General features: G+C 40.8%; 2 protein-coding genes across 2 annotated transcripts; both read left to right on the top strand.

Moving 5' to 3' along the window:
* Positions 1 to 8,460: 8,460 nt before the first annotated feature.
* On the top strand, positions 8,461 to 10,971 carry LOC115797043 (C-type mannose receptor 2-like). Its single transcript, XM_030753524.1, has 5 exons — positions 8,461 to 8,505; positions 9,086 to 9,199; positions 9,411 to 9,782; positions 9,928 to 10,278; positions 10,625 to 10,971. Exons 2-5 carry the CDS (start codon positions 9,166 to 9,168, stop codon positions 10,969 to 10,971), a joined length of 1,104 nt encoding a protein of 367 aa, XP_030609384.1. The 5' UTR covers positions 8,461 to 8,505; positions 9,086 to 9,165.
* Positions 10,972 to 35,509: 24,538 nt separating this feature from the next.
* On the top strand, positions 35,510 to 57,902 carry LOC115797042 (snaclec 5-like). The gene is made up of 3 exons (XM_030753523.1): positions 35,510 to 35,670; positions 36,010 to 36,301; positions 57,773 to 57,902. Exons 1-3 carry the CDS (start codon positions 35,553 to 35,555, stop codon positions 57,900 to 57,902), a joined length of 540 nt encoding a protein of 179 aa, XP_030609383.1. The 5' UTR covers positions 35,510 to 35,552.
* The last annotated feature ends 8,676 nt before the right edge of the window (positions 57,903 to 66,578 follow it).

The raw sequence follows: 66,578 nt of genomic DNA, 5'->3' as shown, positions 1-66,578 counted from the left end.
TGCAATGCAGCTTCTCTTCGAAGATAATTTGTTTTGCATCTAAAATATAAAGTGACAATTGTAGTGGGGTAATAAACAAATCAAATGCTAATGCTTATATACTAAGTATAAATATCTCAAAGATGTACTGAAGCGAGAACAATATCTGACTATATGGAGTTATATGTATTGTATCACTGGTGGATAAGATTTTGCATTTTAATTGTATAATCACTAATGAACTGTTTATAAAATAAATAAATTCCAAATAGATATAACACATCTAACTGGGAGAAATGACCTTTTCTCAGCACCCTAAAATCTTCTCCAAGGTGATCTGTTCCTGTTTCTAACTCATGTTATCCCTGAATCATCATCAGTACTCTTACTTCTAATTACTAATCGTATCATAGATATCAGAATCCATCAGTAATCATAATACAAACAAATGCTTTTAACAGCTCAAATGCAATAAATTATACATTAGACAGTCTGACTAATGGACTTATCAGCAATTTTGAACAATGAAACACATTTCCAAATGGATTGTCCTGAGCAACCAATACTATCTGTAAATAAGAGAAACAGATTTTAGGCATTTGTTCAACCAATTTAAACATTTTTACAACAAATCAGCCCCAGACCATCACACTGCCACCACCATGTTTGACTGTTGATATGGTGCTCTTTTTATAAAAAGCTGTGTTAGTTTTGCATCAGGTGTAACAGGACTCAAACCTTATAAAATGTTCAACATTTGTCTCGTCAGCCCACAGACTATTTCCCAAAAGTCTTGGGGATCATCATTGTCAATGTTTTTTTTTTTTGTTTTTTTTTGCCAAATTCAATTCAGTGCAGTTTTATTTATATAGCACCAAATCATTAAAAAAAAAAAAAAAAAAAACAGTTGCCTCAAGGCACTTTATATTGTAAAGTAAAGACCCTACAATAATTACAGAGATTGGAGAAATATTCTCTCTTTCTAGTCCCTGTCAGTACTCTAGCTGCAGCATTTTGGATCAGCTGAAGGCTTTTTAGGAAGGTTTTAGAAAAATCTGATAATAATAAATCAGAATAGTCTAGCCTAGAATTTATAAATGCATAAATTAGCTTTTAAGCACTCTAAGACAGTGATTTTCTAATTTTAGAAATATTGCGCAAATGCAAAAAAAGCAGTTCCATATATTTGTTTAATACGTACACTGAAGGACATATCCTGGTCAAAAATGACTCCAAGATTTCTCACAGTGTTACTGGAGGACAAGTAACACTTGGCCTCCAGCAGTGTTGTAGTAGATCCAGCAGTGTTGTAGTAGATCCAGCAGTGTTGTAGTACATCCAGCAGTGTTGTAGTACTTGGTCTCGAGACCGCTTTTTGATGGTCTCGGTCTTGTCATGGACTTGGACATTGAGGACTCGGGATTTTATTTCAAGACCAGTCAAGAATGCAACTGTGGAAATATCACTAAATTGCCAGAATATTGTCCACTTTATTTATCAACATCCTTGTTTTTATTGGATGCAAAACATAATGATTCAAATCCAAAAAATATTGCAGTTCTCTGCCTTCTCCCAGGAGTGCACCCCACGGACTCCGCCGTGGCTAGGTCACTGCTATTATCGTGGCTTGCGCCTGTATCATTTCACTGCAATTTGCAATCTACCACAGGACACGGGCAGTTTCATTCACCATGTGCATGTTTGATCTTGCTACGGTCATGCGTTCGCTACAGAAATGGAAATGACAACTGCCATGAACGTGAGGAGAAGTAAGAGGAAAAATGAAGATCAAATGAAAAATTCAGACTTAAAATTAAGAAAAAAAAAAAAAAAAATCCCAGCTGAAAGGTAAGTAATCTTATTTTGATATACAAATTGAAAATTTAATGCAAATTTTAGGGCTGCAACTATTCCTCAAGTAACTCATTTAAAATTTATTTAAAATTTATTTAAAATTATTTAAAATCCTCGACACAAATTTGTTGCTTCGATGTTTTGTTCTGACTTTGCAGCTCAGGTGTCTCTGTGTAAGCGAAGCATTTCATTCACAGTAGTGGCATTAAAGTTCTCTGTCGCTGCCACGGATTTCTATCAGTTGGAAAAAACGACCCTTTAACAGAGTGGATCATCACTGACACGTTTTTCCGTTCTCCCCACTGCTCTGTGCTGTGTGTGTGTGTGTGTGTGTTTTGTGTGTGTGTGTGTGTGTGTGTGCGCATATGTTGTGCAGAGAATGTCAGCTCTTATTTTTTTTCTTTTCGTCAGCTGTAGCCACCAGAACGGATGCTATAACCACAATTTGCTAGGGGGGGGCTGCCATTAGTACTAGCGATCCTTTGGTGCTGGAAGGCCCCCCCCCCCCCCCCCCCCCCCTTCAGTACCGAAGGGCTCCATCAAAATGTTTTTTATGCTTTAATCTCTGATGATCCTAAAAATTCCTAGGTCTAGACTTAAAAATAGAGGTGACCGAGCCTTTTCAGTTATTGCACCGAGCCTCTGGAACGCCCTACCATTTCATATTAGAATTGCTCAGATCGTTTCTACGTTTAAGTCGTTGCCCGAGACCCATTTCTTCTCTCTGGGTTTTAATTCAAGCTAATCTTAATACGTATATTATTTATTAAGTTATTATATTTTGTTTGGATCTTTGTTGTTTTTCTTTGTTTGTTGTTTTTCTTTTGTCTTTTATGTATGGCCTTTTTATTTTTTGGTTGCCTGTGAAGCACTTTGGTCCACTCATGTTGTTTAAATAAATTTGACATTGATATTGATTAGCGACTAAAAATAGACCTAGAAACATACTTTGGAGGATGCTTGTGAATAAAAAAACATTACAGAATTCAGCTATGCGCATGCAGTTGTCATGGCCGGGGAGGAAACGGGCAAGGAAGGGCAAAAACGCAGGACTCCAGAGGTAACTTAAAAGGGCGTTTATTCCACCGGGGAAACACAAAAATACAAAAACCTTGGAAGGGAGGCACAGGGAGACGAAGGGCAGGCGCAGGGAACACAGGAACACAGGAACACACGGACACACAACGTCAACGACGCGACAAGGAGCATGGGAAACACAAGACTTAAATACACAGAGGGGCTGATGAGGGAAGAGGAAACAGGTGGGCACACAGGTGATTATGATTACCCTAACGGGGGGAAAGCAAAACTGAAGACAAGGAACAGACGACCATCAAAGTAAAACAGGAAGCCAGAAAAGGGGGAGACAAAGACGCAGACGCAGACTAGACACCAGGAAAACATGTGGAACAAGATGACAACATAGAAACCGAGAAAATAACAAACACCAAGAAAACATAACACTGGGCCACCGGCCCAGGACATGACAGCAGTACCCACTTTTTCAACACAAACATAACGGCAGCTGTTTTACGTGCAGTCTGTCTGCACACGTGCAGCAAGCGCAAAGAGGCAGAGCTGTTACTGAGACGGTGAGCTCAGGTGGAGCTAAAAGCGACATTTTTCTAGCGTTCAAAGCAACAGCGCTTGTTCCTGTAACCACCTTAAAACCTTTACTGGGAAACAGCTGGAGGTCCTTCATCAACCACCTGATCAGCAACATGAAGAACAGAGAACTTTGTAGCTGCTCCACCCACCCTGTTTGTTTCACACAGAGAAAAATCTGCAGTATGGAAGGTAAAATATGCTGATGAATTGTTAAAATGAAAAATTATTTCTCATCTGATTACTTGATTGCTTGATGGAGTAATCGATAGAATACTTGATTACTAATAATCGATAGTTGTAGCCCTACTTGTATTCAGAAAGCCATAGTCAAACATTAGTTTTCAGCACCAGTGGAGCTATGAGAGGCCTTCAAGAATAAAAAAACTGCAGTTCCCAGCAAGATGATGTCACTTCCTGCTGTTGCATTAAAAACGTGATAGTTTATGCTCACAACATGGTGGCTGATATTCAAATGTAGGAAATGCTTTTAGCAGCTGATCGTTAAAACATCTGGATTATGTTTTTGTTGTGTATGCTTTTTACTTGATTTCTGCAAACCCATCAGTGGAAGGAAACAGCAATCTGGGACACATTATATGCATAATATATAAATGTTATTTCTGGATTATATGCAAAAAATTATCACTGTCGATCTAATAAGGCCTAATTTAGAGTTCTGGATTGGTCCTATTTGAGCTGTGGATGTTTAATAGGTGTTTTTATGCAAATGTGGATCTTTCAGATCAATTTGAGAAGTGATTTTGATCATGTTTCACATTTTATTGTGTCATGTAGAGTGGGGCACTGGTCTGGTCTTGACTCGGTCTCGCCCTCCCTCTGTCTTGGTCTCAACTCGGTTTTGGACCCTAAAAGTCTTGGTCTTGTCTCGGTCTCAATACACTCTTGGTCTTGTCTTGGTCTCGGGTTAGGTGGTCTTGACTACAGCACTTCCATCCAGGGTAAGTATCTGGTTAGACACCGCGTTTCTAAGAGTTGTAGGGCCGAGTACAAAAATTTAGATTTCATTTGAATTTAGAGACAGGAAATTACAGAATGACTCAAAAGAAAGAAGGTCAGACACCAGCTAGGGAGAGAGTGACAAATGGAGCAACACTGTCATCCCTTATGTATCAGGTTTGTCAGTGAAACTCATGACATCACAGTGTACTTCAGACCCAGCCACACTCTAAGACAAAAAAACTGGTTTATCTGAAGGACAAAAGTCCTAAACACAAATCTAAGCAATATAATGCATGCTGTGCAGTGCAGCGAGGAGTGCTTGAACCTCTACATTGGAGAAACCAAACAGCCACTCCACAAACGCATGGTACAACATGGCAGAGCCACCTTAAGACAGGACTCAGCTGTCCATCTGCACCTAAAGGAGAAAGGACACATTTTGGACCAGGAAGACAGATGGTTTGAAAGAGGAGGAAAAGAGACCATCTATGTCCACTGCGAATGACCATGACTGAGCAGACGTGGTGGCTTGTAACATCAGCTGTCAGCTACATAAAAAAGAGTTTTGAGATGCTTTCCCAAGCACCTCAACACCTGCCTTGACCTCAACACAGTAGGTCACATTTATGTGTTAAAACAAGTAACTTCTAACTCAGTTGCTTTTAGGGCATTCACATGGACTAATACAGTCCAACAGTACCTTCTAGTGGCACAGCATGCTACACAGCATTTCCACAAACTTGGATATCAAGTTAGTTAATAACGCTCTACAACAGATTATCATTGTACACCTGCAATGCTAAAGCTAACTGATTTTAGTTATATGCTAGATATGCAACAATAGAAGCAATTAGCCGTAGATTACGTAATTGGAACATGAAAACATTAACTACCAATAATACAGCAATATTGAACAGGCAGTAAACTGTGTTATGATTAAGACTACACTGAAAAAAGGCAAAGTTCGCATCCATCCTACATGACTAATTTATGTTCCTCATGCAAACATAATTTCTCTGTATACTTTTCACATATTCATTGAGGATATTCAGTCTGTTAATGTAAATCATGTTGGAATGGAAAAAAGTACTGTAATCCTCTTTTGTCCTCAAGCACTGTACCACCACCGTGTATACTGACAGAAAGGTGCAGCTACTGTAATCTGTTATGAACCCATAAAGTGGCAGCAGTGATAAGAAAGGGCACTGTAGATAACGTTTCATGAACATGGCCTTCCTGCAAAAAAACAGCATTTGGAAGGTTGTTATACTAAAATGTCGGCCTGCTCCCAACTTTGTGGGAACAGTTTGGGGATGGCCCCTTGCTGTTCCAGCATGACTGCACACTAGGGGTGTGTGATATAGACAAAAAATAATATCTCGATATTTTTTGTAATTTTGTCAACAACAATAATAAACAATATTTTGCATTATTTAAAAATGTGTTCGTAAAAGAAGTGCAAGCTAGTAAAATATAAGACTTAAATCAGTGTTTTTGACATGTTAACTTCAGCAAGTTTTTCAAAAGCAATTGCTCAATACAGAAGACTTGAGACTAAAAAAAAAAAAAAGATGCTGTCCAGAAAATACACACCTTCGTCTGATCACAAACCCACTTTTTGGTAGACCACTTCAGTGTATTATCCGAGAATGCTGAAAGTTTGCTGAGTGTGTGTTTTGCCAGAAACCTTAGCTGATTTAGGTTCGTCTTGGACATCAGGTTCCCGAAACTTTTCATATTCCTCATACTTGTTGTTGATGGAGCAGGTTAGTTGTCAAGCTATCCGCTTTCTTACAAAGTCTGCAAACTGCCGTCTTTTGATCACTGTCAGTCTTTTCAAATCCAAACCACCTCGTCGCCTAGGAATGAAATCTAAAGCAATAGACTGGCAATGTCTGAATTTCTTCCCCCTGGCACAGTGTGTTCACTCTTTTCCAGCTTTGGGTGTGTTGTTTAGGCAGCTATACTATGTGTGTGACCACTGCTAATACCCATATGCACAGTATGGGCACTCTCAATGGGCACGCGCAGCAGCCTATACTAAAGCGTAAAGTAGTGGACACGTGGAGCTGAGGAGTTTTGAGTGTTGTTTTTTACCGAATTATTAGCATACTCGATAACGTCAGCTCACACATTGTTAACACAGCAATTACGATATTATCATAGACGATATACGTCGCACACCCCTACTGCACACCAGTGCAAAAAGGAAGGTCTATAACAACATGGATGTGTGTGTGTGATGTGGAAGAACTTGATTGGCCTGCACAGAGTCCTGACCTCAACCCAACCATCCAATATCAGTGTCTGACCTCAGAAATACACTTCTGGAAGAATAGTCAAAAATTCCCATAAAAGTATGGGATGCCACTCAAGATCATAGGTGTGTGAAGGCAGATAAGTAAATACTTCTGACAATATATTGTAGTTATTACAGTCTCAGACTGTAAGTAGCATTTTAATGGTGCAGTTGGAAGTCATCTTGGAAGAGTAAATATGTTTGGCACAACATTGCATTGGCTTGTAGTCAAGGAGGTGGTCTTTTTGCATCTGGATTGACAAGGAGCCACGCAGGTGAAGCTATTTATTTCTCAGTTGAAATGTATTATTAATCGTGTCCTATCAGACTCAAGTGGATATTTATTTAATAAGATATCAATCTGTTCATTATTAGTCAAAAGGAAAAAAGCAGTCCAAATCAAAACTATTATATTAAAACTGTTTCAATCTCGTCTGGGGCCTCCCTCTTCCTTCTGCTGGGGTGGGTGTGCAGTTGTCGTTGAAATGTGTGGCCACAGGTCTTCAATGCTCTTGATGGGCAGCCTGGGTGTCCTGGGTCTTTCTCTATCTGCCTCTAACTTCTGTTGGGCGGAGCTGTGGCTTTCCACCCTCGTTAGTAAGTACAGTTCATGACATAGACATTCACGCTTACTCACGCAAACACAACATAACAAAATAGTTGGTTTGTGCAGCCATGCTTTGTTTCTGTTGTGTTTTTTCCACATAAATATACATTTCCAAGTATTGTTTGTTTTTTGAATGTTGTTTTTTTCTTCTTTCACAGGCGCAGCAGTTGATGAATCATTATGTTTTATTTACTTGTGCTCTATTCTCTCCATCCCCTTTTTCTATTTTCTGCCCTCTCTCTTTTTTTTTTTTCTCAGCCCGTCAACTCTAGTACACATGTATATGTATGTGAAAAATAACACAAATAAACAGTGAGAAAATACAGAACAGGTCCTGTAAACAGAAGGTAAGTTGTGCAGGAATGTGGGAGCAGACAGGTGCAGCTGCTTGTAACAGTGTTGGAACCTTGTGTGGGAATAACATGTGCTTAAAGATGAAACACGCATGCACATAGATACAAATACACACCACACACACACACACACACACACACACACACACACACACACACACACACACACACACACACACACACACACACACACACACACACACACACACACAATTTTCACAGAAAATGAGCCAAAGGCAAGGAATCTGAGTTTGAAAAAACATTAAATGACATAATTTTTCTTTAGGTAAACATTGTAAATGGGTCCCACAGACCTGTATTTGTGCATGAATATGATCTACTGTAAGCCATCACCATAAACACATTCACACAAGGCCTAAAAGAAGATTAATAGAGATCAATTTAACAAACTAGACAGAAAATATTGTACTTTTCAAGTTGGGAAAATGCTCATATGTTGCATACTTTGAGAGGAGAAAAAGTGTGTGTATGTGCGTGTGTGGCTGGATGATTAAAATTATTAGATTGCACACATATTAAGCAGCTAAATCCATATTTTAACATACGTTTTATAAGCACTCTTTGTGTGCTTCCTGTTTCTAGCTTGCTGGACAGTCAACAGTCCAATGTTTTATTTACTTTGTTCCATTTATGTAAATTATAACTGATATAAAAAAAAAATTCTTCCAATAGCTGGATCCTTCTCCCAGGTGGGGATAATAAAGCTTGTGCATTTTAATATTCAAATCATGACCAGGGCAAAAAGAGCTCTCCTTTATTGTGTGTGAATATTTACATGGGAATGATCTTCATGAGCACACTGAGGAGGGAAGAAATAACCAGAAGTAAGTTTAAAATTTCTAATATAATTTCATGTTTGTGGGTACAGAGGAGATGTGTAGAGAACATCTGCAGGATTTATTTTTTCCTTTACTGCTTATTTTAAATGGATGATCATCTATTAACAATAATTACACTAAAGCTGTAATAACAAATGATGCTGAATTTACAATTTTTCAACATTTTCAACATTAATTTCCAGACTGCACAATAAAAATGTAGGTGGACAAAATGAATTTTGTTCTAACAATAAAATTGTTTAATGAAGTAAAACTATCAGAAGCAAACTCACAACCTTCAAATCTAAACTGCAGCCTTAATCTAACCTGAAACATCAGCTTCTGTGCATACAGATATTATCATTAGTGTTGCAGTGAGCCTGCAGTTCACTGCATCCACATAAACAGACCACGTTTCCTAAACTGTTCAAAGCTTCACTCGTCACAAAAACCTGGCAGCTCGTTCATCGTGTTACTTATATTCACTTATATTAACTGTAAAATCATTATCAGCTGCTCTGTTGCTCTCTACTTATTTTGCATATTTCCTGCCAACTTATATTCATGTTTTTTTATTTCTTAACAGAGACATTCAGTGTTTATTGGAGTGTTGAAATCATTGTCCAACTGTGAAATACAAAATCAGCTTCATCTGACAGACGAACAATGCAGTGGAGTCTGTTTCTGCTGATTCTGATGGGTAAGAGAATCATTTTACCACGACTGCTTTTTGGTTCATCTAAAATCATTTTAGTTTAATATGGAAACATTAATGAATTTACTCCTCTCACTAAAAAAAACATTAATACACTTTTGATGTTTTGATTTTGTAAAACTTGAAAGTTGGATGTGACAGTTAGATTGTTATTTATATAAACACAGTTATTAAATAATATTTCATTTGATTTTAGGTCAGTGTTTCTTCTTCATGTGTCGCCTGTATGAGTACCACTTTGTTAAAGAACAGAAGACCTGGGGAGAAGCACAGAAATACTGCAGAGAGAAGTACACAGACCTGGCCAAAATGTTTGACATGGTGGACGTGAGAAGACTCTGTAACTCCACACAGAATCAAGGAGAAGCCTGGATTGGACTGAACAACAACACAGGAGGAAACAGGACGTGGCACTGGTCTCTGCCAGGAGTGAAATACACTGAGAATAACAGCAGTTGGAATCTGAGTGGAAGAACTAATGAAGAACTTCAGGGGAACTGTGTGAGGAACAGGGACAAGTGGGCACGTGTTGCATGTAATAAAACTATGTGGTTCATCTGCTATAATGGTGAGAATATGTAGATAGTAATCACACGACTAGAGAGAGAAACTAGAGACACAATAAGAAACTCACTGACACGGTCTGTGTCTGTAGATTTCCTCAGATTATAGATGATGATGTTTCTTTTCTTTTTTTCACATTGATTCCACAGCAACTACAGAAAACAACATAACATTACATTTGATAGAGCTGTTTGTGAACTGGACACAGGCTCAAAGCTACTGCAGATACAATCACACTGACCTGGCCAGTGGACCTGATCAGGCAGAAAGTAAAGAAATGGAGGACCTGATGAACCTTGGTCCAAAGAGTGTCTGGATCGGCCTGTTCAGAGACAGCTGGAGGTGGTCAGATGGGAGTGATTTCAATTTCAGACTCTGGGATATGGAGTTATTTAATGATGGACAAAGCAGCAGCAAATGTGCTATGACTCTGTTAAACAGATCAGGAAGATGGAGCTCTGATGAATGTAACAAGACAAAACCCTTCTTCTGTTATGATGGTGAGTTTTTTTTTTTTTTTTTTTGAAAAGGCTTAAGTCTTTTTTTTTCTTCCTGAGCTCCTCTAACACTCACTTGTTTTTGTATTCCTCCACTGCTGAACCCACTGATATTTTAAACGTGCTTCTAGTAAACAAACTTGTCTTTTGCATCATCTGTTATTTTCTCCCTCTCTGTCTTTTTTCTCACCTTTTTTTGTTGTTGTTGCAAATGCCAGAGTTGTGTCTACTAAAAAAAAATCACAGGCCCCACAGAAGCACATGTACACCTGTCTTCATGTTTGTGTTAGTATTTATCTTGTCTGAGTTTCCAGTGTCTGTCTTATTCATTCATTTATTTGTTTGACAGATAAAGTGATCCTGATCACAGAAAATAAGACCTGGGAGGAGGCCTTGTACTACTGCAGAGAGAACTACCGTGACCTGGTTTCCATCACAAACCCTCAAGAGCAAGGATGGGTCCAGGAAAAGGTCAATAATGCTTCAACTCCTTTTGTGTGGTTGGGGCTGCGCTACACCTGCACTCTGGGTTTCTGGTTCTGGGTCACTGATGAGGTGGTTGAATATAAAAACTGGAACTCTGCTGGAATAAATGATGACTGTGACATGTCTGGAGCCATGGACAGTGGAGGAGACCATAGGTGGTTCAGAAAGCTTGATAATAATAAATTCAATTTCCTCTGTTCTAAAAATTAAAGCAGGCTTATTATTCATTTACTCAGTGTGTATTTGGTTGTGTATTGTAAAGAATTCTTCAAAATGGTTCTGGGAAATTTAACCTTCTGTGAAACACTTTTCACTCTGGATTTTAAGGCTTTACTTTGTATTTTATTTGCTTCATTTTCTCCTATTACAACAATAAAATATGTTTCAAAAATATAATTATATGCATAAACTGCGCACACATTTTGCACGTTATGTTGAAATCTGGTGATGGTTATATAATGTAATATATGTATTGTATGAAATGTTGCTAAATGGATAAGTGAATTCTCCTTTAAATAAACTGTGAAATGACAGGATTATAATTTTGTTTTATTTTTTCATGTTTGTTTTGACACAATACCTTAGAAGAATATTTAAAACACCAATTTTTTTTCTTTGTATATGAACACTGAATGCTTTTGGTTTAAATTCATTTCAGTTCAATTCCAGTTTTATCTATTTAGCACCAAACAGTGTCCTCAAGGTGCTTTATATTGTAAGATAAAGACCCTACAACAATTAGAGAGAAAACCCAACCAGAGAGCCAGAAACTAAATTAAAAGTGTTCATCTAAAGAACAACAAGAAAGTTTGAAGAGCTCAGTTTTAAAGCTATAGTGATGTGAAAATAGATTCAGTGTTAGATCTATGGCTCAATTTAATCACTGATACTCACCCCACCCCACCCCACCCCCCATGACTAAGGGGCAACAGCCCCAAAGGACACACACCCATTCATTCTTATCCACCCTCCAATGTGCAAACTAAGATCTAATGGCAGTGTGTACTATTGAAACTATGTAAAACTATTTAATTATTGATTGATTGCTTGATTTATGTAGTTGGTTGGTTAGTTTTTTTTTTGTTTGTTTTTTTTTTACATTTGACATGATGTATAAATATAATCATTTGGAAACATGAACTACTCTGAATGCATCGGCCTTGGTATTTGTTGCCGTTCGCGGACTTCCGGCAACAAATACCGTAATACCCCTATATGGCTGTGACGTGCAATTTCTGGGCTTTCAGGAACCGTTTTCATTTTAGGACAAACGGTTGCGGAGTTAAGGTAAGAAGCCAGCTGATCAACGTTCCTTTGATCAGCCGACTCCGCGCTGATAGCCACGTCTCAGTCAGCTGTTCGCCGCTATTGAGGGAAAGCAACGGGCGCTTCAGCGGCGATCGCCCGGCGTTAAAGGGCTACGAAGTATCGACTCATCTGGCCTCATGCATTTGTATGTGCTTGTAGCAGATTCTCCTTAGTGAGCACAGCACAGGTCTGTTGCCCCTCACTGTGCTTTATTTACACTGTTAAAACTCAGAAACAGCTTGGCCACAGCTCCATTGTCTCCACTGACAGCCCAGCTTCTTGCTGACTTCCACTCCCGTGACTCCTCCGTCTCCATATTTACCATAAAGGAAGGAGGATGATTAGTAGCTGTACGCTAGGTATGCTGCTCTCCACAGAGACGGGAGCTGCCCTTAACCAACCTGCCCCACCTGTTTATACCTACTAGGTAGCGTTGTTGAAATTTGCATTTTAGATCTATCGTATCTGCTCTTGCTTCATTATTGCTACATTAATCAATGCCTTAGGATGATGTTAGGGGACAGATGCTAGAAAGCATTATATTCCTCCTCTTACGTTTTTTATCCTTTTGTATTTTTATGAAAAAATATGAGGTTTATCAACTGAGTTGCTTTTTGTTTTGGTTAATAGTTAAAATCTATCATTGTAACATTTCGTGTTTCGTGACCATATATAGGTATAAACATACCTGAATAGCTTGTCATTCAAAGCATATAAAAACTTACCTCATGATCATGCATATGGAGTTACATGTTGTAAATTGACAGTTTTGTTCTGTGAAGCTGTAGGTGTGGACATCAAAATGCAGCAGCACTAGTAATTACTACACATGTTCCTGTGTTAAATCAAGCAACTTTTAACGTTATTGTTGATACACCCGTGTCACCCAACTGAAGTGCAGCTGTCCATCATTCTTCTCATATTTTGAGATGGTGTAGTCAGTGCACGTAAAGTCTCATAATCCTGCTGCAAGTCTGACTCACATTTTCCCACTGATTTGATCATTTCAGTTAATTCTACTTTTGAGCATTCTTCTTCAAGTTTCAACCTAGTTAGTAAAATTTCCGCCTTAAAGTTTACATACGTTGACATAAACTTCATTTCTTTGCTTGTTATCGCCATCCGGTTAAACTCGTGCATCTTTTCTGTTGGTTGTCTTTGACGCTCTGAGCGTCTCACCTCTGTCTCAGCTTGAGATGGTAGCTGAGGCAGCCATATTTTATGTATTTAAAGGTCTGCTTGAATTACGCCTATGCGAATCTCAACTTCTTGTCTTTCTGCTTCCTGCAGTTCAGTTTCTAATTTCCTTTCTAACTGTGCCTTTTCATCTTTTAGAGCTACTAGTATTTGCTCCAAGACACGCGTTTCTGATGCACTCTGCTCCATTGCAACAGTGGTTTAAAACAACAGCTTCAGAACGATGAAAGAAAACCTAACCACAGTATGCTATTTCAAATGTCAAACATTAACACACACAGTAACAACCTTCAATGAATTTACAACAGCTGTAGAGCACAATATTACAGTAGCTTTGCCCCTTTTCCCCAAAACTCAAAACAGTCTGACCTGATGGGTGCTGTGATTCAATGCAAACTGCACTGCTCCAAATTGTTTCCTTGGTTCCCTTTAATTCAACCAGAGTGGACCACTGCAGTTCGGATGTCCAGATGATGTGGAAACAGGTAAGCTGAAGAACCAGCTGCCATCCTCAAAGTGTCCAGTCCAGGGCTGCAACTACTCACTCGATAACAGGCGACGTTTTTCAGTGTAACTGCTACCAAAGGTTTTTTGTTCGGTGCAGAATAAAGCCACGCTCCAACTGATGTTAACCAGCTTTTATTCACTTCTTTGTCACACATATAAAAAGAGAGAGAGAGAGAGAGTCTAAGTAAATAACAACAGTACTGAAAGTAGTTGAAGACAAATATATGTCTGTGAGAGCTTATGAATATTTTTCTCTAATGTCTTAAATTTTATTTGTAAAGAAATCCATGAAGTCACTACTAGTTAAAGTGAAAGGAATACTCGGCTCTACAGAGCTCTGACTCTTTGTCAGCCTGGCTACAGTGCTGAAAACAAACCTGGGGTTGTTCTTATTTTCTTCAATTAATGATGAGTAGTAAGATGTCCTAGCTTTACGGAGGGCTTTTTTATAGAGCAACAAACTCTTTTTCCAGGCTAAATGAGCATCTTCTAATTTAGTGAGACGCCATTCCCTCTCCAGCTTTCAGGTTATCTGCTTTAAGCTGTCAGGCACTTCTGATTTGAAGCTTTCCTTTTCAGAGGAGCCACAGTATCCAAAGTCGTACGCAGTGAGGATGTAAAACTATTGAGGAGATAATCGACCTCACTGGGAGCAGAGTTTAGGTAGCTGCTCTGCACTGTGTTGGCACTGAAGAGCATAATGAAGGAATTAGATCCTTAAACTTAGTTACAGCACTTTCAGAAAGACTTCTACTGTAATAAAACTTTTTCCCCACTGCTGTGTAATCCATTAAAGTAAATGTAAATGGTACTAAGAAATGATCAGACAGGAGGGGGCTTTCAGGGAATACTGTTAAGTCTTCAGTTTCTATGCCATATGTCAGGACAAAATCCAGAGTATGATTAAAGTGGTAGTTGGGCTCCACCCACCACTTTTTTTTTCTTTTTAACAGACACATAAACTGCACGTAAAAGACGTTTTCTGCTCAGTACAGTCAGCTGTAAGTAACAAAAAAAAATGGACATATTTCCTGCAGGTTTTTTAAGGACACTTCATGGTTTTCTCCTTGGACAGTCAACAGTGACATGTTTGTATTCCTATTTTCACTGCATGATGTAAATTAATTTCACATAACTTTTACAGAAACTCTCTCTATCATCGTGGGAGTCAGAGACATTTGATACTTCTGTATTTTAATATTAAAATTCTGACCCGTGCACACAGATATCTTTATGTTAGTATAGCAAACAATATTTCTTTGGCAGAACTCTTCATGAACACACTGAGGAGAGACATTAAAGTAAAGCAAGAAGAGAAGAATTGAGCTCATGTAAGTTTAAATCTTTAATGTCATTACATGTTTGTTGGAATGCAGAAGTGCAGCTTAAATGTTGTATTTTTAGTAAGTTCATAGTCAGTGTCATCAGCACAGGAACTCAAAGGTGGACAAAAAAAGGTTTCTGGCTCACAATAACACTGTGAGTGTCTGAGCATTACTGACAAATTATTACCTCCAGCTATTACCTCCTTTAACATAATGTCCAATATTTTCATCCTTGTTGATAATGACACAGATGCTCTTAATGGTCTTGGCCCTGAGGTGTTGTTTGATGAACTGCATATATAAGTAAAAGAAAAAAAACCTGTAAACTGTAAACGTGACCATTAAACTAGCTAATGTCTACAGCTAATTACTACTGTAATTACAGAATAAGGAACAAGCAGGAAACTCTGTGTTACACTGTAAGCTACCAGGTGAAGCTAACACTCTTATGAAGACTGAAATCTACATCTCTAAGAGACAAGCTAACAAATAGTTAGTAGACAGCTTAACGAAGAGCAACTTAGGGATTTTTTGCTCTCAAAGTTTATACAGATTACTTCAAAGAACAAAAACATGAGCAGCAGGAATGCAGACTGGCATTCCTTGTTGATGAACGTGGACAGTAGATAACAGTCAGAATGGTTGCAGCAGACAGAAAAGCTAAGATTATCTTTTAGACTTGAGCTGAACTGTGCACAACATGTCGACCCATGAGGCAGATCATCATCAGCTCCCATTAATGTTAGGAAAGAACAGAAATCTTAGGCTGAAGTGGGAACAGCTAGCCTAGTCTGATAAATGAAAGTTACTGCTAATGAGTTAAGCTTTGAACAGCAGGAATTCATGGACACAATCCTGTGTCAGCTGTTCAGGCTCCTGTTGGCACACATGCAGATGCTTTTCTTGATTTGAATAACACAAGATATCTGAGTAGGACATCCTTTTATGGCCATTACTTACTTTTAGAACAGCTCTGGGATGTGGTTGAACAGGAGATGTTGACAGGTTTTTTTTTCCATTAGAGAAGAGTTTCTTGTTGAAAGCAGCCATTTTTATTTAACACAACAGAACAACAAGGATGCAGTACTTAGCAGACGCAACAGATGGCAGCACAACAGCCACTCCATTAACAACCATTGAACAAATTACTGCTTCATATTTCAACACTCCCACTTAATTTTACAATGGTTCTAAGACACAAGGTAATGCTGAAATAATAAATTTAACTCAACTTGCAAAACTAACCTATTATTCCTTCCGGTTTATAGTTTACTTCTGTCTTGCTATATCCAACAAAAAAATATTGCCCATTTTATAACAAATCCACACAGCAAGACATTCTATTACAGATTTACATCGGGACAAGTCCAATCTCTCTCCTGAGATACTCAAATTTCTGTCTTGTAAGAGGTTTTGTCAAGATATCTGCCTTCATGTCATCTGTTGGACAGTATTCCAACTTGACTTCACCGTTCTGCACACACTCACGAATGTAATGATAGCGAATGTCTATGTGCTTGGTTCTTGAATGGTTCACTGGATTCTTTGCTATTGCAATAGCTCCTTGATTGTCCTCCAGAATCACTGTAGGCGTTGTGACCATACCTAGATCACTTAGTAATCTTCTCAGCCAGGTACCCTCTTGAGCTGCTTGACTGAGAGCAACATACTCAGCTTCTGCTGTTGAAAGTGCAACTGTTGCTTGTTTCTTGCTTAGCCAGCTCACTGCTCCTCCACCCAGCAGAAATATGTTGCCTGTTGTTGAATGCCGGTCATCCTGATCTCCAGCCCAGTCAGCATCAGAGAAGCCAATCAGATCTTTGTTCCCTGTACAGTCATACTTCAGAGCAAGGTTAACTGTGCCCTTTAAGTATCGAAAAATTCTCTTTACAGCAGTCAGATGTGCAGTATTTGGGTTTGCACTGAATTTTGACACTGTACTCACTGCTTGTGTTATGTCTGGTCTTGTTGTCATCGCTGCATACAGCAGACTTCCTACCATGGACTGGTAAGTGCTTGGATTGACAGGATTACTGACACCATCATCCTTTTTCAGCTTTACACTGATGTCAGCGGGGGTTGCAACAGTTTTTGCTTTATCCATCCCATACTTCTGAAGAATGGTTTCAATGTACTGTTTCTGATGAAGAGCGATGCAGTTTTCTTCTTTGTCTTGAACAACTGAGATGCCCAGGATATAGGACAGCTCACCCAAGTCCTTCATTTTGTAGTGCTCCTGGAGAGCTAGTTTTAACTCATCCATGCTTTCAGTTGACTCTGTAATCAACATCAGATCATCTACATAGACTGCAATGATCTCCAGCTCCTGTGATGACCTCACAAACACACAAGGATCTGAGGTGCTCTGCTTAAATCCAAGATCCTTCATGAACTGTGTGAATTCTTTATTCCAACAACGAGGAGACTGTTTTAGTCCATAGATTGATTTTTTTAGCTTGCACACAAGGTGCTCCTGACCTGGTTTGATGTATCCCTCAGGTTGTTCCATGTATACTTCTTCCTCCAAGTGTCCATTTAGGAATGCAGTGACAACATCCATTTGATGCACATGTAGGTTATTCTGGATGGCAAAGGATAATAATGTACGAATTGAGCTAAAACGTATCACAGGTGAAAAGGTTTCATTGTAGTCAGCACCATACAGCTGTGAGTAGCCTTTGGCAACAAGTCTGCACTTGTATCGCTCCACTTCTCCATCACTTTGATGCTTGACTTTGAACACCCATCTTGACCCTACAACCACTTTGTCCTTTGGTAGTTCCACCAGATCCCAAGTTTCATTTTCTAGCAGTGACTCGTATTCCAAATCAGCCGCTTCTTGCCATTCTTTTGCATTTGGACTCTTTAATGCTTCTTTCAGTGTACCAGGTTCTGTGACAGAACACACATTAGCACAATGATCAATAGTCACCATATCTGCAAACTCATCATATCCATATCTCTTTGGTGCACTTCTGATTCTACTCCCTTTTTTAACAGTTTCATCGACAGTGATTTCATCATCAGTTGTTTCCTTTTCTTCTGTGATGATAGTCACTCCCTTTTCTGGACAGGAAGCATCCACCTCATTTTTCCAGTCAAATTCTGTCTCACTAAAGATGACATCTTTTCGAATCAGGATTCTTTTCTTCTCTTCATCAAACAAACGATAACCTTTTGCGTTGCTTGCATAGCCCACAAATCTGAGCTTTACTGCTTTCTTGTCTAGTTTTCGCCTTTCAGCATCTGGGACATGTGCATAAGCAACACAACCAAACACTCTCACATGACTGATGTCAGGTTTTTTGCCAGACCATCGTTGGTAAGGTGTCTCTTGCTTCAGAACAGATGTGGGCAACCTGTTTTGTATGTAGGCTGCTGTTGCTACTGCTTCAGCCCAGTACATATTTGGTAGCTTAGCATGCAATAACATGCTTCTAGCTGCTTCAATCAATGTTCTGTTTTTCCTTTCTGCAACTCCATTTTGTTGAGGCGTATGAGGTACAGACATTTCATGGTGGATACCTTGAGCCTTCAGATAGTCTTGAAACTCCCTTGAAATATACTCCCCACCATTATCTGATCTTAGTCTTGCAACTTTGTGTCCACACTCATTGGAGAATGTTTTCTCAAATTCCTTGAATTTGCTTAAGACTTCACTTTTTTGTTTCATGAAGTAAACCTTACAGCAGCGAGAGAAGTCATCAATGAATGTTACAAAGTATTTTGATCCACCTATTGACTCAGTCTGCATGGGTCCACAGACATCACTATGGATCAGTTGCAGCTTACGTTTGGAACGGATTTCTCCCACTGTCTTACATGACTGTCTCGTCAGCTTGCCCTCCACACATGCTTCGCAGAAGGGAAGCTCTTTGTCTGCAGAGAATTTCACTCCATTTACCAGACCTTCTAGTTCCTTTAGCTTGGTAGTGTGACCCAAGCGCTGATGCCACAGATTAGCTGTCACTGATGCACTTGATGCACTATAACAGATAGGTGAAGCTCCTTCAACATCTAACTGATACAGTCCATCAGCTCTTTGTGTTCCCATTCCTCGAAGAATTCCATCCTTGTCACGTATGTAGCAACGAGATCCTTTGAACTGCACTGTATTTCCTTTTCTTGTAGCAGCTCCCACTGAAAAGAGATTTCCAGACAACTTTGGAACGTACAACACATCATACATAGTGGCAGGTTTAGCATCACTGACTTTGAAGATCATGTTCAGTTTAACAATGCCAAAACCTTTGGCTTCAACAACTCTGCCATCACCCAGTTTTACAGACTGTGGGTTTGAGAACTGCTGGTAATCTTGAAGAATTTCTTTATCACACGTCATGTGTTTTGATGCTCCGGAATCGATCAACCACTCAATTTGTCTTGGTCCTTCAGTAAGATTCGCATTTTTAGCAACGAATGCACTTTCAGAGGAGTCTTCTGCATTTTCACAGATCACATTTTTGGCTTTGTGGTTTTTGATTCGTTTTTTCCAGCTTGGACAGTTACGCTTTATGTGTCCTTCTTTTCCACACTTGTAACATCTCCATGAACTTTGTCTTTCAGCTCCCACTACTTTTGAATCAATCTGCATTCCTCTGTGAACTTGTGTTGACATGGCTGATGCACCACCTGACGTAGCAGCACCGTAGTCATCAACATTAGCTCTCTTTTGCTCTTCGTTTATTAAAGCTTGCTGAACAAACTGCAGTGTCAAATTGTCCATCTTTGTCTCCAGAGCTGTAACAATTGTAGCGTAGCTTGGTGGTAAGCTACCCAGGAGTGTTACGATCTGATCTTCTTCTTCAATTACAGCACCTATTGCCTTTAGCTGATCAGTCAGTTCCTTCATTCGTTTTAAATGATCATTTAAGCTTTCCTTTTCTTTCATTTCACATCTGAAATATTTCTTCTTTAGAAACAGTTTATTTGCTAAAGTGTCTCTCTCAAAATGTCCTGTTAGCATGTCCCAAGCCTCTTTTGGTGTTTGGCAACTTGTTATCAAATACAGTTGTGGTGTACTCACATTCAGCACTAACAAGGAAAATGCCCTTTCTCTCCGTCTCTCAAACTCTGCCGTAGCTTGTGCGTTAGCATCCGCAGTTAGCATATCCGTCTCAGTTAGCATACCCCATAGTCCTTTAGCTTTCAGCAAATGCTCCATCTGAAACTTCCATGTTGCCCAGTTCTCTGGTCCGCTCAGCTTGTCAATAAACGTCTTATCATCCATTGTGAATTCCACAACTCCGTTTATCTGACTCAGCAACTAAGTTTACAGAGCTTTTTTAGCGACGCTCTGGGCCCATAACCTGTTGAAAGCAGCCATTTTTATTTAACACAACAGAACAACAAGGATGCAGTACTTAGCAGACGCAACAGATGGCAGCACAACAGCCACTCCATTAACAACCATTGAACAAATTACTGCTTCATATTTCAACATTTCTGCTGCATGAAAGGAGGAGACAGACAATGAAATCAGGTGTCGCTGAAAAAGCACTGACAGTTTTGTTAGTCTGTGCAGTTTGCAAGAAAAGCTGTTACTGATTACACTGATTTATGTTCTTTTGAGATCTGAAATTGACTTGATAATGTGACCATATTCGGATGAATAAGTTTCTGTAGTTGACTTTGCATTTTCGTAACATTTTCTACATATTTTGACATACATACACACTCAAGCTGTTGTGATTGTTTTTAGTGTCATCGGACAGTGCAAAGATGCGGTGGATACCATCTCTGCTTATTCTGATTGGTAAGTTAAACATTTTACCTGTCCTTAAGCATTTTTATGGGTTTGTGTGTTTTCCTATGAAAATACTGTCATTTAATCAGGATTCATAAAACATGAACAAAATCATTACACTCAGAGCATCAACTGTGTGACAGAGTTTTAACCTGTAAAGTTTGACTTGTTCATCAGATGCTTTCTCCTATCAGAAACTTATGTGTATCATATGTTTGTATTTTAGGTCAGTGTTGCTTCTTCATGTGTCACCTGTATGAGTACCACTTTGTTGAAGAAAAGAAGACCTGGGGAGAAGCACAGAAATACTGCAGAGAGAAGTACACAGACCTGGCCAAAGTGCTTGACATGGTGGACATGAGAAGACTCTGTAACTCCACACAGAGTCAAGGAGAAGCCTGGATTGGACTGAACAACATAGGAGGAAACAGGACGTGGCACTGGTCTCTGCCAGGAGTGAAATACATTGAAAATACCAACAGTTGGACTCTGTCTGGCAGACATGGTGATGAGCTTCTGGGGAACTGTGGGAGGTACAGGGACAAGTGGGCAGGTGTTGCATGTGGCCATCCTTTGTGGTTCATCTGCTATAATGGTGAGAATATGTAGATAGTAATCACACTACTAGAGAGAGAAACTAGAGACACAATAAGAAACTCACTGACACGGTCTGTATCTGTAGATTTCCTCAGATTATAGATGATGATGATTATTTTTTCTGTTGGCTCCACAGAAAATAGGAAAAACAACAAAATGTTACATTTCATAAAGGAGTTAATGAACTGGACACAGGCTCAGAGCTACTGCAGATACAATCACACTGACCTGGCCAGCGGACCTGATCAGGTAGAAAGCAAAGAAATGGAGGACCTGAAAAACTCTGAGACGACTGCATTCAGCGCCTGGATCGGCCTGTTCAGAGACAGCTGGAGGTGGTCAGATGGGAGTGATTTCTCTTTCAGATTCTGGGATATGGAGTTATTTAATGATGGACAAAGCAGCAACACATGTGCTATGACTCTGTTAAACAGATCAGGAAGATGGAGCTCTGATGGATGTAACAAGACAAAACCCTTCTTCTGTTATGATGGTGAGTTTTTACAAAGATTTATCAGTTGTTTTTTGAACAGGAGCACCACTGGAATCACTGATTGATTATATTGGTTTTTTATTGTTATTTTTTTTCTGTTAGACGACTCTCAGCAGGATGTACATTAGTGTAAACCAAGTCTTCACAGAGTTCCCTCTTTGAAATGAACTAAAATTTCTGTGTTTGCTACAGTACAGAAAGTGATCCTGATCAAAGAAAACAGGACCTGGGAAGAAGCCTTGGATTACTGTAACAACAACTACCACGGACTAGTTTCCATCACCAACCCTGAAGTGCAGGAATGGGTCCAGGAAAAAGCCAAAGAGGCCGACAGTCCCTACGTTTGGCTGGGACTGAGCTACAAATGCACGTTCGGGTTATGGTTATGGGTCAGTGACTACGTGGTCTGCTATGAGAAGTGGGCCACAGAGGGAAAGACTGAGGAGTGTGACAGGGCTGTGGGCATGGACAGAGGAGGACAGCATGAGTGGTTCAGTCAGAGAAAAAATGAGACCTATAATTTTATATGTTCTATACAATAAGTTATAATCTTAACCTCACTTTCTGCTTGCTTATTAACACACAATTCTACTCTTAGGATCCAGCTGAACATACTGTGTATTTTTCAGACACCTAACTAGCTGACAGTTGAACCACTTTAAATATCTGTGAGACAACTTTCAGCTTCTGGTAGCTTGAAACCGGTACTTTGAGGTTGCAAATGTAGCAATAAATCTTTGATGATTCTCAGTGTTTGATCAAAAAAAATCACAAATATTTGAGGATGTTGGAGCCTTTCTGTATAAAGCGCGTTACTAAAATTCTTTCTGCTGAGGACACAGTGACACACAAAGATTTGTAGTTTTTGATTTGCCACAAAAAAAAAAAAGAAAAAAGAAGAGAGTATAACAAGTTTTAGTGACTGGCTACACCTACACTCTGGATCTGGATCTGTTTTTGCTTACAGCAGAAAAACTGACCCTTATTAAATTCAATTCAATTCAATTTTATTTATATAGCGCCAAATCACAACAAACTGTCGCCTCAAGGCGCTTTGTATTGTGGGTAAAGACCCTACAATAATACAGAGAAAACCCAACAGTCAAAACGACCCCCTATGAGCAGCACTTGGCGACAGTGGAAAGGAAAAACTCCCTTTTAACAGGAAGAAACCTCCAGCAGAACCAGGCTCAGGGAGGGGCAGTCATCTGCCACGACCGGTTGGGCTGAGGGGAGAGAAAGACATGCTGTGGAAGAGAGCCAGAGATTAATATCAATTAATGATTAAATGCAGAGTGGAGTATAAACAAAGTAAATAAGGTGAATGAGAAACAGTGCATTATGTGAACCCCCCAGCAGACTAGGCCTATAGCAGCATAACTAAGGGATGGTTCAGGGTCACCTGATCCAGCCCTAACTATAAGCTTTATCATAAAGGAAAGTTTTAAGCCTAATCTTAAAAATAGAGAGGGTGTCTGTCTCCTGAATCCAAGCTGGAAGCTGGTTCCACAGAAGAGGCGCCTGAAAGCTGAAGGCTCTGCCTCCCATTCTACTCTTAAGTATCCTAGGAACCACAAGTAAGCCAGCAGTCTGAGAGCGAAGTGCTCTGTTGGGGTGATATGGTACTATGAGGTCTTTGAGATAAGATGGTGCCTGATTATTCAAGACCTTGTATGTGAGGAGAAGAATTTTAAATTCTATTCTAGATTTAACAGGGAGCCAATGAAGAGAAGCCAATATGGGAGAAATCTGCTCTCTCTTTCTAGTCCCTGTCAACACTCTAGCTGCAGCATTTTGGATCAGCTGAAGGCTTTTCAGGGAGCTTTTAGGACAGCCTGATAATAATGAATTACAATAATCCAGCCTAGAAGTAATAAATGCATGAATGAGCTTTTCAGCATCACTCTGAGAAAGGATGTTTCTAATTTTAGAAATATTGCGCAAATGCAAAAAAGCGGTCCTACATATTTGTTTAATATGTGCATTGAAGGACATATCCTGGTCAAAAATGACTCCAAGATTTCTCACAGTGTTACCGGAGGCCAAAGTAATGCCATCCAGAGTAAGTATCTGGTTAGACACCATGTTTCTAAGATTTGTGGGGCCGAGAACAAGAATTTCAGTTTTATCTGAATTTAGAAGCAGGAAATTAGAGGTCATCCAGGCCTTAATATCTTTAAGACATTCCTGCAGTTTAACTAATTGATGTGTGTCATCTGGCTTCATTGATAGGTAAAGCTGAGTATCATCTGCATAACAATGAAAATTGATGCAGTGCTTTCTAATAATACTGCCTAAGGGAAGCATGTATAATGTAAATAAAATTGGTCCTAGCACAGAACCCTGTGGAACTCCATAATTAACCTTAGTGTGTGAAGAAGACTCCCCATTTACATGAACAAATTGGAGTCTATGAGATAAATATGATTCAAACCACTGCAGTGCAGTACCTTTAATACCTATAGCAAGCTCTAATCTCTGTAATAAAATGTTATGGTCAACAGTATCAAAAGCTGCACTGAGGTCCAACAGGACAAGAACAGAGATGAGTCCACTGTCAGAGGCTCTAAGAAGATCATTTGTAACCTTTACTAATGCTGTTTCTGTACTGTGATGAATTCTGAAACCTGACTGAAACGCTTCAAATAAACCGTTCCTCTGCAGATGATCAGTTAGCTGTTTTACAACTACTCTTTCAAGAATCTTTGAGAGAAAAGGAAGGTTGGAGATTGGCCTATAATTAGCTAAGACAACTGGGTCAAGTGATGGCTTTTTAAGCAGAGGTTTAATTACAGCCACCTTGAAGGTCTGTGGTACATAGCCAACTAATAAAGACTGATTGATCATTTGTAAGATTGAAGCATCAATAATTGGAAAGACTTCTTTGAACAGTCTAGTAGGAATGGGATCTAACAAACATGTTGCTGGTTTGGAGGAAGTAACTATTGAAGTTAACTCTGAAAGATCAACTGGAGCAAAAGAGTCTAAACAAATACCAGCAGTGCTGAAAGCAGCCGAACATGAAGAATAATCTTTGAGATGGTTATGAATAATTTTTTCTCGAATGTCTAAAATTTTATTTGTAAAGAAATCCATGAAGTCACTACTAGTTAACGTGAAAGGAATACTCGGCTCTACAGAGCTCTGACTCTTTGTCAGCCTGGCTACAGTGCTGAAAAGAAACTTGGGGTTGTTCTTATTTTCTTCAATTAATGATGAATAGTAAGATGTCCTAGCTTTACGGAGGGCTTTTTTATAGAGCAACAAACTCTTTTTCCAGGCTAAATGAGCATCTTCTAATTTAGTGAGACGCCATTCCCTCTCAAGCTTTCGGGTTATCTGCTTTAAGCTGTGCGTTTGTGAATTATACCACGGAGTCAGGCACTTCTGATTTGAAGCTTTCCTTTTCAGAGGAGCCACAGTATCCAAAGTTATACGCAGTGAGGATGTAAAACTATTGACGAGATAATCAACCTCACTGGGAGCAGAGTTTAGGTAGCTGCTCTGCACTGTGTTGGCACATGGCACTGAAGAGCATAACAATGAAGGAATTAGATCCTTAAACTTAGTTACAGCACTTTCAGAAAGACTTCTACTGTAATAAAACTTATTCCCCACTGCTGTGTAATCCATTAAAGTAAATGTAAATGTTACTAAGAAATGATCAGACAGGAGGGGGCTTTCAGGGAATACTGTTAGGTCTTCAGTTTCTATGCCATATGTTAGGACAAGATCCAGAGTATGATTAAAGTGGGGGGTGGGCTCCTTTACATTTTGAGAGAAGCCAATTGAATCTAACAATAGATTAAATGCAGTGTTGAGGCTGTCATTCTCAGCATCTACATGGATGTTAAAATCACCCACTATAATTATTTTATCTGAACTGAGCACTAAATCAGATAAAAAGTCTGAGAAATCAGACAGAAACTCTGAGTAGGGACCAGGTGGACGATAGATAATAACAAATAAAACAGCTTTTTGATTTTCCCAATTAGGATGGACAAGACTAAGAGTCAGGCTTTCAAAAGAATGAAAACTTTGTCTGGGTCTTTGATTAATTAATAAGCTGGAATTGAAGATTGCAGCTAATCCTCCTCCTCGACCTGTGCTTCGAGCATTCTGACAGTTACTGTGACTCGGGGGTGTTGATTCATTTAAACTAACATATTCATCCTGCTGTAACCAGGTTTCTGTAAGGCAGAATAAATCAATACGTTGATCAATTATTAAATCATTTACTAATAGGGACTTGGAAGAGAGAGACCTAATGTTTAACAATCCACATTTAATTGTTTTATTTTTTGGTGCAGTTGATGAAGCTGTATTATTTATTGTTTTTGAATTTTTATGCTTAAATAGCTTTTTGCTGATTTTAGCTTTGGTGTTTGGTGGTCTGGGAGCAGGCACCGACTCTATGGGGATGGGGTTTTGGGGGGATGGCAGGAGGAGAGAAGCTGCAGAGAGGCGTGTAAGACTGCAACTCTGCTTCCTGGTCTCAACCCTGGGTAGTCAGTTTTTAGGAGGGTTAATAAATTTGGCCAGATTTCTAGAAATGAGAGCTGCTCCATCCAAAGTGGGATGGATGCCGTCTCTCCTAACAAGACCAGGTTTTCCCCAGAAACTTTGCCAATTATCTATGAAGCCCACGTCATTTTTTTTTTTTTTTAAAGAAAACAAGACCTGGGAGCAGGCCTTAGATTACTGCAGAATGATTCACCGGGACCTGGTCTCCATCACTGACCCTCAGGAGCAAGAACGGGTCCAGGAGAAAGCCCAGAATGCCTCGAGTGCTTTTGTCTGGCTGGGACTGCGCTACACCTGCACTCTGGATCTGTGGTTCTGGGTCAGTGACAAGTTAGTCTGCTATGAGAAGTGGGCCAAAGAGGGAAAGACAGGGCTGTGGGCATGGACAGAGGAGGACAGCATGAGTGGTTCAGTCAGAGAGAAAATGAGACCTATAATTTTATTTGTTCTAAGCAATAAGAGTCATGATTTAACTCTGGAATAAACATCTCTGATTGTGTTTTGTTGTTTTGTATTGTGTGTCTCTGGGCTTTTTCTTTCTAAAAGCATCAAACAGGAGCAAAACAGCAACACTAACAGACTTTTAAGATATCAGGATATTGAGAAAACATATTTACCAAAGTAAATATCACTGATTTCTTGTGATATTACAATGACTTCATTATTGCTGCATTATTTCATTATTACACTTTTTTTTTGCTGAATGCTAGATAACCAAAGGTGGCATAAGTACTGACATTCTGTACTTAAGGAGAAGTACAAATACTTGTGTTAAAAAATACTTTGGTAAAAGTCAAATTACTGGTTCAACTTCTTTACTCAAGTAAAAGTAAAAAAATACAGGCTCTAAAATGTACTCAAAGTAAGAAAGTAAAAGTAACTCTTTGGAGGACGCTTCTACCTGATATTTTTGTGTAAAGCTCATTATATATTACATGAGAATACAAACGTTATTCCAATTTCAATTTTAATTCTAATGAATGCACTCAGCGTGAATCTGTTATGTAGGACACAAACTGTGAAAGGGAATTTAAACACAGCTCTAGTCTCTGTGTCCTCCATAGTAGAGGGTGACTGTGCCTCCACCTAAACACAAACATGAGGATACTCAGGGGTTACAGTTCAGAAGGTGGAGGAACCCTAAGATCAGCTGTAGTGGCTCTGCATGGGGAGAAGAATCAAAACTTTCTATTGTGAGCTGCAGTAAATGATGTTGGTGTGCAGGCTGTGATCAGCTGACCTGCTGCTGCTGCTCTGAGGTTTACTGCTCTGTGTGGATGAACTGAACTCACAAAGATGTAACCCAGTATTTCACAGCTATCTGAGCTGATCTCCATCCCCTACACTGACAGCATACAGGCTGTAGAAATGTTGGATTCAGTGAATGAATCTCAGCATCAGCAGCTTTGATTCAAACTCATCTCTGCTGCACTGATGTAACCTGTAACTCTGACCATGAACACAGCCTCTGTGCGCCAACACAGAGCTTACTGTAAATACAGTACAACAAACTGACCTGTTTATCACACACTACAGTATTTTCATGCAGTCTTTGAATAACACAAAGTTAGCATACCTTAGTTTGTTTTCCAGTCCTTATTTTAATTCTAACCTCTCTTCTTCCTCTCCTGTCCTCTTTCTTACATCTCTGAATGAACTTCTCTCTCTTTGCTCTCCCTGAAATACAGCAGCTCTTCTTTTAGCTAGCAGACACACTGTGTGACAAACTGCACACACTTTGTGTGTTTGCTTATATTTGTTGAGCATTTAAACGTTGCATTTACCTGCCACATGTTACTCCCTTCATGCTCGCTCCTCTTCAGTAGCGCTAGCTAAGCTGTTTATGTCCCGCGAGCGCAACTTACGGACTCGGTCCGGCCCGCTGTAACCCCTGATTATAGCGCTATAAATGAGACATTAATTATATGTGTTTGCGTATTTAATCCCTTTGTACCCGATAAGCTCCGGTGATGGAGGATACGCCAGTACGATTGTCTCTTATATGTTATTATTCCTCAGTTTAGGCTCAGATCGTTTGATGTCGGAAATGCAAACTTCTCTCTGACGTGTTAAAAAGTAACGAGTCTGTTTTGAAAATGTAAGAAGTAGAAAGTAAAGACACTTGTGTAAAAATGTAGGGAGTAAAAGTAAAAAGTAGTCAGAAAAATAAATACTCAAGTAAAGTACAGATACATGAAAAATCTACTTAAGAACAGTAATGAAATATTTGTACTTCGTTACTTCCCACCTCTGCAGATAACAGGGTTACTTTGGTTGCTATATATTCTCTTATATTTTTGGTAATTTGTTTTTCTTTCCAAATTTATTGTATTTATTCATTTACAAATTGGTGATGGTTGCAGTAATTGTTGTCGTTAATTCTTAGCAGATACTAGAAACCAGTGCGACATAAACAGCAGTCATATCATAAGCTGGAATTGCAATTTATGTCATAAAACCATGTAAAATCAGTGTTTGAACATTTGAAGTGATGTCCTAAATTGATCATCTGTGTCTGTGAAGCCAAATAATTAGTGAGATGCAGGTGTATGCTACAACCTACTCTACTTCTTGGTACATACAGGTGCTGTAATAAAATTAGAATATCATGAAAAAGTTGATTTATTTCAGTAATTCCATTCAAAAAGTGAAACGTGTATATTATATTCATTCATTACACACAGACTGATATATTTCAAATGTTTATTTCTTTTAATATTAATAATTATAACTGACAACTAATGAAAACCCAAATTCAGTATCTCAGAAAATTAGAATATTACTAAGACCAATACAAAAAAAGGATTTTTAGAAATGCTGGCCAACTGAAAAGTATGAACATGAAAACTATGAGCATGTACAGCACTCAATACTTAGTTGGGGCTCCTTTTGCCTGGATTACTGCAGCAATGCAGCATGGCATGGAGTCAATCAGTCTGTGGCACTGCTCAGGTGAATCTTCTGAATTGTTGGGTCTGGCGTATCACATCTTCCTCTTCACAATAGCCCATAGATTTTCTATGGGGTTAAGGTCAGGCGAGTTTGCTGGCCAATTAGGAACAGGGATACCATGGTCCTTAAACCAGGTACTGGTAGCTTTGGCACTGTGTGCAGGTGCCAAAACCTGTTGGAAAATGAAATCTGCATCTCCCTAAAGTTGGTCAGCAGCAGGAAGCAGGACATCTTTAAAACTTCCTGGTAGATGGCTGCATTGACCTTGGACCTCAGAAAACACAGTGGGCCAAAACCAGCAGATGACATGGCACCCCAAACCATTGCTGATGCTACTTTCCCACTGCCGAGGAGCCGGTTCACGTGCCAGTGCTCGTGCTGTTCCCAATGAACCGGCGAAACGCTTAAGGGGCTCGACACACGGGGAGCGACGTCACTCGCTCTCCATTCATTCCCTATGGAGCTTGTGTGATGAGGCGACAATTGCTTGCCCTCCTCCAGCTAAGCAACCGGCGACATTCGTGCATGTGAAATTTTGAGCTCGTACACGTAGACGTGCACAAACGACCAGGCGACACGACACAACAAAGTTGAAAAATGTTCTACTTTTTTCACTGTCGCATGGCGCTAAACCAATCAGCGAGGATTTCATTGACTGACCAATGAGCGGAGAGTATACTACACGCAGCAGTCTGCAACCACTTTCAGCAAGAAGGAAAGCATCATTTTAGCTGTGTTTGACTTTCCTATATTATATGACACTTCACGCAGTGATTATCGAGTTAAACATAAAAGGCAGCCATATGGGAACGTGTTGGCGCAAGACTAACGTTAAACAGACGGATAGAGAGGACTTTTGTGCTAATATAGGATGAACCAAAGGTTGTCTTTTTCTTTTGTAGAGGAGACTTAATCGCAAGATTTCTGTCAGTTCCAATAAAATCTTCCGACTCCTCATCTTTATTGCTGTGTCTGACATGGACGGCTTTGAAAATGTCAAAATCCCTCCAGTTTCATAACCAATCACATTTCTTGGAGACGAGTGACGTGAGAGCGCGATTCGCAATGCTGCCGTCGCTATCGCGTCCCGTATGTTCGGTTTAACCCCAGTGGCGATGCGGTCCATTTTTCGCTGTCGTTTGTCGCTCCCCGTGTGTCGAGCCCATAAGAAGGGGCCCGTGTTTCCACCGCGTTTCTGTGAACTGCTCCTTTATGTATGAGTGTGGGCGGGTCCTCGTCTAGACACGGAAGCCAAAGCACACAAATTTGGGAGAACACGCTCCCCTTTCTTGTGCTGCAAATACATTTTATGGTCCGAACCAAACTACTGCAGCATCTGTGTGCAGCACAGAGGTAAACACAGACAGCGATTAGAGCAAGACGACAAGTACGCACTTTTTATCTGTGATATGAACTGATACAAAGCAGCAAGTTCAGCCTTAAGAACCAACCTAATTCACAGCCGTGAAAATCGCTTTACTTTTCTCATGTAATACACATGTAATATGGTAGAAAACTTGATGTTGAGATCGCAGAGTCACGCCCTTCTGCCGCTTTCATCACGCATGCTTGGTTCGAGACCAGCTAGTTTGGGGGGGCGGGAGTTGAACCTGTTTTTCGGCCAAGCACAGAGTGCCTCTGCGGTGGAAACGGTTCAAATTAGGGCACTAGCTCCGGAACCCTGTTGGTGGGAAAGAGGCCTGACTGTGGAAACTTTACAGTACACTGGACCTCAAGCAACGTGGATTCTGTGCCTCTCCTCTCTTCCTCCAGACTCTGGGACCTTGATTTCCAAAGGAAACGCAAAACTGACTTTGATCAGAGAACATAACTTTGGAGCACTCAGCAGCAGTCCAGTCCTTTTTGTCTTTAGCCCAGGCGAGACATTTCGGAAGCTGTCTCTTTTTTAAGAGTGGCTCAACACAAGGACTACGACAGCTGAAACCCATGTCTGCATACGTCTGTGCGTGGTGGTTCTTGAAGCACTGACTCCAGCTGCAGTCCACTCTTTGTGAATCTCCCCCACATTTTTGAATGGGTTTTGTTTCACAATCCTCTCCAGGGTGAGGTTATCCCTACTGCTTGTACACTTTTTTCTACCACATCTTTTCCTTCCCTTCACCTCTCTATTAATGTGCTTGGACACAGAGCTCTGTGAACAGCCAGCCTCTTTAGCAAAGACCTTTTGTGTCTTGCCCTCCTTGTGCAAGGTGTCAATGGTTGTCTTTTGGACAACTGTCAAGTCAGCAGTCTTCCCCATGATTGTGTAGCCTACAGAACTAGACTGAGAGACCATTTAAAGGCCTTTGCAGGTGTTTTGAATTCATTAGCTGATTAGAGTGTGGCACCAGGTGTCTTCAATATTGAACCTTTTCACAATATTCTAATTTTCTGAGATACTGAATTTGGAGTTTTCATTAGTTGTCAGTTATAATCATCAAAATTAAAAGAAACAAACATTTGAAATATGTCAGTCTGTGTGTAATGAATGAATATAATATACACGTTTCACTTTTTGAATGGAATTACTGAAATAAATCAACTTTTTCATGATATTCTAATTTTTAGAGCAGCACCTGTATTGGCTGAAACTTTCAGATGCTGTGTGAGGCAGGGCGATTGGGCTTCCCTCTCCCATTCATCACTGATGAATGTAAAGAAATATTTCCTTTTGTAATAAACTGTATTATTCTTAAGGCTCTGTCTATGAAAGCGTCTCCAACACTCTCGCAGCAGAACAGCAGCAACATTTCCTGTCATGTTACTTTTTTGTACAACACTGGCCTCTCTCCAAAAGTCGCTGATGTCACCAGAAAAAGATGTTAAATTTGGTCCTAGTTGCTTTTTGGAAAAAACAAAAAAAGGTCACTGGGAGGTGTTTGAAAAGTCGCTAAATCTGAGTCGCCAACACTAGTGGTGTTGCCAAAAACTGATTGCAGCTTCTACCATGTGACAGAAATGTTCTTTATGACTCAAAATGAATTGATATCATTCATAAGAGATGATGGTTGAGATATGCTCGACAGATTATAGGTCAACAAGTCCTTTACAACAATATAAATACCAGCAATTTTATTTTTTTGAAAACACCAGAAATCAATTTTTGGCACAAAACCAGTGATTCAGATGACAAATTGTTCCATTCAAATCAGTTTATTGCACCCTATAAATTAAAAATATAGGTATATCTGTTTATTAGTGCAACAATACAATGTTTTAATAGATAGTAAAGTGTATATTTGATACCAATATTTTCAACAGCAGGATGTTTTTAATGCTTCTTATTACATTAAAATACCAAAGAACCAGGTGAAATGAAATGTCATGAAAAAAGATCAAGATTTTCTTTGTACACTTTGGAAAATGTTGATAATTGTGAATGACCCCTAAGGTTCTTTGAGCAGAGAATGTTTTTACATCTGGATTGATAAGAGGTGGTGAAGCTATTTATTTGTTGTGTTCCTGTCATGGCTGAGGGAATAGGGAGGACTCAAAATACAGACTTGTTAGAATCTCTTTCAGTGAATTTATTTACAGTGCACCAGACAATGAACAGTGATAGCAAGGAGCAGGTGGCAGGTTCGACTCCCTGTGGCTGCTCCGAAGGTTTACAGGATTCTCTTCAAAAACAATGATTGGACCTCTCTTCTTTTGCTCTTCTCACTCACTTACTCTCAGGCATGAACTCAAGGGTTCCAGTTTCCTGAGCAAAGAAGAAAAAGACATCCACTGAAAAGTTATTAGCAAGATACTGGAGAGCTGACTTCAACTAACTGGGAGGTAAGTAACAATCTGGCATCGAGTGTAGGTCTTCCTCCATTAATTAGGACAGATGTTGACCCAAACCATCATCAGCTGCAGGGACCGGCCCAGGTACCTAGCAACTGAGAGGACTGCCTCTATAACACAGGGATTGGTTAGTGAACATGACCAGAATGGGAGACCTAGAGTGAGAGAGAGGCCAGCTGTGTCCATTCTTGTGAATCTTTCAGAGTCTCTGTATTTGTGCATGAATATTGTCTACTGTAAGCCATCATTATACACAGATTGAGATCAGTCTTGTTAAGTTTGGGAAAATGATCATGTGTTACATACTTTTGAGAAGAAAAAAGTTGGAGCCATAACCCCCAAATATATCATAGCAATATGTAAACTAGGCTCATACTTGATGCAAATTTGCTTTCCTCAACTGTGGATCTTTGTGGCAGTGACATATGACTGAAGCTTCTCTATTTTAATATCCAAATTCTGACTTGAGCAACAACAGACATGTTTGTGTGTTAGCATTTACTTCTTCCATTTATGTAAATTGTAAGTGAAATACAAAAATTCGCCCCATAACTGGATCCTTCTGTCAGGTGAAGTGAAGCTCGTGTATTTAAATATTCAAATCATGACCAGGGCAAAAAGAGCTCTCCTTTAGTGTATATCAATATTTACATGGGAATGATCTTCATGAGCACACTGAGGAGGGAAGAAATAACCAGAAGTAAGTTTAAAATTTCTAATATAATTTCATGTTTGTGGGTACAGAGGAGATGTGTAGAGGACATCTGCAGGATTTATTTTTTACTTTACTGCTTATTTTAAATGGATGATGATCTATTAACAATAATTACCCTAAAGCTGTAATAACAAATGATGCTGAATTTACAATTTTTCAGCATTTTCAACATTAATTTCCAGACTGCAAAATAAAAATGTAGGTGGACAATATGAATTTTGTTCTAGCAATAAAATTGTTGAATGAAGTAAAACTATCAGAAGCAAACTCACAACCTTCAAATCTAAACTGCAGCCTTAATCTAACCTGAAACATCAGCTTCTGTGCATACAGATATTATCATTAGTGTTGCAGTGAGCCTGCAGTTCACTGCATCCACATAAACAGACCACATTTCCTAAACTGTTCAAAGCTTCACTCGTCACAAAAACCTGGCAGCTCGTTCATCGTGTTACTTATATTCACTTATATTAACTGTAAAATCATTATCAGTTGCTCTCTACTTATTTTGCATATTTCCTGCCAACTTATATTCATGTTTTTTTATTTCTTAACAGAGACATTTAGTGTTTATTGGAGTGTTGAAATCATTGTCCAACTGTGAAATACAAAATCAGCTTCATCTGACAGACGAACAATGCAGTGGAGTCTGTTTCTGCTGATTCTGATGGGTAAGAGAATCATTTTACCACGACTGCTTTTTGGTTCATCTAAAATCATTTTAGTTTAATATGGAAACATTAATGAATTTACTCCTCTCACTAAAAAAAACATTAATACACTTTTGATGTTTTGATTTTGTAAAACTTGAAAGTTGGATGTGACAGTTAGATTGTTATTTATATAAACACAGTTATTAAATAATATTTCATTTGATTTTAGGTCAGTGTTTCTTCTTCATGTGTCACCTGTATGAGTACCACTTTGTTGAAAAACAGAAGACCTGGGGAGAAGCACAGAAATATTGCAGAGAGAAGTACACAGACCTGGCCAAAGTGTTTGACATGGTGGACGTGAGAAGACTCTGTAACTCCACACAGAATCAAGGAGAAGCCTGGATTGGACTGAACAACAACACATGAGGAAACAGGACGTGGCACTGGTCTCTGCCAGGAGTGAAATACACTGAGAATAACAGCAGTTGGAATCTGTCGGAAAAACATGGTGATGAGTCTCCGGGGAACTGTTTGAGGCAAAGGACCAAGTGGGCAGGTGTTGCATGTGGCCGTCCTTTGTGGTTCATCTGCTATAATGGTGAGAATATGTAGACAGTAATCACACGACTAGAGAGAGAAACTAGAGACACAATAAGAAACTCACTGACACGGTCTGTGTCTGTAGATTTCCTCAGATTATAGATGATGATGTTTCTTTTCTTTTTTCCCCATTGATTCCACAGCAACTACAGAAAATAACACAACATTGTATTTGATAAAGGAGTTTATGAACTGGACACAGGCTCAAAGCTACTGCAGATACAATCACACTGACCTGGCCAGCGGATCTGATCAGGCAGAAAGTAAAGAAATGGAGGACCTGAAAAACTCAAAGACGACTGCATTCAGCGCCTGGATCGGCCTGTTCAGAGACAGCTGGAGGTGGTCAGATGGGAGTGATTTCAATTTCAGACTCTGGGATATGGAGTTATTTAATGATGGACAAAGCAGCAACACATGTGCTATGACTCTGTTAAACAGATCAGGAACATGGAGCTCTGATGAATGTAACAAGACAAAACCCTTCTTCTGTTATGATGGTGAGTTTTTTTTTTTTTTAAAGGCTTAAGTCTTTTTTTTTCTTCCTGAGCTCCTCTAACACTCACTTGTTTTTGTATTCCTCCACTGCTGAACCCACTGATATTTTAAACGTGCTTCTAGTAAACAAACTTGTCTTTTGCATCATCTGTTATTTTCTCCCTCTCTGTCTTTTTTCTCACCTTTTTTTGTTGTTGTTGCAAATGCCAGAGTTGTGTCTACTAAAAAAAAATCACAGGCCCCACAGAAGCACATGTACACCTGTCTTCATGTTTGTGTTAGTATTTATCTTGTCTGAGTTTCCAGTGTCTGTCTTATTCATTCATTTATTTGTTTGACAGATAAAGTGATCCTGATCACAGAAAATAAGACCTGGGAGGAGGCCTTGTACTACTGCAGAGAGAACTACCGTGACCTGGTTTCCATCACAAACCCTCAAGAGCAAGGATGGGTCCAGGAAAAGGTCAATAATGCTTCAACTCCTTTTGTGTGGTTGGGGCTGCGCTACACCTGCACTCTGGGTTTCTGGTTCTGGGTCACTGATGAGGTGGTTGAATATAAAAACTGGAACTCTGCTGGAATAAATGATGACTGTGACATGTCTGGAGCCATGGACAGTGGAGGAGACCATAGGTGGTTCAGAAAGCTTGATAATAATGAATTCAATTTCCTCTGTTCTAAAAATTAAAGCAGGCTTATTATTCATTTACTCAGTGTGTATTTGGTTGTGTATTGTAAAGAATTCTTCAAAATGGTTCTGGGAAATTTAACCTTCTGTGAAACACTTTTCACTCTGGATTTTAAGGCTTTACTTTGTATTTTATTTGCTTCATTTTCTCCTATTACAACAATAAAATATGTTTCAAAAATATAATTATATGCACAAACTTTGCATAAGTTTTGCATATGTGATGTTGAAATCTGGTGATGGTTATAATGTAATATATGTATTGTATGAAATGTTGCTAAATGGATAAGTGAATTCTCCTTTAAATAAACTGTGAAATGACAGGATTATAATTTTGTTTTATTTTTTCATGTTTGTTTTGACACAATACCTTAGAAGAATATTTAAAACACCAATTTTTTTTCTTTGTATATGAACACTGAATGCTTTTGGTTTAAATTCATTTCAGTTCAATTCCAGTTTTATCTATTTAGCACCAAACAGTGTCCTCAAGGTGCTTTATATTGTAAGATAAAGACCCTACAATAATTAGAGAGAAAACCCAACCAGAGAGCCAGAAACTAAATTAAAAGTGTTCATCTAAAGAACAACAAGAAAGTTTGAAGAGCTCAGTTTTAAAGCTACAGTGATGTGAAAATAGATTCAGTGTTAGATCTATGGCTCAATTTAATCACTGATACTCACCCCACCCCACCCCCCATGACTAAGGGGCAACAGCCCCAAAGGACACACACCCATTCATTCTTATCCACCCTCCAATGTGCAAACTAAGATCTAATGGCAGTGTGTACTATTGAAACCATGTAAAACTATTTAATTATTGATTGATTGCTTGATTTATGTAGTTGGTTGGTTAGTTTTGTTTTGTTTTGTTTTTTTTTTTACATTTGACATGATGTATAAATATAATCATTTGGAAACATGAACTACTCTGAATGCATCGGCCTTGGTATTTGTTGCCGTTCGCGGACTTCCGGCAACAAATACCGTAATACCCCTATATGGCTGTGACGTGCAATTTCTGGGCTTTCAGGAACCGTTTTCATTTTAGGACAAACGGTTGCGGAGTTAAGGTAAGAAGCCAGCTGATCAACGTTCCTTTGATCAGCCGACTCCGCGCTGATAGCCACGTCTCAGTCAGCTGTTCGCCGCTATTGAGGGAAAGCAACGGGCGCTTCAGCAGCGATCGCCCGGCGTTAAAGGGCTACGAAGTATCGACTCATCTGGCCTCATGCATTTGTATGTGCTTGTAGCAGATTCTCCTTAGTGAGCACAGCACAGGTCTGTTGCCCCTCACTGTGCTTTATTTACACTGTTAAAACTCAGAAACAGCTTGGCCACAGCTCCATTGTCTCCACTGACAGCCCAGCTTCTTGCTGACTTCCACTCCCGTCACTCCTCCGTCTCCATATTTACCATAAAGGAAGGAGGATGATTAGTAGCTGTACGCTAGGTATGCTGCTCTCCACAGAGACGGGAGCTGCCCTTAACCAACCTGCCCCACCTGTTTATACCTACTAGGTAGCATTGTTGAAATTTGCATTTTAGATCTATCGTATCTGCTCTTGCTTCATTATTGCTACATTAATCAATGCCTTAGGATGATGTTAGGGGACAGATGCTAGAAAGCATTATATTCCTCCTCTTACGTTTTTTATCCTTTTGTATTTTTATGAAAAAATATGAGGTTTATCAACTGAGTTGCTTTTTGTTTGGTTAATAGTTAAAATCTATCATTGTAACATTTCGTGTTTCGTGACCATATATAGGTATAAACATACCTGAATAGCTTGTCATTCAAAGCATATAAAAACTTACCTCATGATCATGCATATGGAGTTACATGTTGTAAATTGACAGTTTTGTTCTGTGAAGCTGTAGGTGTGGACATCAAAATGCAGCAGCACTAGTAATTACTACACATGTTCCTGTGTTAAATCAAGCAACTTTTAACGTTATTGTTGATACACCCGTGTCACCCAACTGAAGTGCAGCTGTCCATCATTCTTCTCATATTTTGAGATGGTGTAGTCAGTGCACGTAAAGTCTCATAATCCTGCTGCAAGTCTGACTCACATTTTCCCACTGACTTGATCATTTCAGTTAATTCTACTTTTGAGCATTCTTCTTCAAGTTTCAACCTAGTTAGTAAAATTTCCGCCTTAAAGTTTACATACGTTGACATAAACTTCATTTCTTTGCTTGTTATCGCCATCCGGTTAAACTCGTGCATCTTTTCTGTTGGTTGTCTTTGACGCTCTGAGCGTCTCACCTCTGTCTCAGCTTGAGATGGTAGCTGAGGCAGCCTTATTTTATGTATTTAAAGGTCTGCTTGAATTACGCCTATGCGAATCTCAACTTCTTGTCTTTCTGCTTCCTGCAGTTCAGTTTCTAATTTCCTTTCTAACTGTGCCTTTTCATCTTTTAGAGCTACTAGTATTTGCTCCAAGACACGCGTTTCTGATGCACTCTGCTCCATTGCAACAGTGGTTTAAACCAACAGCTTCAGAACAATGAAAGAAAACCTAACCACAGTATGCTATTTCAAATGTCAAACATTAACACACACAGTAACAACCTTCAATGAATTTACAACAGCTGTAGAGCACAATATTACAGTAGCTTTGCCCCTTTTCCCCAAAACTCAAAACAGTCTGACCTGATGGGTGCTGTGATTCAATGCAAACTGCACTGCTCCAAATTGTTTCCTTGGTTCCCTTTAATTCAACCAGAGTGGACCACTGCAGTTCGGATGTCCAGATGATGTGGAAACAGGTAAGCTGAAGAACCAGCTGCCATCCTCAAAGTGTCCAGTCCAGGGCTGCAACTACTCACTCGATAACAGGTGACGTTTTTCAGTGTAACTGCTACCAAAGGTTTTTTGTTCGGTGCAGAATAAAGCCACGCTCCAACTGATGCTAACCAGCTTTTATTCACTTCTTTGTAACACATATAAAAAGAGAGAGAGAGAGAGAGTCTAAGTAAATAACAACAGTACTGAAAGTAGTTGAAGACAAATATATGTCTGTGAGAGCTTATGAATATTTTTCTCTAAAGTCTTAAATTTTATTTGTAAAGAAATCCATGAAGTCACTACTAGTTAAAGTGAAAGGAATACTCGGCTCTACAGAGCTCTGACTCTTTGTCAGCCTGGCTACAGTGCTGAAAACAAACCTGGGGTTGTTCTTATTTTCTTCAATTAATGATGAGTAGTAAGATGTCCTAGCTTTACGGAGGCCTTTTTTATAGAGCAACAAACTCTTTTTCCAGGCTAAATGAGCATCTTCTAATTTAGTGAGACGCCATTCCCTCTCCAGCTTTCGGGTTATCTGCTTTAAGCTGTCAGGCACTTCTGATTTGAAGCTTTCCTTTTCAGAGGAGCCACAGTATCCAAAGTTATACGCAGTGAGGATGTAAAACTATTGACGAGATAATCGACCTCACTGGGAGCAGAGTTTAGGTAGCTGCTCTGCACTGTGTTGGCACTGAAGAGCATAATGAAGGAATTAGATCCTTAAACTTAGTTACAGCACTTTCAGAAAGACTTCTACTGTAATAAAACTTTTTCCCCACTGCTGTGTAATCCATTAAAGTAAATGTAAATGGTACTAAGAAATGATCAGACAGGAGGGGGCTTTCAGGGAATACTGTTAAGTCTTCAGTTTCTATGCCATATGTCAGGACAAGATCCAGAGTATGATTAAAGTGGTAGTTGGGCTCCACCCACCACTTTTTTTCCTTTTTAACAGACACTTAAACTGCACGTAAAAGACGCTTTCTGCTCAGTACAGTCAGCTGTAAGTACCAAAAAAATGGACATATTTCCTGCAGGTTTTTTAAGGACACTTCATGGTTTTCTCCTTGGACAGTCAACAGTGACATGTTTGTATTCCTATTTTCACTGCATGATGTAAATTAATTTCACACAACTTTTACAGAAACTCTCTCTATCATCGTGGGAGTCAGAGACATTTGATACTTCTGTATTTTAATATTAAAATTCTGACCCGTGCACACAGATATCTCTACTGTATGTTAGTATAGCAAACAATATTTCTTTGGCAGAACTCTTCATGAACACACTGAGGAGAGACATTAAAGTAAAGCAAGAAGAGAAGAATTGAGCTCATTTAAGTTTAAATCTTTAATGTTATTACATGTTTGTTGGAATGCAGAAGTGCAGCATAAATGTTGTATTTTTAGTAAGTTCATAGTCAGTGTCATCAGCAGTTTACATATCTCAGCCACATGTATGAAACTAGATTTTTCCTCTCAGTTATTCACAGAAATCAGAGATTCCTTATTGTTAGAAAAGAAAAAAATAATTTCAAACATTTGAAAACTTCAACATATTTGATAGTGAAAGTGAATTACTCAGTGAAGTATGTATTCCTGTCTTTCCTTCAGTCAGGCCTGGGGGTGAATCTGCTATATGACACTAGTCTAAACAGCTCAGTGATGCTGACAGTAGCAGTTACTAATTCAGAGGAAAATCCATAATTATTAACCACAGAACAGCTTCATGACTGACCTTGTCTTACTGAGCTCCTCTAACACTCATATGTTTTTGTATTCCTCCACTGCTGAACCCACTGATATCTTACACATGTTCTAGTAAACAAATTTGTCTTTTATATTATCCATTCGTTTCTCTATTCTCTCTCTGTCTTTTTTCACAACTTTTTTTTGGTTGTTGTTGCAAATGCTAGAGCTGTGCACATGAAATCCAACCAAAGCCTGTATGACCACTATTGATATTTTACACGTGCTTCTAGTAAACAAATTTGTCTTTTATAGCATCCATTAATTTCTCCCTCCTTCTCAGTGTTTTTTTTTATTTTTTTTTTGCAAATGCTAGAGCTGTGCACACAAAAAAATTGCCACAGACCCCATAGAAGCACACGTACACCTGTCTTAATGTTTGTATTAGTACAGGTGCTGGTTATAAAATTAGAATATCATGAAAAGGTTGACTTATTTCAGTAATTCCATTCAAAAAGTGAAGCTTGTATATTATATTCATTCATTACACACAGACTGATATATTTCAAATGTTTATTTCTTTTAATTTTGATGATTATAATTGACAACTAATGAAAACTCCAAATTCAGTATCTCAGAAAATTAGAATATTGTTAAAAAGGTTCAATATTGAAGACACCTGGTGCCACACTCTAACCAGCTAATTAATTCAAAACACCTGCAAAGGCCTTTAAATGGTCTCTCAGTCTAGTTCTGTAGGCTAAACAATCATGGGGAAGACTGCTGACTTGACAGTTGTCCAAAAGACGACCTTTGACACCTTGCACAAGGAGGGCAAGACACAAAAGGTCATTGCTAAAGAGGCTGGCTGTTCACAGAGCTCTGTGTCCAAGCACATTAATAGAGAGGAGAAGGGAAGGAAAAGATGTGGTAGAAAAAAGTGTACAAGCAAGAGGGATAACCTCACCCTGGAGAGGATTGTGAAACAAAACCCATTCAAAAATGTGGGGGAGATTCACAAAGAGTGGACTGCAGCTGGAGTCAGTGCTTCAAGAACAGAGATGTATAAAGTAGAAGAAGAAGAAGAAGAAGAAACAGCCTTTATTGTCCCACAAAGGGGAAATTTGGGTGTAACAGCAGCCGCAGTTATTATAAATATAAATAAAGATATAATAATTCACACTATTAAGAAAAGAATATATATAAAATCAACAAACAATATTAACCTTAATACTACTAATAATAATAACACTATATACAATGTACATGATGTGCCTGTGTGTTGAACCTTAACAGGCCGGACTATTTACAGTATATTATATATTATCCTACATTGTGTAGGCTATTGTGGTTTTTGTTGGGAGCAGTGATGGTTATAAAGTCTTACAGCTGCTGGGAGGAAGGATCTGCGGTAACGCTCCTTTGTGCATTTAGGATGCAGCAGTCTGTCACTGAAGGAGCTCTCCAGCTCAGCAACAGTTTCATGCATGGGATGGGAGACCTTGTCCATCAGTGATGTTATTTTGGTCAGAGTCCTTCTGTCTCCCACCACTTGCACTGAGTCGAGAGGACATCCTAGGACAGAGCTGGCTTTCCTGATGAGCTTGTCTATCCTCTTCCTCTCGGCTGTAGACAAGCTGCTGCTCCAACATACTGCTGCATAGAAGATGGCTGATGCCACCACAGAGTCATAGAAGGTCTTCAGGAGTGTCCCCTGCACTCCAAAAGACCTCAGCCTTCTCAGCAGGTAGAGTCTGCTCTGACCCTTCCTGTAGAGCGCATCAGTGTTATGAGTCCAGTCCAGTTTATTGTTTAGGTGAACACCCAGGTACTTATAAGAGTCCACTATCTCAATGTCCACTCCCTGGATGTTCACCGGTGTCCGTGTGGTGGGTCTGCGCCTGCGGAAATCCACCACCAGCTCCTTGGTTTTAGCGGCGTTGATCAGGAGGTGGTTCCGCTGGCACCAGTCCACAAAGTCCTGAGTCCACTGTCTGTACTCTGAGTCATCCTCACCTGTGATGAGGCCAACTATGGCAGAGTCGTCAGAGAACTTCTGCAGATGGCAGCGTGAGGAGTTGATGGAGAAGTCTGCAGTGTAGAGGGTGAAGAGGAACGGTGCCAGCACAGTTCCCTGTGGGGCCCCCGTACTGCAGACCAGCCTGTCAGAGACACAGCCCTGTGTCCTCACGTACTGTGGGCGGTCAGTGAGGTAGTCCAGTATCCACTCGGAGATGTGGTGGTCCACTCCTGACAGTTCCAGCTTGTCTCTCAGAAGTCCTGGCTGGATGGTGTTAAAAGCACTGGAGAAATCAAAGAACATGATCCTCACAGTGCTTCCAGGCTTCTCCAGGTGGGTCAGAGCTCGGTGCAGGAGGTAGATGATGGCGTCATCCACCCCGATGCCAGGCCGGTAGGCGAACTGCAGCGGGTCCACCGAAGACGACACCATGAGGCGTAGATGGTTGAGGACCAGCCTCTCGAGGGTCTTCATTAGATGCGATGTCAGGGCTACCGGCCTGTAGCTGCTAAGATCCTTTGGATGTTTGGTCTTTGGTACCGGTACCACACAGGAGGTCTTCCACAGTTGTGGTACTTTCCCCAGCTTCAAGCTCAGGTTGAACATGTATCCCATGATGCCACACAGCTGATCTGCGCAGCACCTCAGGAGCCTGGAGCTGATGCCGTCTGGACCAGCAGCCTTTCGCACCTTGATCTTACGTAGCTCCTTCCTCACATGATGAGTTGAGAGGGACAAGATGGAGGTGGGGGATGGGGGTTGTGAGATGGAGTCCTCAGAAGTGAAGGGGGTGGGTGATGGCTGAGAGCTGAGAGGTGTGAGGTCCCAAGAAGAAGAAAGGTTGGCAGTCATTAAAGATGGTGGGGCTGACAGCAGGGGGGACTGGGCTGGGGGAGGGGTGGGTGGCTGGTCAAACCTGTTAAAGAACTGGTTCAGGTTGTTAACCCACTCTAAGTCTCCCACAACCCTAGGGCTTGGTTTGTGGCCTGAAATTGAGTTCAAACTCCTCCAAACCCCACTGATGTTGCTCTGCTGTAGCTGGTCCTCCATCTTCTTCCTGTAGATGTTTTTTCCATCCCTGATTTTCCTTCTCAGATCCTTCTGCACGGCTCTCAGCTCCTCCTTATTTCCTGATCTAAAGGCTCTCTTCTTCTCCTTCAGGAGAGCCTTTATTTCAGAGTTGATCCAGGGTTTGTTGTTTGAAAAACACCGTACCCTCCTGGTGGGCACAGTGTTTTCCACGCAGAAATTGATGTAATCAGTGATGCAGTCCGTGATGCTGTCGATGTCCTCCCCATGAGGGGCACAAAGCTCTTCCCACACAGTGGAGCTAAAGCAGTCTCTCAGAGCTTCTTCAGTCTCCTCAGACCATTTCTTCACTGTGTGTGTCACAACTGGTTCTCTGTGTACCAAGGGTTTGTACACAGGCTGGAGATGAACCAGGTTGTGATCTGAGCCCCCCAGGGGAGGCAGAGGTGATGAGCTGTATGCCTCCTTGATGTTGGCATACAGTAGATCCAGTGTGTTGGTATTCCTGGTGTGGCAGGTGACATACTGGGTGAAGGTGGGGGGAGTGGAGGACAGGGAGACGTGGTTAAAGTCCCCTGAGATCAGAAAGAGGGCCTGTGGGTGCTGTGTACTGGAGTAGAGGAGTGGAGTAGAAGTACAAGTACTATATAAAAAAATTGACTTGAGTAAAAGTTGAAGTGTTCTTTCAACACCATACTCAAGTGAAAGTACAGAAGTACTCAATTTTTTTGGTACTTAAGTATTGCAAGTAGAAGTATTTCAAAAATTGCTACTCAAGTACCGAAAGTACAAGTACAAGTAAAAGTACAAGTACTGTGTATATTAAAGAAAGGCAGTCAAAAGTTTGATTATCATTGTTTATATTATTTCAAACATTTGAAAGGCACAATGTATTTGGCTGAAGCTGGAGTACAATGATAAAAGGCCATACAAGTGTTTACAAAAAAAACAAACACAAATAAAACATCTCAAAAGGCCAGAGGGGCAGTCCACAGAGCAGCTAAAAGACAAACCTGGACAAGGTGTTCCTGGGACGTCATCCATCTCGATATCGGACAGTAAGCTGACGCGTTCTGTCCTCAATACTTGCAAGCAACAGCGCAAAAGGCGGAGACAAAGCCTGCGTTTTTTTTATAGGCTTGATCGCTCAAATCGCCCAATGATGAGCCAGCTTCAGAAACCGTGACGGCGCCATCTACCGCTCTGGCATTGATACTATGACTTGGGGATGATTAATAACGTTTTCATAATAGTAACGAGTAACGATTCAGCACGTGAAAAATGTATCGGAGTAAAAGTATTAAATTAATCAAAAATATATAGTGGAGTAAAAGTGAAAGTAGGGGAAAAAATATGTACTCCAATAAAGTACAGATACTGCATTTTAGTACTTAAGTACAGTACTTAAGTAGTTCTACTTCATTACTATACATCTCTGTTCAAGAACCACCACGCACAGACGTATGCAGACATGGGTTTCAACTGTCGTAGTCCTTGTGTAAAGCCACTCTTGAACAAGAGACGGCGTCAGAAGCGTCTCGCCTGGGCTAAAGACAGAAAGGACTGGACTGCTGCTGAGTGCTCCAAAGTTATGTTCTCTGATCAAAGTCAATTTTGCATTTCCTTTGGAAATCAAGGTCCCAGAGTCTGGAGGAAGAGAGGAGAGGCACAGAATCCACGTTGCTTGAGGTCCAGTGTAAAGTTTCCACAGTGGGGTGGCTGTAGCTCAGTAGGTAGAGCAGGTCACCTACTGATCGGAAGGTCAGCGGTTCGAATCCTGGCTACTCCGGGCTACATGCCAATGTATCCTTGGGCAAGATACTTAACCCCAAGTTGCTCTCCGACCGTTCTGTCGGAGTATGAATGTGTATGAATGTTAGGTAATTAAAAGCACTTAGCTTCATAAAAATGGAAGTGCTTGTATGAATGGGAGTGCATGGGTGAATGTAAACAGGTTGTATAAGCGCTTTGAGTGCTCATACTGAGTAGAAAAGCGCTATATAAGAACTAGTCCATTTACCATTACAGTCAGTGATGGTTTGGGGTGCCATGTGATCTGCTGGTGTTGGTCCACTGTTTTTTTCTGAGGTACAAGGTCAACGCAGCCATCTACCAGGACGTTTTAGAGCTGCTGACCAACTTTATGGAGATGCAGATTTCATTTTCCAACAGGACTTGGCGCCTGCACACAGTGGCAAAGCTACCAGTACCTGCTTTAAGGACCATGGTATCCCTGTTCTTAATTGGCCAGAAAACTCGCCTGACCATAACCCCATAGAAAATCTGTGGGCTATTGTGAAGAGGAAGATGTGATACACCAGACCCAACAATTCAGAAGAGCTGAAGGCCACTATCAGAGCAACCTGGGCTGTCATAACACCTGAGCAGTGCTACAGACTGATCTACTCCATGCCATGCAGGCAAAAGGAGCCCCAACTAAGTATTGAGTGCCTGTGGACTCAGCTGGTCCAAACACCCTTGGGGAGGGGGGAATCTGTGGATAGATGTCGCTCATAATTTGACTTTCTAGCGGTCCCTGAACATATCATGGTAAAGTTAACCTGACACAGCCACATCATTGTGGGACTGTGACTCCATCTCAAACCCCCTCCGACCTTTCTTATTCTCCAAATTCCACTGCAGGAGAAAGTTATAATTACGGATGCACAAGTGTATCAAGCATATTTTTACTGTTAATGTACCAAAGATAGCTGGCACATGGCAGGAATATATAAACTGTGATGGGTGGAGGATTCTTGATTTTTAACGAATGAGTTAAGAATCAACAACTTCATGAGTTTTAATAGTTCATCACCATGATCAAACTTCAGCCCATCATTGTTTGTGTGAATACATGAATAAATAAATAAAAGCAGACATAGATATAAAATATAGTCATAATAAAGAGAGAGTGGAAATAAAGAACTCATATTGTACAAGTCTGTCACACTGGTACAGTCCTCAGTGACAGTTATGAGAACCTTTCTATCCCACAACACTATGTAAATCTCCTCTTTCTTTTTTTTTTTTTTTTAAAGCCTATCATGTCTGGCAGTTTTTGCAAATGGAATCATGATCGGAGTGCATTATTGTATTTGCTTTTACAAGAAGACCTCTATAGTTCTCGATGCATGTATATGTAAATAAATGAAACCAAATAAAGAAATGAAACTAAAAAATATTCAAGTTGTTATATTAGGGAATATCACATATTTGTGAGTGGGGGGAAAAAAAGCAAAGACAATCCTGTCCATTTCAGAATGAGAGATTCCGCTTTTGCTCAATAAACTGTGAAGTGTTTTCTTTCCTGATCCCACAGCACTATGTAAATGACCTCTCGCGAACTTGATGCAAATTAATTTTATTCATCTGTGGATCTTTGTGGCCATAACTGATGACTAAAACCATTATTTTAATATTCAAATCCTGACTTTTTCCACACAGGTTGTGTGAAAGCTAAGCTGTATTTTCTTGAGATCAGCTTTCATGAACACACCGAGAAGAGATTTTAATTTGGTCCTAAATTAGTCAAGTTAAATGTGTCCCATGTTTAAGATTGGTTGCCTTTCATTTTATATATATATATCTGATTCAAATGACTTACCGTGAGCTGGTGATACAGATGGGAGAGATCACAATTTCATAATAAACAGATGTGAAGAAGTATTGAGACATATACTAGTAAAAGCAAAAATATCACTCTGTAAAAACGCTTTGGTACACCTAGAAGGTGTACAACATGTTTAACTTAAGTATAATCAAGACAATGGATTAAGAGCATTAACCCTTTCATGCATGAATTATGAGAACCTCAGTCAATTTTTTTATGAATGTTTTTATTTCTCTTTATGCAAGAAAAAAATGCAATTAAAAATTTGTTTATGAACCTATTTTTCATGGAGTTACAAATATGTCCACTCAGCTGGACACCATGCATTTGACTTTTCAACCAGAGAAATATGTATTTAACACACCAATAACAAAAAATGATATTGCATCCTCAGATTGACTGTCACTACTGCTAATATTGACTAATCCTGATTCTGTTAATTACATTCAACTAACAAATAAAAATAAGAAAAACAACTCCCATGACTGGCCAGTCAGTAGCAGTGTATGGGACGATGCACAAGCATCCACTGTGTTGACTGATATGCAACTATAACAACAAAACACAGGCATATACAAGAGAACAGCTTTGAACAGCCGTCCACTGTAGTGACCACTATACATGAAAGGGTTAAAAAACAAATTACAACTATAAATGTATTATTACAAATGATCAAAGTATCAATACCAAGCTGCATTTTTTTTTTTCTGTTGTAGTAACTCCTTTGCTTGGACTGAAGCTAGTGAGCGTTTTAATTGCAGATCTACTTCACAGCAGTTTGATATGAAATACCTGCTAGGTGTTAGTAATTACATAAATATATATTTATATGTTCATAATATTTGCTGTAAAAACTGTTCCATTGTGGTTATTATATGTGCAACTGATGTGGTCATTCAGCTCTATCAAAACAAACAGCCGTCACAAACCAGCTTATCAGCTGGGTCTTGCTGCATGCTGCTCTGTGGTTTAACAGAAGCAGACTGTATCTGGCGGCTCCAGCTTGCAACAGGTATTTGTTTACTGAAAGCAGAAACAAATGTGCCAGTCTATTCAGTCTATTTTGAATAACCCACAGACCCACGTCCAAAAAAGAAAATAAAACAACTATTAAAAGTGTTTCAAAAAAGTGCAGAAAAAGGGAAAAAGGAAGATATAATTACTAAAGGTGTTTGTGTGTGTGTGTGTTTTGCTTTGATGCTTTTTTAATCCACAAATATGCAGCACTCAGGTGTCACCATGTAAGCGTGAGCGTTTCACTCACATTTGCAACTAAAAATAGACCTGCAATAGAAACATTTTCAGGAGCATGCCTTTGAATTTAAAATATTAAAACATTAAGTTCGTGGAGACCTCCGTTTTTCGACAAAACAACTGATAGCACAACAGCAACAGTGACAATGATGCAGTCACAGTTTAATGTGGAGTCTGTTTACACACAGAAGAGGTGGAGCTTTTACTAAGACGGTGAGCTCAGGTGGAGTGAAAGAAAACATTTTCCTAGCGTCCAAAACAGCAGCGCTTGTTTCTGTGATCATCATTAAAACATCAATAAGGCCCTTCATCAAACCACCTGATCAACAAGCACCAACATGAAGAAAAGAGAACTTTGTAGCTGCTCCCATCCACCACCATTTGTTTTACACAGCCACAATCTACAGTAAAGACACAAAAGTTAAAATAAATAAATAACAAACAAACATATGCAGATGAACTGTGAACTTTGTCTGACACGATGTTTAAAGCAGGCAGCTTGCTGAAGGCTGATGACAGCCATCCTGCTTTATGTGCCAGTGATACCTGCAGCGAGCAGGGGTGAGGCTAAAGGGAACATGGGCTGTACTAGATCATATTTATTTTGTGGTTTTTGAGTCATGTAAAAACATGTTAATATTTTAAAATATAAAAATTAAAGTTTTTTTTTTCTTTTCCTATTGACCAGTAACACTTCTAACAGGTGAAGGTTATTATTTCTCTCAGTTTAGCTGCGGGGGAGAAGGAGGTCTGGGCTTCTCTCCTTAAGGGGCAAGTGTCCCCTAAGTGGACAGACTCATTCATGCTGATCCACCCTCCAATGTGTAAACAATCTAAGATCTAATGACAGCGTGTACTATTGAAACCAAGAAAAAAATATGAACATTTAAAACATGTAATGTTACTTTATGATTTGCTGAGGTGATGCACAAAGTATATTTGCAGTACTTCTTCTTCCTTCGGTGTGTGTTATTCACACTAATAACAGCTGTTTCATTTTGGAGAAAACACACAAATCTTTAGCAAAACAAAGCAAAACTAAAGTCTTTCCAATATCAGTAAGACACACTAAGAAATAGAGGGACAGGAATGGACCTAAAAAGGTACAAAGGCTTGTCACTCCAGCTGTACTTTGTCAGGTAGATAATTTGTACCTTTTTAATGGGTACGGTTTTGTACCTGTATATAAAGGTACATATTTGTCACTACAGGTACAGAAATGTTCTTTTAAAGGTACAGACAATAAGGTAAAAATTATTCCGAGGTTCAGAGGTACAATGTTGTACTCCACTAGGGTACAGCTGGAGCGACAAAGCCTTTGTACCTTTTTATGCCAATTTTTGTCCCGCTATTTCTTAGTGTGTACTATGCATGACATTAGACTTCCTTGTTACTACTTTAATGAATAAATAAACTGAACAAAATTACATGTTTTAGATTAATGGGTAGCTCTATTCCTATATTTGATGTTTAATTGCACATTTTATGTCATATTTAATACATCTTTCTTGTTTTTCACTGACTTGCAGTCAAAGAGTCCAACACAGAAAAGCTGTTCTTTTTTTCATCGTTCAATAAAATATTTGCTTTGCTTCTCTGGGCAAAGATGCAGTGGAATTTATGTTTGTGTATTCTTATTTATTACTATAATGCTTAGGTTTTTGTTTAAGATAAGAGATAAGATAAGATAAAACTTTAATGATCCCACGACGGGGAAATTTGTGCATTACAGCAGCTCAGTACAGAGAAAAAATGAAAAGGATGAGTAAAAACAAATAACTAAATTAAAACTAAAATAGAATAGAATAAAATAAAATAAAATAGCAAAAAAAACTATACACATAAGCACTATATACATAAATATATATATATATCAATGTCAATACACACATTTACATATACACACATATACACACACATCAATACACTATATACAGATATCAAAATATTATATACATTTGTAGCCGGTAAGGTACGCAGCATACACAGTATGCATTATATGGGTGAGTGTAATAAATAAAATGTATCTGGACTGTAGGGATAAAGTGATGGCAGAGGAGGTAAAGTGTCCAAGTGACTCAAGACATCATGATGTGTTATACAGTCTAACTGCTGTTGGGATGAATGACCTGTGAAAGCGCTCCTTCCTGCAGCGAGGATGTTTCAGTCTCTGACTGAAGGAGCTGCTCAGCTCACCCACAGACTCATGCAGAGGGTGATGGGGGTTGTCCATAATGGATGTCAGCTTTGCTAACATCCTCCTCTCACCCACCACCATAACAGACTCTAGAGGACATCCCAACACAGAGCTAGACCTCCGCACCAGTTTGTCGATCCTGCTCCTGTCCCTTTCGGTGCATCCACCCCCCCCAGCAGGCCACTGCGCAGAAAAGGGCAGATGCTACCACTGAGTCATAAAAGGTCTTTAACAGAGTCCTGCAGACACCAAAGGACCTCAGTCTCCTCAGCAGGTGTAGTCGACTCTGGCCCTTCTTATACAGGACGTCTGTGTTTGTACTCCAGTCCAGCTTGTTATTGAGATGAACACCCAGGTACTTGTAGGAGACCACTGTCTCAATGTCCTTTCCCTGGATGTTCACCGGTGCTGAAGGGGGTGGCTTCCTCCTGAAGTCTATAACCATCTCCTTCGTCTTGCTTGCTTTGTTTGTTTGCTTTTGTATGACCTTTTTCCACCTTTCCTTTCTGCTTCTTCCTGTTTGCATGGATTTCCATTCACATTCTGTTTTATTTTTGAAGGTTAGCTGGTTTATGTGGCTCTCTGTGTTTTATTCCCCACTCATTAGCGCCTGATTAAAGTCACCTGCTCCTTTTTACCCTTCCCTCCCTGATGTGTGTGCAGCCCTGTCTACAGTATTTCTGTGTAGAGGAATATACAGAGTGGATGTTTGACATTACAGACTGGTTTCTCTCTTTAATTAAAAATAAGATATTCAGTTATCCCATAACTATTGATACATGATAATTATTATGTAGAAATACTTTGGTACAAGTACTTAATTCATCATCACAAAATTGTGGTCAGAAAAATTTTATTTTAAACTTTTAAAATGGGCTGCCTGTCTCATGTAAACTATATTGTCAAAAGTATTCATTCACCCATACAGATCATTGAATTCAGGTGTTCCAGTCACTTACACGACCACAGGTGTATCAAACCAGGCACCTAGGCATGCAGACTGCTTCTACAAACATGAGTGAAAGAATGAGTCGCTCTCAGGAGCTCAGTGAATTCCAGTGTGATACCATGTTAGGATGCCACCTGTGCAACAACTCCAGTCATAAAATTTCCTCAATACTAAATATTCCACAGTCAGTTGTTAATGGTATAACAAACTGGAAGTGGTTGGGAACGACAGCAACTCAGCCATGAAGTGGTAGGCCACGTAAAATCACAGAGAGGGGTCAGCACACTGCGACTCTAGAGCAGTGGTTAATCATAATTCTCCAATGGATGAGTCTGGGTTTGGTGGTTGCCAGAAGAACAGTGTTTGTCTGACTGCATTGTGCCAACTGTAAAATTTGGTGGAGGGGGGGATTATTGTGTGGGGCTGTTTTTCAGTAGTTTTTCAGGAGTTTCAGGAGACAGAAGAAAAAAAGCCATCCAAATCTCAAAACTATTACATTAAAACACGTGTCAAAACCAAGGCCCGCGGGCCAAATCCGGCCTGCGATATAATTTTATACGGCCCACGAGATGATTTCATATAGTAAAGTAAAAGTACCTCAAAACAGTTCACAGTGATGACTCATATTTTGTGAGCTGTTTAAAATTTTACACATTTCTACCTGACAATGACCTACAGCATCATAAGATTTTCAGTCCGAACAGTTTGACAAGTCCATTAAACACATGAAACCAAAATATTAGACTTATTAAATTCCAGAGGTTAATAAATCCATTTTATACATTTGAGAGTGAAGCATATTTCAATATTTCCTGTATCAGAATAACATGTTTATGTTCAACTATGTTTGAAAGAACCTCTTGCATACCAGATACGGAAAAATTCCCTACAGTACACCAATGGATCTTCACTGGAATTACAGATGTTTGAAACTCTAGTTTTTAAATATTCAAATCTTGATCTTGGCAAAAAATAAAAACAAAAACAACACAGAGACAGAGAGACTGATTGTTTACCTGTTTGAGCAGGTGACCCATGTACTGAAGGCTAGAATCCTCACTGCACCTGCTTTGAATGTTATCAGTTCATTAAATGCACATTATCAACAGTTATCAGACCCACAGTTAAGGGCCAGGAGGGGCCGTCTCCACCTCCTAGCTGGTCAAAAAGGTTGTTATCATCATTCTAATCTGGTGGTTTGATTCTGGGCTGCGTGCAAGTGTCCTTGGGCAAGATACTGAACTCCCGTTTGCTCTCCAACACAAGTATTGGAGTATGAATGTGTGAGAATGTTAGACAATAAAAGCACTTAGCTTTGTTACATATGGAAGTGCTTGCATGAATGGGTAAATGAAAATGTGTTGTATAAGCTCTTTGAGTGCTCAGTCAGAGTAGAAAAGCACTATACAGCAGTGGTCCCCAACCTTTTTTGAGCCGCGGACCGGTTTAGTGTTAGAAAATATTTCCACGGACCGGCTTTTAAGGTGTGGCGAATAAATACGTCAAAATAAATGATACGACCATAACCAAGTGTGATATTTTCTACGTATAATAATAAAAAACGGGAATCCACTTTGTATTCGTATGCAACTCTATCAGCAGCGTTCTCGTAACATCCCGCCTCAACATGAAAAACAGGCTCTCTGCCCACAGCGCTCCCTGGTCAGCTGTTAGAGCCATGGTAAAACATGCCTTCAAAATAAGATACACCGCAAAAACAAATACAGTAGAAATCACCTCAGTCGGATTCAAATGGCCCAGTTTGGGGTCTATTATCGAATTTCGCTGCAATGGCTTCTGCTTCATCTATGAATTTGCTTCTGCAAATTTTATAATCTGAAATTTTACTCGTAAGTGCAAGTTTGTAGCTTACACTTGCCACGATTGTCCCCGGTGAAATGAACTGATATAAACACTAAAACAATTTCCAGGCGTTGTTAGTGTGTGTAGTTGTGCACGAACGAGCCGATGCATGGAAGTGGGCGGACAGGAGCTGAGGAGGGTTTTAGCGCTAAACTCATCCAGTTTATGCGATCACATTTAACTGGAAATTTATTACAATGGGACCAGATTTTTCATCCGAGGTAGGTGAATATCCGACGGATTTATGTGATGATTTTATTGGAATTAATGTTAGGAAAAATCAGGACCTGCAGATGCCATCCAACTAGAGCGAAAACCCGATTTGTGCGACTTCGACTTAGGTGATTTTTACTGTATAAAGCGCATGAAAAATACAACTCACCATAACACTGAATCAGTGTAAGCCCCCTGAGCTTGTTTCTCTGATACTCATTTTTGCTGGCTTCTGGTTTGACTGGGTTCGGCCGATTTCACATGGAGCGTGGCTGCAGAGCCGCGGTGTCAAGCGCTGGAGAGTCAGTTTGATGGCTGGGTCTACCTCACTGCTATCCCCGGTGTTGATAAATAAAAATGGTAAATGGACTAGTTCTTACATAGCGCTTTTCTACTCTTGTTGAGCACTCAAAAATTTAAAGAAGCGTTATGTAGGTCAACCAACCGATTTCGTTAGACAGGCCTGAAGCTTCTGGGTTTAATTTTAGCGGTGACGTATCATGTGAGCAGAAACGTCTTGACACATCAAGAGGAAGTCATGGAGGGAAGTAACGGAGCGAATCCGCCCATTTTTCAAAATAAAATATAGTTTAGGCGCAGATAATAAGTAAAACGGAAATAATTTAAGTTATTTATTCTTTATGTGCTGCCCGGTACCAAATGTCCCACGGCCCGGTACCGGTCCACGGCCCGGGGGTTGGGGACCTCTGCTATACAGTATAAGAACTAGTCCATTGTGGACTCCCACCCCAGAGTCCCCCTCCTCCCCCACCCCCACAGTCTTTTGTATTCAGGAGGACCAGGTGCTAAAGCAGTTCAGGAGTGTCAAAGCTCGCAAAGCTCCAGGTCCAGATGGTGTCTCACCTGCCACACTGAGACACTGTGCTAACGAGCTTGCCCCATTGTTCACGAACATCTTCAACTCCTCACTGGAGGCTTGCCACGTGCCTGTCTGCTTTAAAACCGCTACCATTGTTCCTGTCCCCAAGAAGCCAAGGATCACTGGACTAAATGACTACAGACCTGTGGCACTGACTTCTGTGGTCATGAAGTCATTTGAGCGTCTGGTGCTGTCCCACCTCAAGTCCCTCACAGCCCCCCTTCTGGACCCCCTGCAGTTTGCCTACAGAGCCAACAGGTCTGTGGACGACGCCATCAACCTGACTCTGCACTTCATCCTACAGCATCTGGACTCCCAGGGAACCTACGCCAGGATCCTGTTTGTGGACTTCAGCTCTGCCTTCAACACCATCATCCCTGATCTCCTCCAAGACAAGCTGTCCCAGATGAACGTGCCAGATCCCATCTGCAGGTGGATCATTGACTTCCTGATGAACAGGAAGCAGCACGTGAGGCTGGGGAAGAATGTCTCGGACTCCCGGACCATCAGCACTGGCACTCCTCAGGGCTGTGTCCTTTCTCCTCTGCTCTTCTCCCTGTATACCAACTGCTGCACCTCTGACCACCAGTCTGTCAAGCTTATTAAGTTTGCAGATGACATGACTCTCATCGGACTCATCTCAGACGGGGACGAGTCGGCCTACAGGATGGAGGTCAAACGTCTGGTGTCCTGGTGCAGCCACAATAACCTGGTACTGAACGCCCAGAAGACAGTGGAGATTATAGTGGACTTTAGGAAGCACACAGCCCCTCTACCCTCCATCATCCTGACTGACACCCCCATCACCACAGTGGACTCTTTTCGCTTCCTGGGAACTACCATCACCCAGGACCTCAAGTGGGAGCCCACCATCACCTCTGTCGTCAAAAAGGCCCAGCAGAGGATGTACTTCCTGCGGCAGTTGAAGAAATTCAACTTGCCAGCAAGGACCATGGTGCAGTTCTATACTGCCATCATTGAGTCCATCCTTACCTCCTCCATCACTGTGTGGTACGCTGGAGCCACCACTAGGGACAAACAGAGACTACAGCGCGTTGTGCACTCTGCTGAGAAGGTGATTGGCTGTAACCTCCCATCTCTCCAGGACCTGTACACCTCCAGGACACTGGGGCGTGCAGGTCGGATCACAGCCGACCACTCTCACCCTGGGCACAGACTTTTTGACCCTCTCCCCTCAGGCAGGAGGCTACGGTCCATACGGACCAGAACCTCCCGCCATAAGAACAGTTTCTTCCCCTCTGCTGTTGGACTCATGAACAATAACCCTAAGACTGTTACCACCACCCTCCACAAACGCTGATGACCCTATGTCTATGCACCTGTCTGATTGCACTGATGTACATATTAGTGGAATATAGTTTACATTCTTTTATCTTTTAATTAGTCTCTGCACTGTATATTTTGTAATTTTGTAATATTGTGTTATAGTTATAGCTCTAATATCTCTGTATATCTGCAATTTGTATACTTGTATATTGTCTTATAGTTTTTATACTTATTTGTTTTTTTCTGTAAGCACGAAGTACCGCAGCAATTTCCTAATGCTGTGAACCTGTTCACCCATATGGCAATAAAAACCTTCTGATTCTGATTCTGATTCTGATTTACCATCCTTTCCAGCTCCTCTCTGAGCCCTTGATATTTATCAAGATTCTTGATGTTGCCATCACTTCGTTTTGCAACGTTTATCACTACAACCTTCTTCATGTCTGTGTAGATTCTCAGTTATCCAGGTCATAGTAGTCTCTGGAGCTTGAAAAAGGCGACTGGACTTCTTTTTTGTTTCTTGAAGACGTTTCACCTCTCATCCGAAAGGCTTCTTCAGTTCTCAACCAAATGGTGGAGAGACCCAGGTATTTAAACCCCTGTGGGCGTAGTCCCCTGGAGGTGGTTATGACCCTCTATTGATCATGTGCTTGAACACATGTGCCCAGGTGTGAAGGGGGCGTGGGTCATATGGATCCAGATGAAACCATGGTGTCCTTTGATGTGGTTTCACTTTTCACTTGCATACCTACAACTGAGGCAGTGGAGACCGTCAGAAGACGACTACAGGAAGACGATTCCTTACTGAACAGAACCAGCTTCACCCCAGATCAGATTTGTGCACTTTTAGATCTCTGCCTTACCACAACATATTTTAAATACAATGATGGATTCTACAAACAGAAGCATGGATGTGCCATGGGCTCCCCAGTGTCTCCCATTGTAGCCAACCTTTACATGGAGGAAGTGGAAAGTAAAGCTCTTGGTTCTTTCAAAGGGAAGGCACCTAGCCACTGGTACAGATATGTAGATGACACCTGGGTCAAAATCAAAACCCAAGAAGTAGAAGCCTTCACTCGTCACATTAACTCAGTGGATAAATACATACGTTTTACCAGGGAGGACACCAGAGATAACAAGTTACCATTCCTGGACTGTGCGGTGCTTATCGAGGAAGATGGAAGCCTCAACATTGAAGTTTACCGGAAGCCCACACACACAGACCAGTATCTCCTCTTTGACTCCCACCACCCTCTGGAACACAAACTTGGGGTGATCAGGACCCTACAACACCGTGCGGAAAGTGTTCCCTCTAAGGCAGAAGGGAAGCATAAGGAACACACACACATTAAGAAAGCCCTCAAAACATGCGGTTACCCCAACTGGGCCTTCATCAAATCAGCTAAGATGTGTAACGGATTGAAACAAATTTTGTGTTAAAACAGAGACCCCCTCTATTTTTTTTAAATATACTAATGTGTATTTCTTAAGTCAGAGGCACAAAATGTATGTCACCAATAGGGGGTGCTATTGCATTACTGTGGAGACTAGAGGGCCGATACGCAGCTGCAGCGTCAGAATTAAACGAGCTGGTGGCCTGTTGTCATCGTCTCCTCTCCGTCTTTTCCACAGCCACTGCATTAATTCTCACCCGCGGGCAACACAGCCTGACCTCAGCTGTGTGCCGCTTGCTACCGCCCAGCTTCCCCTAGGGCTGGCGCCGGTAACAATTGGGGGCTCGTCCGGGATGCATCTGGAGTGAAACAACTGCCCAGTGAAGAGTGCTAGTACAGCGTTTGAGGTGGCCAGAACTTCAGGGAAGGCTCCAAGGAAGAGTGTCATCCAGAGAGTGTCTACCACCTTTTAAACATCATGTCTACAAATTCACCGCGACGGACGCTAGTTATAAAGATCCAGAGACAGCTTTCGAGTCTGAGCACAGGCCAGCTACAAGCTGTCATCAGGTCTATCGATGATGGTAACCTGGCAACCAACATTGAAGAGTTAAGTGATATAGACCTGTATGAACTCATTGTCGATTATGTGAGAGGTGACCAGTTAAGGTCTCTAGAGGATGAAGGCATGGGCCAGCTGCTCCTTCTAGATGATCTCATCACAGACCTGCTGCAACCTACAAGTGCCACGCTGACTGGGGTCGAGGATACCGCTCATCTCCCAATGGAAGACCCAGCTACTGTTCCTATCCAGTCTCCCTTTTCTTCTGACAGGGACAATGGTGTATCGCTGAGGAGCCCCAACGCTCCAGCACAAGCTGCAGGAACTGCTGATCCTACTTTGGGTACGATTAGTCCATCTTCCACCCTGAGAAAACAGGTATTGAGTCTTAGTGATGTGACAAGTCTGCTCCCACGCAGAGAGTTTAAACTACATGGTGGACAGATCTGTGACACTAGTTCTGAAATTTCTTATGGCAACCTGTGTAAGCAAATTGATGAAGGTTTACAAGAAGGTTTCACTGAGTCCGAGGTCATTAGAGGTGTCCTCAAAGTAACAAAATCTGGTACATTTAGAGAAATGTTAACCAACAGAAGTGATCTAAATGTTGATGAGCTTAAGAGATTCCTCCGCTCTCACATTCGTGACAAAAACAGTACTGAGCTTTTTCAAGAGTTAACTAATGCCAAACAATCTGATAAAGAGAGTCCACAACAGTTCTTGTACAGAGTAATGGGTTTAAAGCAGCGAGTTCTTTTTGAGTCACAAGTTGGTACTGGTTTCAACTATGATGTAAAACTTGTTCAGGGTACTTTTCTCCATACACTGTATCAAGGGTTAAATGAGAAAAACGATTACGTGAGACGTGACTTGAAACCCTATCTCAAAGACATGCAAATTAGTGATGATTTCCTACTAGAACAAATAACTAAGTCCACGAGTGAAGAAGCAGAAAGACACAAAAGACTGGGTTTCACTACTAGGTCCAAGGCAGTGACTGTGGCGACACTTGACCATAGTGACAAGACTAACACCAAGACTGACCAAGAGCCACAAACTCAACAAGATGCTATTAGAGAATTAACGGCACAGGTGTCCTCGCTGACCAAGCATCTTGCCCAAATCACCCGACCATCTGACAACGCTGTACCTGTTGATCTTAACCCGCCAAGGCGCAGTTCACTAGCACAAGCAGAAACACGGGGCCGATGCAGATCCTGCATACAACGAAACAATGTTACTTGCCAACATTGTTTTGTGTGCGGCCAGGCAGGACACAGAGCCATCGGCTGTCTACAACAAAGGTCGGCGGGAAACGTGAGGAGGTCACTGGAGGGGGGCAGCCAGTGACCAGGACAACTCGAGGACCCCCAGTAACTAATAGTCAGTTTCAAAATGCAAAATCAAAGCCAACTCAACTATCACCAAGGAGAAGATTGGCACAGCTCATTGGTAAGAGATGCATGGTTTCCTGTGCACTCAATGGATCCCCGATTCGAATGCTGCTTGATTCAGGTGCCCAAGTGACTATGGTGGGTAAAGCATGGATGGAAGAGACATTACCTAATGTTTCCATTCAATCACTTGAATCCCTTCTGTCAGACAAGCCACTTGAAATCTCGGCTGCAAACGGTACTGATGTTCCTTTTGAGGGATGGGCAGACTTGGAACTCCAAATTATAAGCAGAGGTGGCAAAAGTACTGACATTCTGTACTTAAGTAGAAGTACAAGTACCTATGTTAAAAAATACTTTAGTAAAAGTCGAAGTACTGGTTCAACTTCTCTACTTAAGTAAAAGTAAAAAAGTACAGGCTCTGAAATGTACTCAAAGTAAGAAAGTAAAAGTAGTTCTTTGGAGGATGTTTCTACCTGCTATTTTTGTGTAAAACTAACTGAACCTCATTATATATTATTGTAATAATATAAAATAATATTACATGAGAATACAAACGTTATTCCAATCTAAATTTTAATCCTAATGAATGCACTCAGCTTGAAACTGTTATGTAGGACACAAACTGTGAAAGGGAATTTAAACACAGCTCTGTTCTCTGTGTCCTCCATAGTAGAGGGTGACTGTGCCTCCACCTAAACACCAACATAAGGATACTCAGGGATTACAGTGGGATTCAGAAGGTGGAAGAACCCTAAGATCAGCTGTAGTGGCTCTGCATGGGGAGAAGAATCACAGCTTTCTATTGTGAGCTGCAGTAAATGATGTTGGTGTGCAGGCTGTGATCAGCTGACCTGCTGCTGCTGCTCTGAGGTTTACTGCTCTGTGTGGATGAACTGAATTCACAAAGATGTAACCCAGTATTTCACAGCTATCTGAGCTGATCTCCATCCCCTACACTGACAGCATACAGGCTGTAGAAATGTTGGATTCAGTGAATGAATCTCAGCAGCAGCAGCTTTGATTCAAACTCATCTCTGCTGCACTGATGTAACCTGTAACTCTGACCATCAACACAAACACTGTGCTCCAGTCCAACACAGAGCTTTACTGTAAATACAGTACAACAAGCTAACCTAAACTGCAGTATTTTCATACAATCTTTGAATTACACAAAGTCAGCATACTTCAGTTTATTTTCCAGTCCTTACCTTTAAATCTAACCTCTCTTCTTCCTCTCCTGTCCTCTTTCTCCATCTCTGAGTGAACTTCTCTCTCTTTGCTCTCCCTGAAATACAGCAGCTCTTCTTTTAGCTAGCAGACACACTGTGTGACAAACTGCACACACTTTGTGTGTTTGCTGATATTTGTTGAGCATTTAAAAACGCTGCATTTACCTGCCACACGTTACTCCCTTCGTGCTCGCTCCTCTTCAGTAGCGCTAGCTAAGCTGTTTATGTGCCGCAGCGCAACTTACGGACTCGGTCCGGCCCGATTATAGCGCTATAAATGAGACATTAATTATATGGGTTTGCGTATTTAATCCCTTTGTACGAGATAAGCCCCGATGATGGAGGATACGCAGTACGATTGTCTCTTATGTGTTATTATTCCTCCATTTAGGCTCAGATCGTTCGATGTTTGACGGCGCACTGACCGGAAATGCAAACGTCTCTCTGACGTTAAAAAGTGACGAGTCTGTTTGAAAATGTAAGAAGTAGAAAGTACAGATACTTGTGTAAAAATGTAGGGAGTAAAAGTAAAAAGTAGTCAGAAAAATAAATACTTAAGTAAAGTACAGATACCTGAAAAATCTACTTAAGTACAGTAACGAAGTATTTGTACTTCGTTACTTCCCACCTCTGATTATAAGCCATAACTATGGACATGTTACCATCCAAGTACCCACACTAGTCACCCAAAACTATCTTCACCACCCCATCTTAGGCAGCAATGTTATTGCTGAGGTTATTAAAGCCAATAAAGAAAGCGATGCTAACATCATCAGCCTACTCAGAGAAGCTTTAAGCATTGATAGCAGTACTGTGGAAGCCCTAGTATCTGCGCTTGAGATTTTGAACCCAGCAGAAAACAACATTGAGTGTGATGTCAAAACTGGTAAAAGGGGAGTAATATTACCTGCTGGTCAAATTTGTGAAATTCGGTGTAGGGTAAGGAAATTGCCAGCAGGTGGTGAAATGCTTTTTCAGCCGGGTGTAGGAGACTGTTGTCCTGAGGGATTAGAGTTATTCCCTGCACTAATAGATGTTCCTAGTGGGTTAACAAAAACTGTCAAAATCCCTGTGCAGAACACCACTCAGCATGACATTTACCTCCCAAAGAGAACTGTACTTGGGACGTTAGAAGAAGTCGTGGAAGTAAGACCAATTAACTGCATCCCAAACACCACTGACTCAAAGTCTCAACTCTATGTGAACACCTGTTCCGCTAACCTAAATGATTCTGATACATGCCAAAGAAAGAGTACAGAACGCCAGAGATGGCACCCACCAGTCGATTTGTCTCACCTCGGAGAGGATGAGCAAAGAATTGTACGAGACATGTTGTTTGAAGAGTCAGACGTTTTTGCTAAAAGTGACTCAGACATTGGCTGTATCCCGAGTTTGCAGCTCCAAATCAATCTCACAGACAATGTACCAGTTCAAACTTCTTACAACTCAATTCCTAAACCATTGTACAAGGAAGTGAAAGAACATGTCCAGAAATTGCTGGAACATGGCTGGATTAGGAAGTCCACATCACCCTACTCTTCACCAGTGGTCTGTGTGAGGAAAAAAGACATGTCTTTGCGTCTGTGTGTTGACTTTCGGGGGCTAAACCGCAAAACTATTCCTGACCGCCATCCACTCCCACGCATTCAGGACCTGCTGGATAACTTGGGGGGTTATCAATGGTTTTCAATACTCGACCAAGGCAGTGCTTACCATCAAGGGTTTGTGGAAGAGAGCTCTAGGCACTTGACCGCTTTTAGCACACCCTGGGGGCTGTACGAGTGGACACGCCTCCCATTCGGCCTTACCAATGCCCCAGCTGCTTTTCAAAGATGCATGGAAGGAGTACTTGAGGGGTTAAGGGATGAGTGTTGCTCCCCCTACTTAGACGACATATTGTGCTATTCTAAAACTTTTGATAACCACGTTAATGACCTTAGGCGTGTCCTACACAGACTCAGGGAGCATGGTGTTAAATTACGTCCTAACAAGTGTGAACTGTTCAAACACCAGATTAGGTATGTGGGTCGTCTTGTCACTAGTGAGGGTGTTCGGATAGATCCCAAAGACCTGGAAGCAGTCTACCAGCTAAGAGACAGAGAGCCAAGGAACGTGGGGGAAGTAAGAGCCCTCCTTGGTTTTTTAGGCTATTATCGTACATTCATTCAGGATTTTTCTCGATTAGCAAGACCATTGTTCAAGTTAATTGAGGGCCCTAATGAAGCTAATCGTAAACCCCATCAAAGCCAAACTAACAAGGCTATCCAAAGAAGTAGCAGTACAGGTCAACTTCCATCAAAGACGCCAATCAAATGGACACAAGAACACAGTGCAGTAGTATCACGATTTGTTGACATGCTGACTAGCCCACCTATTCTAGCGTACCCAGATTTTGACTTGCCTTTTGTCCTTCATACGGACGCATCAAATGAAGGCTTGGGGGCTGTTTTATACCAACAGCAAGAGAACCAGTTGCGTGTTGTAGCATATGGTTCCAGGACTCTTACACCTGCAGAAAAAAACTATTATCTGCATTCTGGCAAGCTTGAATTTCTTGCCCTCAAGTGGGCTATCTGTGATAAATTCAGGGATTACCTTTATTACGCTCCTTCCTTCACTGTATACACAGATAATAATCCTCTTACATATGTTTTGAGCACAGCCAAGTTAAATGCAGCCGGACATCGCTGGGTGGGTGAACTAGCAGATTTTCACTTTACAATCAAGTACCGCCCTGGCAAGTCAAACATTGATGCTGACACACTGTCTCGATATCCTGTCCAGCTGCAAGACCACTTGTCTGAGTACACAGAGACAATGCCTCCAGAGGTTATTTCCACCATTTGGCAGGGGGGCAAAGCCATGAGAGACAGTGATGTACCTTGGATTGCTGCTTTACAGTTAAACTCAAATGTCAGTGACACACCCAAAGATGGGTCACCTGGAGTTCACCCTGAAGACATCAGAGCAGCTCAAAAAGAGGATGCTTCAATCTGGGAGGTGATACAACAAAAAAAAAAGGATGGAATCCCAATAAAAAGGACAAGAGACAGATGACACATGACACACGCAGACTGGTACATGAATGGAACAGGCTCAAATTGGACAGAGGACTGCTGTACAGGTGTACTGGGCAAAGAAACCAGTTAGTTCTCCCAAGCAAGCTAAGAAAGACTGTTCTGAAATATTTGCATGATGACATGGGACATGTAGGTGCCGACAAAGTAATCCACTTGGCAAGAGAACGCTTTTATTGGCCCTTCATGCAACGGGAAATTGAAGATTATGTCATACGCCAGTGTGCTTGTATCAAACAAAAGCAGCCTTGTATCCCAGAGAAAGCACCAATGGGTTCAGTGACTACAAGTACACCATTTGAACTTTTATCAGTTGACTATCTCCATTTGGAACCAAGTAAAGGTGGTTACGAGTACATTTTAGTCCTCGTAGATCATTTTACACGTTTTGCACAAGCCTACCCAACTAGGAATAAGTCTGGCAAAACTGCAGCTGAGAAAATCTTTTATGATTTTATTCCACGATTTGGATACCCTGAAAAACTCCACCATGATCAGGGCAGGGAGTTCGAAAACCACTTATTCCAAAGGCTGCAACAACTTGCTGGGATATCCCACTCTCGGACGACCCCATACCATCCTCAGGGGAATCCGGTTGAACGTCTAAACAGAACACTGCTACAGATGCTACGCACGCTGCAGGAAGAAAAGAAATCAGAATGGAAAGACCACCTACCACACATTGTCCACGCGTACAATTGTACCCGACATGAAGCTACAGGTTACTCACCATTTTTTCTTCTATATGGCAGAGCACCTAGATTACCTGTGGATTTACTTTTTGACATGAAACCAGAGAGTGAGTGTAGAACCAGACCAGAATATGCAGAAAAATGGGCTTCTCGTATGCAAGAGGCATACAAAATTGCCTCGCAAAACAGTCAGAAAAGCTCAGCAAAAGGTAAATGGTATTACGACAAACATTCAAAAGGCATCTCTTTACAACCAGGAGACCGAGTGTTAGTCAGAAACCTCTCAGAACGTGGCGGCCCGGGTAAGCTGAGAGCTTACTGGGAACAACGCGTTCACCTTGTTGTTGAAAGGATTGGAGAGGGACCTGTATATTGTGTCAAAGCTGAGACAGGGGACCGTAGTCTTCGGGTCTTGCACAGAAATCTCTTACTACCAGTCAATGATTTGCCACTGGAGCGAAATTTAAGTTGCAATGTAAACAGGAACCAACAAAAACGGAGGAAAGACAAAAGACGATCCCAGGAAGCTGCTGAGAAAGAGTCAGAACAGTTTGATGAGGAAGAAGGGTATACATATTGCTGGCAAGGCATACCTGTGTATGATTTGAGACCCAGACGTAGGCCACAATCAGATCCTAAACTTAGGGCTGCAGCTCCTGAATTTCAACCAGTGAGACAGAGTTTTCAACTAGCCAATGAGCAGGAGCGCCCCATGCTGCAGGGTGAAGTACACCAACCAAGAGTAACAACTCCAGTTCTTGTACCCGATTCAGCACCACGACCAGCTCCGGGGGTTACAGCACCTGTTGAGGAGATACCTGTGAATGAGACAAGTGACATTATGGATGATGTGAGTGGAACCGTGCCAGGCGAGGAAATTGGTCACGGAACGCTCACACCAGATGATCAAGTGTGTGATAATGGGTCTGGCGCGAACACATCAGAAGAGGGCACCCCAACAGTGCAACGGTCCACTAGAGTGGTGAGGCCACGGGAGGTGTTCACTTACAACCAGTTGGGACAACCGTCCTACCAACCATGGATGCCGGGAGTGAACATGATGCTTGCCTGTGTTCCTTGTCCTGTACCTTGGTATCCAGCGCAACTGGACATGTACTCTTATCCTACTTCAATAGGGCCATGCTGTAAAGGGCTCTAAAAGGCTCTAAAATGAAACACTGTGAGACTGCGTACTTACATGACTTAAAACACTTCTGGTACAAGATGGCGGAGTCATCTCTTAAAGCGGGGGAGAGTGTAACGGATTGAAACAAATTTTGTGTTAAAACAGAGACCCCCTCTATTTTTTTTAAATATGCTAATGTGTATTTCTTAAGTCAGAGACACAAAATGTATGTCACCAATAGGGGGTGCTATTGCATTACTGTGGAGACTAGAGGGCCGATACGCAGCTGCAGCGTCAGAATTAAACGAGCTGGTGGCCTGTTGTCATCGTCTCCTCTCCGTCTTTTCCACAGCCACTGCATTAATTCTCACCCTCGGGCAACACAGCCTGACCTCAGCTGTGTGCCGCTTGCTACCGCCCAGCTTCCCCTAGGGCTGGCGCCGGTAACAGATGCACAGGAATGAAGGCCAAACACAAACTACAGAGAATGGGAAGGACAAGAGGAAAAACATTGTCATCCCATATGTGTCAGGCTTGTCAGAGAAACTCTCAAGAATTTTCTCCAAGCATGACATCTCAGTATACTTCAAACCAAGTCACACCCTAAGACAAAAACTGGTTCATCCCAAGGACAAACCCGCCAAACACAAGATCAGCGATGTAGTGTATGCTGTTCAGTGCAGTGAAGAGTGCTCGGACCTCTACATTGGTGAAACCAAACAGCCTCTTCACAAACGAATGGCACAACATAGAAGAGCCACCTCGACAGGACAAGATTCAGCAGTACATCTGCATCTGAAGGAAAAAGGGCACTCTTTTGAGGATGCCAATGTCCACATTTTGGACAGGGAAAACAGATGGTTTGAAAGAGGAGTGAAAGAAGCCATCTATGTCCACTGTGAACAACCATCATTGAACAGAGGAGGTGGATTACGTCACCAACTTTCCCCCGCTTACAGTG

The sequence above is a fragment of the Archocentrus centrarchus genome, chromosome 18 (genome assembly GCF_007364275.1).
Source record: "Archocentrus centrarchus isolate MPI-CPG fArcCen1 chromosome 18, fArcCen1, whole genome shotgun sequence".
In the NCBI taxonomy this organism is placed as follows: Eukaryota; Metazoa; Chordata; class Actinopteri; order Cichliformes; family Cichlidae; genus Archocentrus; species Archocentrus centrarchus.
The sequence above is the reverse complement of the archived record's forward strand: the minus strand, read 5'-3'. Positions and strand labels throughout refer to the sequence as shown.

Excerpts from the sequence above, each read along its gene's own strand:
- LOC115797043 (XM_030753524.1), top strand. The coding sequence starts at position 9,166 with ATGCAGTGGAGTCTGTTTCTGCTGATTCTGATGG. Across the intron at positions 9,200-9,410 it reads GTTTCTGCTGATTCTGATGG|GTCAGTGTTTCTTCTTCATG; the intron begins GTAAGAGAATCA and ends ATTTGATTTTAG. Across the intron at positions 10,279-10,624 it reads ACCCTTCTTCTGTTATGATG|ATAAAGTGATCCTGATCACA; the intron begins GTGAGTTTTTTT and ends TTTGTTTGACAG.
- LOC115797042 (XM_030753523.1), top strand. The coding sequence starts at position 35,553 with ATGGAGTTATTTAATGATGGACAAAGCAGCAACACATGTGCTATGACT. Across the intron at positions 35,671-36,009 it reads ACCCTTCTTCTGTTATGATG|ATAAAGTGATCCTGATCACA; the intron begins GTGAGTTTTTTT and ends TTTGTTTGACAG. Across the intron at positions 36,302-57,772 it reads GACAGTGGAGGAGACCATAG|CCACTGCATTAATTCTCACC; the intron begins GTGGTTCAGAAA and ends TCTTTTCCACAG.